Source organism: Notothenia rossii (assembly GCF_949606895.1).
Source record: "Notothenia rossii genome assembly, chromosome: 10".
NCBI classification, from domain to species: domain Eukaryota; kingdom Metazoa; phylum Chordata; class Actinopteri; order Perciformes; family Nototheniidae; genus Notothenia; species Notothenia rossii.
This window is the reverse complement of record NC_136908.1, coordinates 12,193,153-12,254,188: the sequence shown is the minus strand read 5'-3', so window position 1 is coordinate 12,254,188 and position 61,036 is coordinate 12,193,153. Positions and strand designations below refer to the sequence as shown.

At 42.0% G+C, this 61,036-nt stretch overlaps 2 protein-coding genes and 2 pseudogenes across 4 annotated transcripts in view; 1 reads left to right on the top strand and 3 right to left on the bottom strand.

Moving 5' to 3' along the window:
- The first annotated feature begins 3,667 nt into the window (after positions 1–3,667).
- sp8a (sp8 transcription factor a) lies at positions 3,668–6,579 on the top strand. Its single transcript, XM_079655867.1, has 2 exons — positions 3,668–3,892; positions 4,568–6,579. Exons 1-2 carry the CDS (start codon positions 3,872–3,874, stop codon positions 5,765–5,767), a joined length of 1,221 nt encoding a protein of 406 aa, XP_079511993.1. The 5' UTR covers positions 3,668–3,871; the 3' UTR covers positions 5,768–6,579.
- A 916-nt stretch (positions 6,580–7,495) lies between these two features.
- On the bottom strand, positions 7,496–26,935 carry itgb8 (integrin, beta 8). Its single transcript, XM_079653787.1, has 16 exons — positions 26,389–26,935; positions 25,255–25,340; positions 23,123–23,294; positions 22,902–23,008; positions 22,385–22,524; positions 21,860–22,025; positions 20,630–20,788; positions 20,059–20,154; positions 19,699–19,791; positions 18,338–18,478; positions 16,212–16,632; positions 15,854–16,076; positions 15,633–15,736; positions 14,654–14,770; positions 11,506–11,669; positions 7,496–9,330 (listed from the first exon to the last, which is right to left on the bottom strand). Exons 1-16 carry the CDS (start codon positions 26,480–26,482, stop codon positions 9,202–9,204), a joined length of 2,412 nt encoding a protein of 803 aa, XP_079509913.1. The 5' UTR covers positions 26,483–26,935; the 3' UTR covers positions 7,496–9,201.
- On the bottom strand, positions 13,052–14,486 carry LOC307021576 (annotated as a pseudogene). The gene has a single exon. The product of its transcript is annotated as an uncharacterized misc_RNA (transcript).
- Positions 26,936–58,825: 31,890 nt separating the features above from the next.
- LOC307022019 (4-galactosyl-N-acetylglucosaminide 3-alpha-L-fucosyltransferase 9-like) overlaps positions 58,826–61,036 on the bottom strand; it is a 4,569-nt pseudogene continuing 2,358 nt past the window's right edge. The window contains exon 2 of the transcript in view: positions 58,826–59,873. The product of the transcript in view is annotated as a 4-galactosyl-N-acetylglucosaminide 3-alpha-L-fucosyltransferase 9-like (transcript). The remainder of the gene's footprint in view (positions 59,874–61,036) is intronic.

Genomic DNA, 61,036 nt, shown 5'->3' with positions numbered 1-61,036 from the left:
GTGTGTAGGGGGTGTGGGGGCTTTTCATCCACTCCAGTTACTAATCACAGTCTCATTCTCTCTCCCCCTGCATAATTCTCCCCCTCGCCTTTATAAATCTTTCCTCCCTCTCCACCTCTTCCTCTCTTTCTGAGGGCAGAGACAGCAGATGTGTTGGCAGCCTAAATGACCTCTGTGATGTATGACTTAACAAACCCTAGGCATCCATCAACCCTAGTGTGTGTGTGTGTGTGTAACAAAGAGAGAGAGAGATGCTCATAAAGTACAATTTTAATTCACCTTCAGCCCAAACTTGTGCCTTACAAACACCCCGTAGAGGCCTCTCTTCTCCTCACCCAGAAATCCATCCCGTTTCCCCTCTCATTTCATGAATGAGTGTGTGTATGTAGATGTGCTGTATACATGAATGTGAATGAAGCGCCTCAACAGAGTGATTACATTGGCCAGGATTCCCTCAGTCTGCTGCATAGATAGACTGATGATAGACGCCCTTCCTGAACCCTGCATGTGTGTGTGTGCAGTAAACCTTACATGACGTGAGACCATAGCAAAAGTTTGAGAGAGTTATTCAAAGAAAGTGAGTTTGCATGAGGGAAAAGAGGGGGTTTCGGTGCTTATTGATCTTTTATTGTCACTCCAGTGGGGATATTGTAAATTGCTTATGTGAAAGATTTCATCACAGCAACCAGAACACGTTTCCCCAGCTCTGCTGCCACGGTCGTCCATCAGCCCCGCGCTGACAGACGACGGACGTGCCCTCTCCACGCAGTAATTACAGGAAGCCAGGCAGGAGCTGCTCCAGGCACATCCTGGCACACCGCTCACCTGGATGACTTTTTCCTCTCTCAATTTGTTATAGGGTTTGAGTTTAAAGGGAATAAAAAGACAAAATCAGGTCAATCTGTCAGAGATAGCCATGTATAGAGGTACTTTTTTAAAGTAGGTTTCCTCAATTAAAATATAGGAAAATGTAACACTTAAGTTTGATAAATATATTAATAAACTACTTTTAATTTAGTTTATTATTCATAATATTGTCTTCAGGGAAAATGTTGTCATGAACTTTAGAATCAGAATTCCTTTGTTGTTCCCCACAGCTGGGAAATATACAACCCTGCTATTTAAAAAAACAAACAATCCAACACAATTGAAACATATATTTAAATAATAGAAAACCTTAGCATAATTTATTTATTTGTGTCTATGTGTAAAGATTCATGACATGATTTGAGGTTTTTTTGTTTTACTTTTGTCACTGTCGCAACTTGTGACTAACTGAATTCCAGTAAATACTTTATGTAATACTTTACTTTAATCTGGAGCCTATTTGTTTAATCTTTCTTTTACACAATTTGATTGGCTAACCCTCTGGTTGTAATGAATATTTTGGGTGTCATGTTTAGCAGCTTGTCTTTTGACTCTCTGATTCTCCTGCTAATTGTCTCAGCAGGGCAGCTGACCAAGATGGCCGCCCTGGCCCCTGGAGTACTGTGACTCTACTCTGCCAACAAAAGAGAAGTTGAGGAAAACACCAAGGAGAAACAAAATACTTCACCCATCCCTCTCCCAAAGAGGTGCCAGATCTTTATTTCACTCTTTTCACTCTTCTTTTTCTGTCTCAGTGCCCACAAAGTGATTGGAAAGCACACGACAATCTTTTTTTGTTGACGTTCGATGGCGCGTGATAATGTGGTCATTATCATCGCTAAAGGAACAGGTTGGGGCTCAGACAGGGTTTCATTGGGGGCCTTTATGGCACGCACACACACACACACACACACACACACACACACACACACACACACACACACACACACACACACACACACACACACACACACACACACACACACACACACACACACACACACACACTCTCAGTGTGGGAAAAGAATGCATTTAAAAGAGGGACAGCTGTTTGGGTGGCTCGTGAGGATGGCAAGATGGCCTACTGTAAACTCCACCTGTGCACACGGCCATGCCTAAGGCTGTGGGGGAAAGCGCGGGCAGCGTGGGAGCCTGTGATTTTGTCCGGTCCACATGGGAGGTGTGTATTAGTGTGCCGGGCTCCCCAAAATGACACACACATAGATTACAAACAGGCACTCCCAGAATTGAGCTTAAAGTAAACGTAATCTTCTTTTAACTTCTATACAAATATAACCTTTGACTGTTTATAACCCATTTCTGTATGTTCCTTTAGTATTATTTATACTGAAATCAATATACTAGTTTTTTTTAAATGTAACTTACAACTTTAATAACTTACAGATACTATTTAAAAAAACAACAACATAATCATTTATTTTTCCAAATTAAAGACTAGAGATCTGTTACAGGAAGAATTCTCCAGACGAGTGAAATGTTTTGTTTTTGTATATCAGAAATCAGATGTACCTCCTTATGCCTGTTTTTGCCAAGTATTTAGAATAATCTACATGACCTACATTTTACCAATCTTTATGCATTTTGAAAAATATTTCATTTCAAGAAATAAAATCTAGGCTCTCATGGAATCACCAACATGAATATTGCGCGCCGTCAATCACTCAATTTAAACGTTGTGTGTGTGTGAGAGACTGTGTGTTGGGGGCTGAGTGGATGAGGAATGTGATTAACTTTTCCGTCTATGTGTGTCCAGCTGACTTCATTCAGGCTGGTAATAGAACAATAGAGATGAAGAAAGGGCAAGGAAGCAGTTAATACCAAACAAATGAAGAAAATGGATTAAATCCTGCTGGTTTATTAAATTTGAAATTCAAATGAAATGCTCCCTCTTTGGTTTTGCACATATATTAAGAGGCTGAGGATCATTCTAGGTTATTGCCAGAGTGTGCGTCATCATATAGGTTAAACACGAATGATTTAGGATTTCCTATCTACCTGTTTGCATTCAATTGATTAAAGTGTTCCCTCATAGTCATGCAGCTTGAGTCTGAGCTTGCATGGGCCAGTATTTAAATGCTCTATAAAACTGAGGAAAGAACAGGAAGAGGTGTTTTTGAAAGACAACATTTGTTTTGTGTTGAATGAGATGAAATTGCGGAGGCAGTGGTGGTGTCCTCCCCTCCTTGCCCCAGGGCTGAGTAGATCCGCCCCAGGGACAGGATGGGACGGACTGGGCCTGCCTCTCATTCATCAGCCTTTCCCTTTGTATGGCTCCACAACATCAGTAAAAAACAGTTTAAATAGCTAAAACAGCTTATCTATCTGAAACATTCAAAACATTACAGTAATTACTTTTTTGTACCAAAAAAGAAAACGTTGTCTAAACTGTCCACAAGGCGCCCCTCTCAAATGTGCTGTTGCTTTTGAGATTTGTTTGTTAAATTGTGCACATCTTCACACAAAATTCTTGCATTCAAATGTTATTGAATACCACACTGACATAGATCTTTGGTGACTCCGGGCGCTTACATTTTGCCCTCTTTGCCTGGTTCACCATGGAGCTGTTTGAGCTCCAATAAATGATACAAATCTGCATCAAATAATAAAAAATAACAACCAAATAATGACACATCAGCAATTTAGCATACATGTTCAGCCATACCTGTTTGGAGGTAAGTGGTCTAGGGTGTGTTTTGTTTAAATAGCTCCAGTGAATTTATTGTCTGTAACTTCATATTTTCTCCCACTTGTTGCAATTTGGAGCGCGCCACTCGCGAGACTTCACTTTTTAAATTTACGACAACGACTTAAGAGGCCAAATATTTAGCAACAATGGGAGCTGGTTTCTGATTGGTCCTCCGGCTCTTAGCGGCACTTCAAAGCCAAGAAGACGCTACAACTACTTAAGCAGCGGAGAGGAAACACACACTCATCACAGTCAGTCAGTGCGAGCACACACACTCAGACGAAGATATCACAGACCATGGCTGCTACACTGCTCGGGGTAAGTTTAACATTTTGCCAAAACATCCTCATCCGAGAAATCCTGAAAAATTGTGATTTGATTATCCTTTAAGGGCTTTGTTCGTTATTGGAATTCAGGAGACGCAGTTAACTCCGTACATTTTATATTCAACTCCGATAAACGTTAATGTTTATATAATAGGCTTAATATTATAAAAAATACTTTATTAATCAGCAGACATCAATTGTTTTCAATCGTATGTTTTCTTACCTGTTTTCACTGATCATGTCAGAGTTAGTGAACGCTGGCTCATGTCGAGCTACCAGGTAAATGCTTGTTATTGAAGTGAAATTACGAGGCACTGTAAAATACTTATTTTAGAAACCTTGCCACTGTATTGTAATACATGTAGTTGCGATAAATTGAGGGTCTACGATCAATTTAGTTAGTTATTCATAATATGTAAAAGTTTACCTGCCGTAATGTCTGTTGAGTTTGCTGACAATTTGGAGACGCTGCTCCATTGTCTGATGGATCTAATCCAGAGGATCACTGTTTGTAACGCGTTCACCATGTCACATTCATTCTGGGCTTCATCTGCGATGCCCAAAAAGTTAAGCGCAGTTGTTTAATATTTTGCGCGTCTTTACGCACACCATGTTTAGCCAAGACTCTGTAGTGACCGGTCTAAATGTGTCTGCGTGTTCCCCACAGGAGGAGCCCCGGCTCGGCAGCGCGCCGCTGGCAATGTTGGCCGCCACCTGCAGCAGGATCGGTGAGCCCAGCCCCTCGTGCTCCCCTGCTCTCTCCGATGGAGCCCCAGGATTCGTGAAGGGCTTTCATCCGTGGAAGAGAGGGGCGCCTGGACACAGCAGCCTCGGTGCATGCTTCACTTCCCTCGGGGTTCCCCCAACATCCAGGAGTAACGGGACCGGACTGACGGAGAACTCCAGCGCATTCTCAGTGACCAACTCTGCTTTTGGGAATGATTATTCAATGTACCAAACCTGTGTGCCATCAGACAACACTGTTACTGATCCTTCACACGTACAGAGATCCATGTATCTGGCCAAATTCCCCTCCTCGGTGGAGAGCATAACAGGGATTTATCCCAGGATGCACACACATCCCTACGAGTCATGGTTCAAACCAGTGGCAGAAGTCAGTAATGGGTCTGCTGCTTGGTGGGACATGGGAACCAGCTGGGTGGACACACAGAGCACAGCCGGGTTACCCTCTCCTCTGAGCGGCTACAGCACTGAATACAGCTCCGCCTTCGGTCCCGGGGCCTCTCAGCACCTGCACCCCGCCACACAGCACCTGTTTGACGGATTCAGGCCACCCGTCCCGACCCCCTACACTGAGTCAACGACGACAGGAACTCCCGTCGTTTCTCTGCCCGCATCTTCCCGCTCCTCCTCAAGGCGTTACTCTGGCAGAGCCACGTGCGACTGCCCGAACTGCCAAGAGGCAGAGAGCCTGGGCCAGGGCGGCACAAGCCCGCGGCGAAGGGGCCTCCATAGCTGCCATATCCCGGGTTGTGGCAAAGTTTACGGCAAGACGTCTCACCTGAAGGCTCACCTGCGCTGGCACACCGGGGAGAGGCCGTTTGTCTGCAATTGGCTGTTCTGCGGGAAACGCTTTACGCGCTCGGATGAGCTCCAGCGGCATTTGCGTACACATACCGGGGAAAAGCGCTTCGAGTGCTCCACGTGCCACAAACGGTTCATGCGCTCAGACCACCTCGCCAAGCACGTGAGGACGCACAGCGCAGATGGCTCAGAGGATGGCGCGGAACCGGGACTCGGTAAAGGCAGCAGCGACACGGACAATAGCCTCTCCGGGAGCCCAAACCAGTCTCCCGGGCTTCACGTCCCAGCCACCGAGGGACAGTCACAGTGTGCTGTGGAATAATTTACAAAACTTAGCAGGAACAAAAGCAATGTGTGGGCATTTTGATCATTGGCGGTTCTAGAGGGGTAACACTGTTGCTTGGACCCCCCTGTGGCCCCCCTCCAAAAGACTAAATCTATGATAATGCAATTTGTGAAAGTGTTACAGCCAATACTGTGCTGTAACCTGGTGCAGGAATGGGTTTTTTTCAGTAATGTAATTAAATATATTGAAACTAAGTTACTGAAACTAATTATGTTACTAAAACAAATACCAACATATATTAAGATATCAAATGAAAACAACGTTTGGCTGCATGAATAACGTATTAATTACCGCAAAATGCATTACGGGTAATGGTAAAGTAAATAACTAAACAAAAACACAAATCCTGTTATTGAAACAAAAACCAATAATGGTATTTTATGTTTCCTTGTGCTCTATGATTTCATACTGAACTAAAAAACTCCTTCAGTAACTGGCCCCATCACCGCCCCCCAGTACTTGGTCTAGAACCGCCATTGGATTTGATTACACTGTACCAGCCTGTATGGAGTGTGTTTTCTCGAACACTTAAAAACAGAAATGGCACTTTACGATGAACTTCAGCTGTGGATAAACACTGTGTCCTTACCTCATCTTATATGTAGCCTTCTTTAATAACACATTTGTACCCTAGAGTTTTGTTCTGAATTGTGTTATTTGATTACATGTTATGCAGCTAATTTATTCTACAAAAAACTTTTTTTGTTTAGAATTTAACTGTTACATCATTATATGGGTTATTTTTTTGACATGATCGCGCTAAATTTTAATTTATCGAGATGTTTGTTTATAACACTAAATTGTTCTGATTTATCTCTGCCTGTAGGTGATTATACTTACTCAATAAAACAGGACATTTTGGGACATGTCATATTTTGTTTCTCTTTGAACCTTCGTGTGATTTAACTTTTGCATGTTTTCTTACATTATCCTTCACTAAGGAATATGTTTTTTTGAGTTAAAAATATGAAACAGTAAATAACTCTTATCATCCTGACTATCCTAAACCAGGAATATAAATATATAATTTAATGTAATAATCAAAATTGCAGCAATTAATAATAATTAACTGCTAGAGTTCATCACATTGTATATGTTTTGACTTAGGTGTTTGTCTGGATGTAGCCTATCACTGTTAGCACAGACATGCACACTTATATCAAGCAGACTCAAACTTAAGGTAACATTTCAGTTGCGCTCTGGTGTAAAATAAGGCCTGGAGCATGCTGCGAAACATTAATTTCCCTGATCAAAGTATTGAAATGATATTGAGTTTGCGTTGCAATGCTGATAAAAGAATGATATCTGATCGTTAATCAAACATTGTATTCTTTTACACTTCCTCTCTCTGTTGGTTCAATGTTTAAAACGACTCTCGTCTCAGTTTCCTTAGAGTGCATCTCCACCTAGTGTTCACTTGTTATGATCACCCTTCTGTTGGACCACATGGGTTGATCACACATCGAAGTTTTGCACATATTTTGTTGCTTCAAATATATTAAAAAATGTTTTAATCTTCACAAAACTAAACAAAAACATTACGTGCAAAATGCAGGCTGTAGGAATCGTGTCTTTCTTCATTTGGGGCTGCCTTGTTTTCACGTTTTTCCATAAATCAGCCCAAACTAATTTTCCACAATTACTAAAATAATGTAAAAGTAAATCATACACACAACCTGAAAAACTTAAAAACTCAATAGCAGGTAATTAAAAAATCTTGCACATTTTATTGTGATGGAAACATTCATGCTACACAACTAGTCACATTATTTGCCAGCAAAACTACACATAAAAGTGCTGTTGTTACTCCGAACTCAGTGCCGGGTTAGATGAGATGATTATAGCCTTATTGCTGAATCATTCTCATGGTTAAAGATAGATTGGTCTTCATAAAAACAAACTGCTCTTGCAGCCTATAACTCAAGTAGCCTTATCATAAAACAGCAGAATTATCATAAATACAAAAGAAAGAAAAACAAATCACAATAAATTATAATTAGTGTTCCCGACTTACAGTAAAAGAGAGCAGCTTTTGCTGTAAACAAAATTGGGTTAAAAACAATTCAAAGAGAGGAACAGGATTGGGCAAGCAAACGTTTTACCAAGATGCCATGCAACTGGCACTTTGGATTCAGAGGATATAGTGCATGAGGGTTTACTTCCACCTCTGATCTCAGTACCTTCAGAGCTCATTTGTACCTTTGCCCCGGAGTTTGAGTCTAAACTTGTCAGAAATGGCTCTGCAATGATCAGCAGATGCATGCAGACACAGTCCTGCTGCTGTCTCTGTTAAAGAGGCTGCATGTGTAGGCGTTTGATGAATCAGTTGCCATTTTTCAATCTATTGTTATTCCAGTGATGTGTTACATTGGCCTTAAATGCACTTAACGCATATACAGATATCTTGTAATGCCCAACATTAAGCAAAAATCATTTAAAACCACAGCTTTTCTAACCCAGACCTCACATGTTTCAGTAGTATAATGCAAAACAATTGTCCTAGTGCAAGTCTAAACATATTATGAAAAACACATGAAAGTAGATTCTCACTTATGGTAGAAAAATGCCATCAAGTAACAGTAATTTGCAATGCAGTTGATCCATTAACAGAAATGCAACAAATAAACTACGAAGACCAGGCATGCCAAACATTAATGAAGATCTGATCAATTTAAGAGATAAAAAAAGGCATACAGAGTCATTGGTGTGCTTTGGGAATTACTGTAAGTCCCAAGGCAGTACAGTAGAGGTCAGTAATGTGATGACAGTGTTATTGCAGAAAAATAAATGTAGTACCTCAAGCTGGTCACAGGAGGGCAGACTAAGACAGGGAGATTGTTCAGTTGGAGCTTTGTAGTGTCATACAATCCCATCATCCTAAAACATAGTGTTCTCAATATAGAATCATAAATATACCGCCTAGATAGAGCATACACGTACCTATCTGCACCACACACACTCTCTCTCTCACACACACACACACACACACACGCACGCACGCACGCACGCACGCACGCACACACACACACACACACACACACACACACACACACACACACACACACACACACACACACACACACACACACACACACACACACACACACACACACACACCTATAAGTTAAAGCAATATTTGCTGCCTCCTTGCTGCTACTGAGGAAGAAGAGGTGGAGGACATGTGCTCTTTGTTTCATCTCCATTTCCTGGATACTGGCCACATTAGTCACACAGTTGATAAGAGTTTGGTCAGGTCATTTAACAAATGTGATTCCATGGAGGTTTTCATAGTTTAGTTTATCATTATCAGTCTCCACGTGCAGCTGGTTGAAGTTGAATGATCATTTAGAAGCAGAAGCGAAGCCTGTATTTGACTTTTCTTCTCTATACTGACTTTCTTCTGTCTTTGCTTAGTACTGCCAGGGGTCACCCAGGGGCATCTTGGAATCCTGGATGTGCATCTCCACAGGTTGGTCAGGTGGACTCTCCCTCCTGTAAGTTACTGTCTTCTCGTTGCTTGTTGGGATGTATGAAAGGTCCTGAAGGGTGACAGAAATGTGCAGTCAGTAATAGGCATTTCTGTTTTTATGGGAAGTCATGTGAGTTCAAATTTAGCGCAGCAGAAGAGGATATATCTTCACCTTTAGTCCTTTTATGTGGGTTATGTTGTACAACTTTCGTCTGTCTCTGTAACGTATCCTCATGTAGCTTGTTTGCATATTTTGGCAAAAGCTATTGCTCATTTTGTCTGTTCTACTTCAAATTTAAAAAGCTAAAATTGACCTTTACACACAAAGGTACATTTTACCTTCTTAAATGAATGCTCTCTTCTCAAAACTAATTTCCATATTCACAGGTTAGAACTTGGTTAGGTTCAGGCAAAGATAGCGGTTTGGGTAAAATTACTTAGTAAGTGGCAAAGTTACGTAACAAATACATAAAAACATGAACAGACGTCTCCTGCGTTAAAATCAGTCCCTGAAGAAGTAGAGCTCTTAAACACCTGCAAAACTTCCAGCCAATGTAAATATGAACTTTCTCCTGAGAGTGTTACATCATGCTATAAGTAAGAATGCAAATGTTACCAAAAACAGATGCATACATTTTTAAAGTCTATAATCAGCACTGTCATTAAGACTATTCGTGGGGAACCATGTGTTTTAAAACAATTTCATGCCAGTTTAGGCACACATATATTCAGAAAGCTAATTTCAAATATCCATAGTTTCCTTCTTCTCAAAGGTGCTGTGAATCATTGTAAAATCACAAATCTGGACATTGTTGGTGTCGAGCTGGGAGTTGAGAGGAAATGCAAAACACAGCTGTACTTCTAACAGCAGGCTCACATTCCTCACTGCTGCTTTCAGCAAACACTACACATGAACACAAATATCTCAAAGAGTTGAGGGGTCCCTGTTCCTCTGAGGGCTACAGAAACACCTCCACCTCCTCTCAATTAAACCCTGCTGTGTTGAGGACCGCCTCAAGCAAACCCTGTGGTGGAAAGATCCACCTTGGGACCCGTTATCGTTTGCGGGGTCCGTTTCCGCGTTTACGTGTCGGCCTCGTGTGAACGAACGGGCTATACGCGAGAGAAAAGTAGCAGATACAACCCGTTGTTGTCCTTGTGTAAACGGCACCTTATAGCACATTCAGTCAAGTAGCCTACTGTACTGCTACTTCATACTTCTACTCCACTACATTTTGCATGCTAATAATGACCATTTCACAACCTTAGTTTCTAGTAACTTTGCATATTATATTAATAATACAAATATAAAATCGTGAAATGAGCTATGATGTACTATGATATACTTGGGAGTATAAAAAGGCATTCAAGTTTTGTCCACCGTTCCTGGCAGCATCACATTAATGCAAGAAAAATGATAATCCAGTGATTTAATATATATTCCGGAAACAGCTTTTCTGCATGAAGATAACGTTTCTTTCTGGTATTTTAGGTATAAATTGATGATACTTCTTCTATCATTTTACTATAGTAACATTTCAAATTCTACTTTTAGCTGAGTATTTCTACGTTTTAGTGTAATAATTTTGACTTAAGTACAATTCATGAGTACTTCTTCCTCCACTGAACATCCTTGACTCTCATGCCTCATTCACACCAACGCAACTCCGGTTCAAGCTCCGTGCTAGAGCTTTTCAGGTTCAGAACCGGTTCTTCGGTTTAGCTCCGGCTCTTTTCACACTGCCCAGAGTCCGACTGGTGCTGCGTCATTGCATCATCGTTTGCGTCATGACGTAACCGTTTGCGTGCCTGCTTCATAAAGCCAAACCGCGCGGAAACCCCTCACAGCTGACAACAACAACAATGGCCGATTGTGCTCCAGCTTCCTCTGTACCTCTTCGGAAGACCAGATTCCCAGTAGGTAGCTGGTCTCTTCAGTGGTCCACTGCTGCTTGATAAGTGTTCTCCATCGTTGTATACAAACTGGATAAAACGCCGGCTTTTTGTTGTTGTTCAGGAGTTGATCTGCCCCTGCCCCTGCCTCTGCCCCCGCCTCGACGTAAGCGTGACGTATGTGGTGCTTTTGCTCTGGCCGGACAATTTTTTGGTGCTCGAAATGAACCGGATTCCGGAGCTAAGAGGCCGCTCCGCTGCGGTGTGAACAGCAAAACCCGGTGCTTTTCAAGCTCCAGCTCCGAACCGGCCCTGAAACACCGTTGGTGTGAATGAGGTATCAAAGGCTCACCTTTCCAGTGCAGTGATAGACTGTGACCTCAGCAGCGCCCCCTGGTGTCAGGTTTCTCTTCTGTAGCAGCAGCCGGGACACAGCCACCACCACCATCCCGCACAGCACCGTCAGAGCAAAGACACACAGGAACGTTCCCACCAGCCGACTGTTGCTGGCACACTCTGTGGACACAAACACACACACATTAACTTTTAGTGGCAATAACTGGGACAGGATGGCTCTCACTGTGATGGGCAAAGTGATTATATACACACATTTTTCCTCTGTGAAACGAAAATACTCAAACACCTAAACTCTAATACAGAGGTCTTCAACAGGGGGTCCGCGGAGGTACTGCAAGGGGGTCGCGAAATCTTTGGTTGATTAGACCATTTTTTTTTTCTTTAAAAAAAAAAAAGTTTTCCAAACATTTTTTTCCCACAAATTGAAATGTCTTTAAATGCACATTAACATGAATCCAACATATTGTAGCGAATGGAGAAATCGAGGCAGAAGATGTTATCTTCTGCTCCACAACCTTTCTCCGCCAGATCGTCAAGTATCAGCCGTATCTCGCGTCTCCCCTCCGGTACACAGTACCGTAGTGCGGAGTTGCATTAGGTAACGCGAGATACGGCTGATACTTGCGCATTAGTTTCTGTTATGGATCAGTATCAACAGTCCTGCCAGTAACGTTACTATATTATCAATACTACTTTAGTTATAGCCTGATATATGATTGCTAACTTTACAATGTTGTGATGTGACTGACGTTAGCTAACATTCTGTAGCTAACGTCAGTCACTCACCAAGACAGCTGCCCCGTTCTCCACTGGTTCTCCACACACCACAGCTCAATTTCTCTCCGATGGCCGTTATTTCTTCTAATCCTTGGTTGCTCCTGGTCTCTTGGACGCCTAGCAGGCTCATAATTATAATCATATGCATTTGAATATATATTTTCAACCTCTTCTGTGTCAAAACTGGCATTGTGATCCATGTTTATTCATACGTTAGACCGGCCGCTCTCCCCCATGTTACGTCACACGCGGGAGGTCACGTGCGGAGGCTTTTTTATGCGGAAGTGAAAATGTCTTACCAAAACGACGCCAGATGTCACTTTAGTGTATATTTCTGTATATTTTTTTGAAAATCTAGTGTATTCATCATTTTCCTACACATTTATTCACTGGTGTCTTTAACCTGGAAGTTGCTCTTTAAAGTTAAAAATTGAATCTGTGAATTATTTTAATAGCTCTGTGTTGTGTTCAAGATGTATGTTTATAAATGGCAGTGGCACGGCCACCCTGTACCTTGCACATGTTTAAAATAAAAACATGAATATATTAACCTGTGTATTATTTGAATAGCTTAGTATTGAATGTACAATAACAGAGTAGCTATGTTTATACACGGCACTAGGCCCCGTTTAATATAAAACACAATTGTATGCCATACATATAGTAGGGGGGTCCCTGCTCCAGCTCTCCATCAGTTTGGGGGTCCCTGGCCTGAAAAACTTTGAAGACCCCTGCTCTAATAAATCACACACAGGGTAATCTATTGAAGTACATTTACTCAAGTACTTTACTTAAAGGTCCCCTATTATACTGTTTTTCATCAATATATTATAGGTCTTGTTGGGGAATCATTTGCCCTGCATGTACTCCTTCGCCCTCTGACACAGATGCCCAGCCTTGAGCAGCCGTTATCTTCCTTAAGGAGGGGCTGCCCTAGCATATTGTTGATGTTACCAGTTTGTGACCGGGCAACTCTCGGTCAGAGATAGTTATTGTTATGGGACACCTGGAACACATCCTTCTCGGAGTGTAGATGACCCCGAGCTGTTTAGTCTATCTATTGAAGAATGTTAATTATTACACTCTGAACAAACCTCGAGCTACAGGAGGGTTCTTCAAAATTTATTGTGGCATCTCAACCGTGTGGTCAAACCGTGGCCCGTGACTTGTCTTGTGAATTCTCCGGCCGAAGCTCCAAATAAACCATCAGTGTTTGCCACCTTGATTGGTTATTGGCTAATGGTTACACAAGCCAAAAAATCGTTATCACATCACAAAGTGGCCAAAATCTGATTAGCTCATTGTCAGACATGTTTTTATATAAATGGATCAGGACAAAAAGTGAGTGAATCTTTTTTCCTGAAACTTTCAGAATCTCTTTACACAGAGGGGACACATGTGTATGTATAAAAGACATGAACATGTGGATTTTGCATAATAGGTGACCTTTAAGTAAGATATTGAACGCAGGACTTGTGCGGTGCACACGGTGCCAGTGGTCCGCTGGCTGTGTGTCAGCCTGGCAGCATGTGTGTATGACGGGCTCATCGCTAAACACAAAGGGCCCAAAGAGAGCTCTGACATTTTGTAACAGGGTAACCATGGAGACCTGGCTCCTGCTGCACCCGGGAGGAGTGGGTGTGAGCCGGAAGACAGTGTCCCGTTGGATGGAGGGGTGGGGGGATGAAGGGATAAGGGGAACTCTGGAGGGGGGTGGGGTGCACACAATGAACGGTGCTGTTCCAAAAATGGGGAAGGCGGCGTTGAACTGTAACACTTGGACGTGCAATTGTGTGTGTGTGTGTGTGTGTGTGTGTGTGTGTGTGTGTGTGTGTGTGTGTGTGTGTGTGTGTGTGTGTGTGTGTGTGTGTGTGTGTGTGTGTGTGTGTGTGTGTGTGTGTGTGTGTGTGTGTGTGTGTGTGTGTGTGTATATAACCCAGACCATATGTGTGTACTAGTGTGTTTTAAATTGTGTGTTTGTGCGTGTGTGTGCTGTGCGTGTGTGCGTGCATGCGTGCTTGTTTGTTTTGTACGGCTGGGAAAGAAAGAAGGTGAGCTGGCTACTGAGGGGAAATGTAAAATACAGCTGTAACACTGACAGTGGGCTTGCTGACTCAAATACACCAGGGTGCCGTAGTGCAGCAATGGTAGCAACGGAAGTGACCTTGAATCAAGTAATTTGTGTGTGTGTGTGTGTGTGTGTGTGTGTGTGTGTGTGTGTGTGTGTGTGTGTGTGTGTGTGTGTGTGTGTGTGTGTGTGTGTGTGTGTGTGTGTGTGTGTGTGTGTGTGTGTGTGTGTGTGTGTGTGTGTGTGTGTGTGTGTGTGTGTGTGTGTGTGTGTGTGTGTGTGTGTGTTGACATTGTACCTGCTCTTGTGCTTATGTGAAGCTGTGTCTGACCGGACTGAGAGCTTGTTTGGAAGCGATAGCGACAGCTGTCATTGCTGATGTACATACACTGAATCCACTTCTCCCCTGCTTGGCCTGAAACAGAGAGAGGGAGGGAGTTGAAGTGAGATGTTTTTCATTCTAGACATGTTAAGCCCCAAGCTCTAGTAAATATCCTCCAGGATTACTAAAAACAGAAGAATCAATGCAAGAGAGCTTCTGCGTTTTACAGCTCTTTAGTTTTCACTTTGAAGTTGCACCAATCGATATTTTCTATACTACTCTGACAATGGTCAAATTACTGTAATATAAAAGCTGTCACTGGCACTAACAAATCCAATAAATAGTCTCCCAACTCTGCGATTGCCTTTTCTGCAATTTTCCGCTGCAGTAGGTAGCTTTTTATATTTGAAAAATATCAACTTGTACATTGTTTCTCCAGCACCAAACAGCAGACAGAGAAACTCATTGACTAGATGATGGACTAGCATAATGCAGCATTTTAACCTTGCCAGAGCTAAAAGGATACATTCATGACTCCAAGTCAGCACAAGGTGCAAACACAACACTTCCATATTTCTCTCCCACCTTATATAGCTATAGTTGAAGCTGTGTTTATGACTTTTGGGTCTTGAGTCTGGGATCAATATGCTCTTTCCTTTTAGCTCTGAAAAACATATTTGGCTTAAATATTCACCAGCCCTCTACTAACTTTGTCCATCTGCTATGTGAACAGGCTGTACTGTTGTGCGTGGTCGGAGGTGACATTTCTTTTCAACCTGATGTTTAGTTACTCTTTAAGTTTTGAGTCAAATCACAAATGAGAGGATGGATCTTTTTGAAAATAAGGAAACTCCGACACATCTAAAACCCAACTATATTCAGTTCAGATACACAGAACTACAAAGTCCATGTGTAAAAAATGTGCTATAAATGTAATTGGCTAAACTGGTTTCACCTAGAACATCATCCCTGTAGCCCACCAATGATTCACACGTGCTGTTGCAATGTCCCGCCTCTTTATGAGTGAGGCCGTGAGACAGGTGGCAGTCAACACACTTCCTGAGAGAGAGAGAGAGAGAGAGGGAGAGAGTGAGAGGGAGAGGACAATAATGTCAGCTTCAACATCAAATTGTTCTTTAAGAGCTCCCATCATGCTTTGTGTCCACCAATATGTACCAGTATGATTGGCAGGTGCTTTGGCAGGCAGGACATCTCTCACAGAAATCTCCAGTTTGTCGCGGGTCATCACACACACACTTGCCGCACACACACGAGCCCTGGCCGCTGCAAATCAAGCCGTTGGCTGATTGGCAGGTTGCTGTGGAGACGGGACAACTACAGCTATCACCTGTCCAGCCGTCTTCACACACACACTCACCTGACACACACACACCACGACCTGAGAAAGACAGACGAGAGGCAAGAGGGTTAAAGAAGCAAACCAAGATGTGTCTTTACTAATGTTTTTGAGCTCTTGTGATATCTCTTTGAATTTAAAGTAGAAACATAATTATTTTTGAGGTTCCTTATTTACCTGCACATATCAACCCCCCTTCGTACGGGCAGGAGAAGTCGTCTCTCTCGCAGTATTTCCCATAAATTGTCCCAAGCCTGGTCTCATCACACAAACACCTTCCACAATCACACACTCCCCGACCACTGCAGTCCATATCAGACCCATCCGCTCGGCAATTCCAGTTTGAATCTCTGTCAGAGTTTTGAATTAGTCCGTTTTGCGGCCTCTGCTCCTGATTGGTGCTCCCTTGTGTTTCTCTGCATGGTGATTGGCTTTCGTCATTGCAGCGCCTCGTTGATCCACAACTGCAGGCGCATTTAGAGTGGATCCTAACCACGGTGGATTCGTTGTAACCCACTGGTCGAACCACCACTTTTACATCCTCATCTTCCCCATTGTCGGGACAAGAGTGCATACCGATGGTGATATTGAAGTAGACCTGCGTAGGAAGACAAACATTTTAATCTCTAAGGCGGTCAGTGGAGCAAATGTGAAAATGCTTTAACCCTGCATTCTCTCAAATATCCAGGGAGTGACACCTTGCGATACTCAAATAATTGTGATTGAAAAAATACCCCAATTCTCACTTGGTTTAGATCAATAGGCATTTTTCTTATGACTTTATGGTCTTATTAGCTTCTTTTTAGTGTTCCTTAAAACAGAATGGTTCTGATTTTAGACATGATGGCCCCATTTCGAGACATTATACAATAAAACAGGATAGGATTCAGGGCGATGCATAAAACAAAGATGGCAACAGGGAAAACGCCAAACTCTTAAGATAGAATTTCGTTCAGCATTATACATTTTTGAAAGGCTTGAGGAGGAGAGGTCGGTACAGGGGAGATATGGATTATCTTCCTGGTACCAGTGAGGCTTTTGTTGCTGCTGCATTTTGAACAAGCTGTAGGCGAGAAAGATTCCCACACAAAAACGATTGCACTATTTGAGGCAAGAAGAAATATAAGCGTAAACTAAAGTCTCTACATATTTAACCAACAGGAATGATTACCATTTATGCAAATGATAACTGACAACTGATTACAATTATTTATTTAATTTGAATCCAGAATCAAAGATAACAGATAATTGTTGCCCAATACTTTATTTAATGACGAGCATCACTGATTGACCTAAGGCCAGAAAGGTCAACACACCAATAAAAAAGATAAATAGTGGACTGTCTAACAATCATTTGTTTCTCACCAGTCAGCTGTAGAGATCCTACACAGATGCAGAGAAATGCAACAGGCTCAAATGTATTTTCCCCCTTGAAACGTATTACCTATTAAAAGACTTAACTACTTCCTTGTTATTTATCCAACATAGTTAGCCGAAAGTGAAACGTTACTATGTGAATAATTTCTCTGTTCATGTGGTTACTAAATTGTGCATGCCGAAGCTTTGAATCTACAAGAAAGCCTTTCACTTGATTTTTTATCTCTATTCTGGTAATTGTGGGTAATTTCCATAATCCACTTTAATCCGCCCATGGATTAAAGGGCTAAACTCAAGCCTGTTTGCACAATGGAGTTTTTACAGAGCAGTCATTAAGCTTTTGGTGGTTGAGAAAGTTAAGAGCCCCCTATGGAGAAGAGGAGTCTCGTTGGCAGTTTAGAGAAAGAACAGGGTAAAAAAGACTCTTCAGTCAAATGTACTGAACAAAAATAGTAACAAAAGGGGAATTATTTGGTTGAAATCCTTTTTTGAAAGTAGCCTTTTTCAATTAGTGTGGTAGAAAAGCAGTATATTAAATGTTTATTGTGAATAAATGGAACCTGTAAGAGAGGAGTGGATGTCCAATGACCTATTTCTAAATACATTTCCTATTTGATTGCATAAAGGATCTCAACATTGTAACGGATTTTAGGACGAATAGTTTATAGAATCACGTGGAAATGTTTTCCTGTTAAACACAGCCTTTAATCCGCTCAACTCGGATTATTTACCAAATCTTAAACTCTCATTGTCTGCGTGTGTGTAAAACTGTAGAGATCACATAAATCCAGTACAACCAATACATGTTTCTAGGAACTTAAAGCAAATATTTTCTGTATTAATATTCGTAACATTTAGCTAAATTCTTGCACAGTTTTAATCAAGTGTGTGCTTTGATGCTGACCAAGTTATGCTTTTGTGTTTACCGTCTGGTCCGGCTGCACCCCCGAGCAGCTCTGGTCCTTCGCCGTGGATCCATTGGGACAGAGAGGAGAAACAGACACCCAGTACCTGCTGACTGCCTTGTCCTCCACTGACACTGATACTGACACATCCGACAACAACTTCTGCATGGAGAGAGGGCGCAGAGAGATACAAAAGTAACATCAACTTCCCCTCCTGATATCCGGAAATTCAACTTTTTACTGGTCTAAAGGGAATTAGGGTAATCATATCATCTGTGTGGGGGTAATGAGGCGAGAGTGTGAAAGAGAGAGGGAGAGGGAGAAGAGTCATTAATTAAAGTCGTCCCAAGAAACCCCTCTTTTATTTCTGAAGTACGGGGGGGGGGGGGGGGAAACAAGGAGGTGGGGCCAAAAATAGCATCTATGTATTCGTCCATGATTAGGACACATGGTTCCGTGCGGGGGATCTGATAGCAATTATAATGGCAGCTTCTGTTTGTGTGTGTGTGTGTGTGTGTGTGTGTGTGTGTGTGTGTGTGTGTGTGTGTGTGTGTGTGTGTGTGTGTGTGTGTGTGTGTGTGTGTGTGTGTGTGTGTGTGTGTGTGTGTGTGTGTGTGTGTGTGTGTGTGTGTTTGTGTGTGTGTGTGTGTGTCTGCACGTATGCATGGCTGTTCACTCGGATCTGTGGATTCGGCAGATTCTCGAAGCAAACAATGGTTCACTGTGCCTGAGGCTAGATTATAGCAAAGACTGCTGCCAAAGGAACAAAACCACACACACACACACACACACACACACACACACACACACACACACACACACACACACACACACACACACACACACACACACACACACACACACACACACACACACACACACACACACACACACACACACACACACACACACACACACACACACACACACACACACACACACACACACACACACACACACACTGTTCTCATCCATGTTTTTCACATTCATTCAGCCTTCAGCAACCGAAAAACATGTCCAATAATGTCCAACTTCAGAATGTAAGTTTGCATTACAAATGTCACTGTCTTTTGCTGCATCCATTACACACAATGCATTGGTTGAATTGAGCAGTACACACTTTCTGTCGCATCCCTGATTCGGACAGGAATGTGTTTTGAGCTATGGCCGAGTTCATGTTGCCTCAGCGGACTCATGCCTCAACACTTATAGCTGAGACTGCGTGGGCTTATGAATTCAGCTCATGCTGTGCTGCTGCGCTCTAATCTGAAACCTTTCGCTTGTCCCTGCCCTTCTCCTTGTTGTTTGAAGGATGAATAATAAACAGAGGGAGGGCTAGAATGAGAAAGAAGGTGCAGAGGAAGAAGGTGAGGGCTCTGTACCTTGTATGCGTCCACCACCAGCTCGATGAGGTTTGGAGCCTGGAAGAGGCCTAACCTTCCCAGGTAGGAGCCAGGAAGTAAATGCACCAATGCCTAAAGAAGAAAAGGGAGATGAGGGTTAAAAAAATAAATACTTTCTAAGTCACCCTAACTGTTAACTTAAGGGGCAACATTTGTGTTATCAGACATCATAGAGCAAACATCTCCTTCGTCCTAGAAGTTTTTTTGTTTCTCTTTTAACTATCTGAAAAACCATTGCCAAAAAAACCTTATGACCCACATGTATCAGATTACTACTAGAAATGCCATGTAATTGCCGAATGACATTTAAAATGTGTGATGTTGTGTGGGAGAGATTACCTCGTACCACTTGTACTGCTGCTTCTCCACGGCAAAGATCAAGTACATATGGTTTTCAAGCAGTTTATCAGACAACTGACCCAAACTGGGATGATCCTAAAAAAGAGACAAACAACCGACTAAATACAAAAAATCATGTTTTTGAGGAAAGCATTTCTGCTAACCTCTTCTTCCCCTTCTGATGTACCATAACAAGTTTAAGTCTTCTTTTCTTCATATACAGATGTTTTTCTAAAAATCAATTGGTCCACATGAGTAATACAGCGTGTATATTAGCGTGTAACCATGTTGGCTTCAAGGAAGAGATTACACAATTTGGTAATTTTTAACATGACGCTCTTCATTTCTCAAATTTGTCAAATTAACACATACATGTAAAACACGTATTGTATATTTTCGTTTGATCTATTAAAAAAAAACAATGTGTAAAAGACATTAATCTTCATATCTAACTCTCAGCATGAAAAAAATTAAGTACATTATCAAAACTCAGTTGAACTATTCCTTTAGGTTAGAATTATTTGACTAATATTGAATCTGCAATTGATTGATGTAATGTCAACAATCTCACCTGCCTCGTGCTACCTGTGTAGACATTGTTCTCCAGGTGACAAAGGCCGTCGTTAGGTGTCACTATCCCTGCCACCCGGCTGTCCAGGGCGAGGTGGGACGGCTGGTCGGTCATCAGGAGCAAAAGACGTTTGGCCTCGGGTCGCCAACCCAAATCGCTCTATAGGAGGGACACAGAGGGATCAGGACCGTGTGAGGTGGTCTGTTGCTGGTGAGAAGTTTGATCGATTCTCTCATTTGTATCCCCTTATTTCACTACATTTACGCGGACTGATGTGGAAAATATGTGCACGCTTTATATTTTTGACTAATGTGGTGAGAAACTGCAAATTCAAAAATCGTACTCATCTGAGCTTCATTAGTTCCCGTGGTGATCAGCTCTTTCTGTAATGCTAAATCAAATGCATGCAGCAGAAAAACCCAGACAGTCACTGACTCGCTGTCTTCATGCCAGTGGCTCATCAGTGTGAGAAAAAGGGGTGTGTGTGTGTGTGTGTGTGTGTGTGTGTGTGTGTGTGTGTGTGTGTGTGTGTGTGTGTGTGTGTGTGTGTGTGTGTGTGTGTGTGTGTGTGTGTGTGTGTGTGTGTGTGTGTGTGTGTGTGTGTGTGTGTGTGTGTGTGTGTGTGTGTGAGCACCAGTGTATTCATGGAAACCAAGTGAGTTTACAATCAGGCCTGACATAATGGAGAGTCTATTTATAGCGATGACCACCATGGTGTTTCCCTGCTGGCTGGTTACTCAGGACCCCCTGTGTGGTGTGACTCAGGCCTCCTGCAGCCTGCAGTATACAAGCAACCAGTGTGTGTGTGTGTGTGTGTGTGTGTGTGTGTGTGTGTGTGTGTGTGTGTGTGTGTGTGTGTGTGTGTGTGTGTGTGTGTGTGTGTGTGTGTGTGTGTGTGTGTGTGTGTGTGTGTGTGTGTGTGTGTGTGTGTGTGTGTGTGTGTGTGTGTGTGTGTGTGTGTGTGTGTGTGTGTGTGTCTGCCATACCCGGGCAGTGGTGTCATTACTTAGTGGGATTCCTGGGGGAACATCCAATGCTGAGTCAAAGTGCCACCATCTCCCAGAATAAAAGCCTCTTTCACCGGCATGCAGACGTACTCCCAAATTTGGGGTTATGGCTCTTTTTTTAGAACATATTCAAGCCTCAAGGGAACTGAAGGTTTTTCCTAACTCCCTTTCTCTTTACATACTTATAGCTGAGCCTAACTTTCCACCATCTGTATTTACACACCTGGCAGACTGCAGCTTGCAGCAAGGCATCCAGTCCCCCCTCAGGTGTGTCCATGTTTCCAGATATGCGCTGGCGTTTGATCACACGTGTGAACTCACTTATATTTCCAGTCATACCAAGGACGTGGTGGAAGCCATGGGCTGGACGACAGCGGATCTCATAATCACTGTTGAGACGTTGGAGAAAGTTTTAATTGCTACTTTCAGGAATGTATAACTCAGGACCAATGAATGTAAAAAGTCTGTCTGTTCTTTCTTGTCTCTTAATGTACAAATTCCTTGCAGAGTCACATAAAATTGGAAGCAACTAATGCTTGCTTTGATTAATTTTTAAATAATGACTCAAATCACCATTCTTCTTGGCTCATTAAAAGAAGAACAAGTTGGCTTCGAAATATAACAAGGCAAACTTTGAAGGTGTTGAATGTCTATTCTTCTCATAGCAGGAACATTAACACAGTTATTAATATGAAAATGAATAACCCTGTTTCTTTAAGCAATACATCATCTGTTGTGTGTCTCTTACCTGCAGGGGTTGCTGATCTTGGATGGATGGACGTTGATGTAAGGAGAGACAGGCTTGTCCACAAACGAGCCGAAACCCAGCTGAAGGTCCGAGGAGTGCTCCGTCATACGAAGAGACAACGCCACACCTACTGTCTTCAACTGGACCACAGAAGAAACAAAGAGGTTGGTGGAGGCCGAAAGGGAATCCAAGGGCAAAATAAAGACAAAAGGAAGGGTTAGTAGAAAGGCATAAAGATGTAGAGGGTAAGATAAGGCAAGTATTTCATTAAAGGTCTTCCTTATATAAGTACAGTAGCTGCAATTTATTTCATACTAAATGTAAAGAAGCTATACAGAAGACAGTATCTTAATCTAGTATCTGTGTTTATAAGTCTTGTATCTAACCTTCATACAACATAGTGGTTTGTATAAAATGTGTTTAGTTTTCTTTAGTTCAAACCTTTGGAAAAACACTTTTTCCTTAAAATAATATTAATAAAAAGCTTCAGCACTGACGGAAACTGATAAACACCTACATGATCGAGGTTTTCCTGCATAGAGGCCGACACATCAACCAGGTAGTACAGATCCACAGGATAACGCTTCAGCTGCTTCACAGCCACCACTACACTGGCCTGGGAACCTTTAAACACACAGAAACAGGAGAACATAATTAACTTCAAAACTTTACCTCAGATGACTTCTCACACGCAATAATAAATATACATTTGAGGCCCAGATCCAGCCCGTGGTCTACCTGGTCTGAGGGTGACGCTGATGTCTTGTGGGGAGACTTGTGGGCTGCTGGTGGTGGCGTTGACCTCCACCTTGACCTCTGACTCCTCCATGAACTCCGGCTCACAGCCTCTCCTGAGCAGCTTCACCGGCAGGTCGCAACGCTGGCTCGCCACCGCTCCATCCAGAAAGTCCTAGAGGTCACACGAGGTCAGGAGATGAAAAGTGCAAAGGGAACATTCACCTCCTTCAAATACAATTCAATCGCAGAATTCAATAACAACATTTTGAATTTGATCCAGAAAACTAAACACACAGGAGAGAAACCTGCCAGCTTAACAACTAAGCCGTCTTTTAAGATGTTGTAACATTAATGTGGGTCAAGTGAATGCAACATGATGCTCTCTACTAATGCAGCTAAAAATATACTGTATGCCCTTCATGAATGTATACTCTGCTATTATGTTCTATGTGTTTCAGCTTTCTCCTTGTGTCACTTAAGCAGATGAAGAAAAAGGATTTTAAGGTCAGACTAATCAATTTCCTGCATCCCACTCCTCTTTTAACGTTGCAAACCACATCTATTTACATAATGTAGGAGTACACACACAAGCACCCCAGAGTTTTTCATTCATGGGTTCTCTCACCCACTCGGTTAAGTACAGTGTGAAAACCCTTTTAGTTAACCTCATCATGTCACACAAGAAAACACAGCAAATGGAAACTTTCACAACCACTCATCCTGGTTTACTTTCTGTCCTTTTTATGATGTGTTTTGATCTGCGACGGAGTATGTGTCGTAGGTGTATCAGCGACTTGTTTGTGTTTAAACATTTGTGTTTAGGATCTAATCTCACCGTGTCTGAACACAGAGGGAAGGGAAATTAAATGAAAGTAGCAGCTCTGATAGATAGAAGAGTTTACATGATCCGATTGGCTTTTTCTTATGTAGGACATGATTTAATCATCTACTTGCTCCAACAGTCGGGTAAAACAGCGTCATGTCATGCAGCTTTGGAGTGACCTTTTCTACTTCCGTCTGTGAGAAACATGCTCAAACACAAACACTTGCACCAGAAACATAAAACTAAAGCATGTAATGGGCCTGATTATGAGTTTGACATGATAACAAGATCCTGCAGATAAGGATTGAAATGATGCAGATACAGTAATTGAGATTACTAATACTTTTAACAGAAATAGGTCAAGGGACAAGCAACTGCTATCAAGATTGAATTTTGTTTATTTATTGCTTTCCCAGTGGCTATAATTTGTCCAGTAAAAACTGCGAATACTATAAAGTTGCCATGTGATTTCCCAGGATTTTCCTAACAGAGTTTGCCCTTTCCCTTGACACTGAATGTCATTGGCAATATGTGATCATGCCTTTTAACAAGCGCTGTACCTTCTAACTCCTCAGTGCTTGTCTAATTCTGGCTCTGTGACGTTGTGTGTGTAGGAGGTAAGAGAGGTGGTGTTTGACTGCTTTCACACACCAGTGAGCCACTTAATGAGGTCGGTCTAGGTTAGGGTACACAGGATGGGAAAGCACCTGAAGTCTGTAAACACACACATGTTGATGTTCGGTCTAGACGTACTGCTGTGTGTGTGTCTGTGTGTGTGTGTGTGTGTGTGTGTGTGTGTGTGTGTGTGTGTGTGTGTGTGTGTGTGTGTGTGTGTGTGTGTGTGTGTGTGTGTGTGTGTGTGTGTGTGTGTGTGTGTGTGTGTGTGTGTGTGTGTGTGTGTGTGTGTGTGTGTGTGTGTGTGTGTGTGTGTGTGTGGGGCTAGAATTATTTACAGCTTCTCAGGGCTTATTTCGGGGTGGGCTCTTTACGAGACGCACTGACAGACAAGCCAGAAAGCAGATACACCCCAACACACTTTAGGACAAATGCAGTGATATGTGTGAGCGCATAGACTAAACACATCGATAGAAAGCGCCTCTGTCTCTGCGCCATGAGACAGCACACTAGAAACATTCACACAGGTCATAGGGCAGGCCACTAAGCCCGAAAGATACACATTATATTCTCATCTGTGGATGGCATCAAAGCTTTGGTGTGTCATCTGAGGAATGCTGCTGAATGTTAGCCACGGTCTTTGTTTTTTTTCCCAGTCTGTTACACAAAAACACATTTTTATACACATTCCTACCTCCTTGAAACACCAGGCACACTGTGGTCCGCGGCTGAGACACTCTTTACAAGAAGTGATGCTAGGAGACCAGCACACACTTTCACCTGCAGAGAGAGAAAGAGGTTGAAAGTAAAGGGAACAGAGCCAAATACAATAGGATGAAGAGCCTGTGATTAGCATATGTGAGAATGTGCGTCTCAACACTCATTAGCCATGCAGTCTTGACCCTGTGGATATTTAGAGATCTCATGCAACTTTTGATAATAGAAGCACAACTTAGCATCTCATAAGGCTATTCAGTCAGCTGTGTAGTGGGAAAACGGCTGTGAGTGTGGGAACAGGTGCTTGAGTTGTTGGAGTGGTGCAATGGATAATTTCCCACTCCCACACAAAAAAACTGAGTACTTTTTAATTGTGAGTCAATGAATGATGCTCACACATTTAATATTTATCAAGTGACAAATCAGTCATGCAAGATACTTTTTTGCAACTGTAAGGAAAAAATGATGTACACACTAAAGATTTTACAGGATGACAAAAGCCGAAACATGAACCTTGACCTTATGTTGTGGTTTTAATGATTCATTAAAGTGATTTATATCCTGAACTGCAATTTGCTGGAGCGATTTCTGTGAGCTACATGCTTTGAATGTAGGACATAAAAATGCTGCGGGTCCTGGCATCACTAACAAGCTCTGACCCAATTAGCACTCCTGGCCTGCGGCAAACCTCAGAAGAGGTAAAGCGTTTAACTTCTAATTATAGCTGATCAATACATGCTGAAACAAGAGGTTTATGGGGTATGGGCTATTCCTGAGGGTTAGAGGTTTCACTTCAAAACCGCTTTAATGTATTTTGAATGAGACCGTTTTATAAGCCTGGCTGCTTGCTTTCTGAAATATGCCATAATTGCATTAATTGAGATTTATGGCATAATAGCATTAATTAATCCTAAAATGCTCATAAAGTGGGTTCTTTGGAGGGGAAATCTTTATTAAGAAAAATACATGTTGAAGAGTCCTTTACATTAAACATTTTGAAAACCATCAACCCCTTGCCGAGAGCACAGCTGGTGTCGTCTTGACATGATACAAGATGCAGGCTAATTGCTGGGATATGATGTAATTGGCCCTAATGAGCCTCCATACTCACTGGCACTGGAGCGTTGTGCGCAGACAGCGACCACCAAGCAGAAGAGCAGGAGACACAGAGGGACGCTGCCGTATGTGCGGAGCCAGGAAGTCATATTATCCTATCCACACCGGGAGGGTGACACAGGAGCAGAGGCTGCGCAGCTACTGGAGATGAACCGGGGAAAACCGGGTGTCCTGCGTCCGCTGCCGCACCAACAAAAGCCGGTAGTGCCGGACCGAGACGCGGGGCATTGTCAATTGCCCAATAACCTTCTAATCCCGGGGAGGTATTCACATCCCCTGGGGTAAATCAGCTTATAAACGCGCTCCCCCGTGGACCACGAGAGGAGGGGAAGTAATCGGTCGTCTGTGGCGCAAGTCCCTCCATCTATTTCCTTTAAGCCGCAGGTGTGCGACGTCTCCCCCAGTCTGTCTCACAGCTGATCGTGAAGTCTCGTCTCGGGACAGAGACCAGCTGAGTTACACGCACGAGCACCAGCGCCGGTGCGCACCAACATGCACGTCCCACGCGACAGCCAGGAGAGTGAGCTGTTATAACCCTTATGACTGCCATAGAAACGACGCTCTCAGAGAGGGGAGGGAAGAGAGAGACTAATAAGGGGAGATAGAGAGAGAGAGAGAGAGAGAGAGAGAGAGAGAGAGAGAGAGAGAGAGAGAGAGAGAGAGAGAGAGAGAGAGAGAGAGAGACACAAAGTGCTTACTACTAGGAGTTGAGCATGAACCATGGCCTTGAATTGATGTTTATATTGCCTCTTCAGGGAGCCATTGCACACTGAGGGTTCCTGTGTGTGGGGACCTGTGTGGATGGAAGTTGGTGTAAAGGAGTAGGGAGGGGTGGAGGTAAAAGAAAAAAGCTTTTGCAGAGGGGTTCACAAGCTGGTGCTAAAGAGGGGGTTTGAGTCCATTGTGCACAGATTCCAATGACATGGAGTAACCTCGCCTCGCCGGCTGCTCCACTGGGCAGGAGCCAAAGACGTACTAAACAACTCAACATTTTAAGCTTGAGGAAAACACAGCCGCACAAGGACAAAAGACGCATAGTCTTCCATCTTTGGCCTGATCCTATAGGCTTGTCTCCTGTAAAGGTCTATTGATAAAGTAGACGTGTTTTGCTTGGCATGCAGCCTAAACAGTGACTGCGAATGTCCCAACAAACATTCCCAACCATGCACAACTCACACTCACACAAGTCCCTTATCTACTGTGTTTGACCCCATCTGTTGCTCAGAATCCTGCGGCCGAGCCAGCTACGCCTCACCCCTCATTCATTCACATAATTTGTCAAATGGGGATTTTGGAGTTGGAGTGCCAAAACACCTCCCCGTCTGTGCCCTGTAAGCAGTCACTCTCAATTATGGTAATGGTGCAAACACACACCACACTGTTTTCTAAGTGTGTGAAACATCTCTCATATCCAGATTCCACCCCCCTCCACTCATATACCCTACTCTCTGCCAGGGGACAAGTCTCTTCTTTCTGGGCTTGGGTGGCAGGGAGGGTGCTAGTGAATACATTTAATTATTTAAGTTTTCCGCACTCTCGTGGGAATATCTCCGCAATGGAGCAAGCTTAAGTTTCAACACCTTCGTCACACATGTTGCCACTTGTTTGTACCATTTTCAGACGATTTGTAATCTGTTCTAGAAAAACTATGTTTTTTTTAGTATTTCAAGAAGCATATAAAACACACAATGTATGTCTTTTATGAACATTTATCCATGCTGGAAGTAGATTTAGATGTTTTAGGAGTGAGATAGAGATTATTATCTATTATATCCATCCAATGAAGCATTGCATGAAGCCTGTTGATGATCAGAGGCTGTTGTTGGGGCTGCATAAATGTTTTTTTATTTTTGTTTTGTAGACAGACCATGCAGGCCAGCCCGATGGTCACCAAGGTTCATGTTTTAATAGCATTTTTACAAAAAAAGCCCAAGCGAGAATAACATGTGAAAAAATGGCTTAGACCTCAGAGTTAAACTTGGGCCTGCGACCATACTGTAGTTATACTGTATTTTGTATCGAAAATCCACAGCGGAGGTTTGTGTCGTACTACATGCGGTGTACATGTGACCCCCACTCTGGAAACCCCAAAGGACAACATATGGATCTGTTCTCCGCTGAGTAAACTTTAATGGACTCAAGTGTAAACACTCCCTCGAGTCTGTCAATACTGGTCAACATCAGAATTTTAATGACAACCGTCACCGTTGTAAAGCTGACACAAAACACTCTTCTTCTCGATCGTTCCTCCCCCACCTTTTTTAACCTCCTGCCCTCCCCCCTCTTTTCTCTCTCCCTGTGGTGTGTTTGTGTTAGCAGTTGGCTGCGCTTTCCATCACGCTGGTCTGCTCTCATCACAATCCAACCACACACCAACACAAACACATTTTGACTTCAGGTCCATTTTCGAAACTCATCTCAACGATTTCATTCACTGACGTATCTCCCACTTTCTTTTCTGCCACACATTCTTCGTCTAAGTTGATGTGATGACAAGAAAGGGGTCAAAGGTGATGTGGGAGCCAAGTGGGGATTCCCAATGCACAGATCCAAACCCACTACCACAACTTAATTTGGGAAAATACTTTTTTTCCCCCTATTCCTTATTTTTGTATGAATCTATTGTTACTGACATATTGGTAAGTTTATGTGTGTGTGTGTGTGTGTGTGTGTGTGTGTGTGTGTGTGTGTGTGTGTGTGTGTGTGTGTGTGTGTGTGTGTGTGTGTGTGTGTGTGCGCGTGTGTGTATACGATATACCATATGATATTACGTATGATATTACGTACGATTTTCCCTACAATATACGATACAATATACGATACAATATACGATACAATATACGATACACGATAAGATATACTTCATGATCTGGAAATCTATTCTAGTGTTATCTGAAGCTAATTGAGTTTACATTTGATAAAATATGCCATATAAGTAAAATTGCTATTGCCTTTTGTTTGACTCAAAGTCAGATGCCGTATGTGTGGGCCTAATAATCGCACAATTATTATATTTAGATTTTTAGAATTTCCTCTCCTAAAGAAGTGCATTTCGTCATTATTTCATGGTTAAACTCCCGTCAATTAAAGTTCCCCTGTCACACTAATATGTCATGGTCTGGCATTTAATGTCATTTCCCCTTGGATTATTTCCATCCTACGCGTACAGTGCATTTAAAAACACAAGCACACAGTTCTGTTTTTTTGTATCAAGCACAGTTCAAGAAAAACTTTGAATGAAAACTGCACAAAAATTAGGAGGAAAGTAAAAGCTATTTAAATAGACTATACAACTATCATTGACTCTACCCTCAGAAAGACACATTTCACTATGAGTCCAAAAATAACAGTCTTTGTTCCTCTTCTTCATTGTTCCTGTTCCTCATTGCTTTTGTATTCATGTTTTTGTATTAACTATGTCAAAGAATGTCCTCCATGGAAACCCAATGTAGAACTGAAATTCTTTGAGGTGATAGTACGTATACAGTTGTTTGTACAGACAGTCACATGCTGAGTCCTATGTCTCAGTTGTAACCACTTCAATAATTTAAATGTCACAATGGCAACAATACCATTTCTATATTTCCCTTTCATGACCAATTCACAGTAAATGGAAATATGGTTTTGATCCTTATTCTCCAAGTAATACAGATGAAGGACTGAGGCCGACAATCATTTCAAAGTTATGTCCCCCCTTGATTGAGTAAAATGTCCCATCAATTTTCTGTAAGGTCCAAATAAACAGGAGTAAATACTACATTTATTGGGGATTTAAATCTACCTATTTGGTGTGCATGTTAGTATTTATGGTACCAGAATACTGCAAGTCAGGTCGACTCGAAATAGTTCCCATGTTTAACATAACACAGTATATCTGAACTCGTTGTTTAAGATATGGGTGTTTTTTTATGTTGGTGGAGAATTCTACCACAATAACAACATGTTTTCTGATCCATAAAGTGAGATTTGTTGTCCTTAATACACATCGTGTAGCTCTGCTGTTTGTCTTTTTGGAAATAAATGTGCACCTGTTCTTCATGAATAATTTATTTGTTGACCTTCAATGCAGAGAAGTGAGTATAGAGAGAACAAATTTAGAGAGAAAACGTTTTACATACTGCAAGCTAGGTACTTCTTCAGCAAATAAATCAAACAAAAAGATGTATTTTCTAATAACAAAAACAACTCGCTCAGATGTAGTTCCTGGCTCCCTTACTGTCAAAATGATGGTAAATACAACACAGTCTGGGATTTATTCATCTTGAATCATGTCTAATTCATGTGGATCATATTGTATGGATTGGAATTTAATCTGAAATATGCTCTGGTTCGAATTGAGTCCAAATCCTTGTAAGGATTTAAATTGTGGATAACCACAGTCATAGGAGGTAATTAAGTAAATCGTTAAACACGAGACTGGTACCAAAGAGAGACTTCTGGGCACTGACCTCTGTCCTCGTTTTTTTATAGAATCATCTGTAAATATCAATAAAAACGTCAGAGATGCTGACAAAAAAGAGAACCCCCCCTTTAAGTGTTTTTCCATTGTGATACCGCAGTAGTCATAAACCCTGTGGCTACTGTGCAAACACACTCGTGCAACTTGAAACTTCCTCTTTCACTCTATGGAAGAGTTATTGAAAATTAGGAAGGTTTAATATTTCATATGTTTCACTGCCTGCCATTGTGAGGCATTTTTCAATTTTTTTTCTTCATTTGTTAGATGTTTGAATTGAGACGTAAAGCATAGAGTTGGAACGAACAGGATCCAATCCTCCTTTGTGGCTTCATGGATGGAAGAGTGGAATTCACTTGAATGTCAGAAAACATCCGTTTGCTGCGTCGTGGACATAACCATGGAAATCCCGTGGTTCTTATCATGACAACCAGTGGTCATACATGCGCGTAGTTTCATGCAGAAACCTACGCTTCCTTCAACCACCAGCATGACTGTCAGCACATAACAATCACCCCAGGACCGCAGTGACCCATGTTTTTTTTTTTTCTTTACAGCCGTGTAGACCCATGGAAATTCAAATTCGGTAAGAAATCTCCTAGATGACTCAATTATTTTAGGATCTGATTAATTTACTAGGAGAAACATTTAGGTAAACAGTAAAATCTCAATAAAATCTTGTTTCTGATACAACACAGCATGGCACGGTGTAGCTGAACGAAATAGGGCAAACATAGAAAATAAAGTTAAAAACAATGAAACTATTGACTTTATTTTTAAGTTAATGCTTTCATGTTTGCTATTAACCACTACAGGTTGACTAATTGAGTCCTTTACTGGGATTGATAGGACATTTTGCATTGCAGTTGCTAAAATATACAGGGTTAGTTAAGGGAAATGGAAAGACGGTGACTTTATCCAGATTAAAATGTAATCACAGGTTTAAATGAAACAATATAATATTGGGGAAAGCTTTTGAAGTTTGTGTGAATTGGGATTTTTCAGAAAATGGTTAAGACAACATTTGATAAGCTTCAACAGTAAACCTACTATATGATCCTGCCTGATATTTGTATTTTGTCATAATGTAAGAACACAATCCGGGCTGCTAAATCCTAAGAACTGCTATAGGATTTGATTTGTAGATTTGATTTGTTTGTTTTTGATCTGTATTTTTGAAAATTATGTAACTTTTTAATTTTTTTATCTTTTATTTTTATTTTTCTAGCATATTGTTTATTATATTATAACTTAGTACTTTTTTAGCATATTGTTTATTATATTATAACTTAGTACTTTTTTAGCATATTGTTTATTATATTATAACTTAGTACTTTTTTAACGCATGTAAGATATGCAACACTAAGCTGTCTGTGGCTCTTTCCTGCTGTAACGCTGCAAATTTCCCCTCTGTGGGACTAATAAAGGTATTCTGATTCTGATAGCCTTTGAGAATGTCAAGGTTAAAGGTTGGTTGAACAAGAGAGTAACAAATACTTTTACATTAGCTCAGTATTTGCATTTGGTCACTGCTTACGATGATGAATTTGAAGTTGTTATTATCTACTCAAGAAAAGCATTAAATATAGTAGGGAAGGCAGAAAGAGATCATAAGCCTTTGTTTAAATGCAGGTCTCAGTGAGAGAATCCAGTAAAGAAGATCCAGCAGTTCCAGTAGATGGTGAGTCTCCCAGATGAATTTCCAGTAACCCGGATCTACTTTGCCACTGAAACGACCAGAACTCTCTTCTTTGGGGTAGGATCATTATCTTGCTCGGTACCAACTTGAACGCATAACTCTTAATGCGCACTCTGACAGATCAGACTCTGAACTCAAACAAAGTTGACTTGGACCAATTTAGTCTTCATCACCCTGCTGCTTCCAAGTCAGTGTCCACTTGAAAGCAGCAAGGACCAAACCTAACACTCGCCTGTCATCAAACTCGATTGAATTCAGTCTTTAGCAAGGCCGGATTAACCATATGGGCTACCTGGGCAAGTGCCCAGGGGCCCTTGAGCAAAGAGGGCCCTCGGGCACAACCTCTCTCATCATACATTGTTTTAAATGACACTCACTCTTCGCCATAAATAACACAGCTTTTCCATAGGGTCAAATTACTGTAGGTCTCTGTACTGTAGGTCTCACTATGTATGCACTCAACTTTATTACTACGCGGCGGCAGTGTACAGCCGAATCACAGCCCCACCCTTGAGCAACCACACAATTTCACTACATATTTTACTTTTGTAACTCTCTGTGTTTGTGACAAATAGAACTCCTCGTGTACTTGTACAGCCAGCCAGTCATATTTTGGCGTTAAGTGGGGTGCTGTTCTGAGGTTTTGATTGATATTACCTAGATCTTCTTGAGCCATACACTGTCTTGAGATCTTATCCATTGTATCTTTGTCTTGTGATTTTTGACGGAAAGGGCAAAAGGCTAGACCTACTTTGGTTGAACTATCTGGCTCCGTCCCTGCTTTTGACAAATAGGTGTTCGATTTGACATGCCAGATTGACTGAAAATTCGAAATATTGGTAGGAGTGGTGTTACTTGTTGGTACGTGGAGGGCCATGACTGCTCAGTGCCCAGGGGCCCCTGGAGGTACTAATCCGGCCTTGGTCTTTAGCTAGTAAATTACTGAGACTGGCTCCGTCCCTTTGGCTGTTGGCTGAAATTCAAGCACATTTCCTACATGTGCTGGAGAAAGCTGCTGATTTCCTATTTTAAATTACATTACATTACATTACATTACATGTTAGACTTGCTGGACACAACGACACGCTGACTGCAGTGGGATTTGAACCTGTGACCCTCTGATCCGAACACCAACGCTCAACCCACTGCACCGCACGCCTCCCTGCTATTATTTCAGTCTGGATAGCTATCAATCAATCTGATATATAAATACAAATCTTTACTTAACACTTCATATAAAAAAAACAGAATATAAAGTGTCAAATAAAATGGTAAAATCTCTCTTTAAACACTACATCCCTCACATTGAAACCATGTCGGATGAATACCTGATACGGTACACACATTTCCAAAACACTGACTCACTTGTCCTTGTAATGTGAAAGTGAAATTCCCGTGAAGCCTGGTTATCTATTCTCCTCATCACTGCCTTTCCTGCTCACCAGGGAGTCTTGGAGAGTCCCTGATTTTCTCACCCACATCATGGGTGCCAGCTGCTGTGCACTTTGCAAATGTAATTCTATCAAGACCAACAGCGCTGCTCTCCGGCTCAGTGCCAGCCTGACCACGAGAGAGAAAGTGAGATCGAGCGTGGAGACAGAGGGTGGGAGGGAGAAAGGTCACTTGTCTGAAGGACTTTTAACCACAGTGTCTGAATTCAGGGGAATAACGTTTTGGACTGCTGCAGGCCAGGGTAACAATGATATACCGTCCAGTGGTGCATGCATAACCACACTCACCACTCCTCTGAATCTCCACCCAGACTATATTTCCCTGACACAACTGTGCACTGTTTGACGTGAAGTGCTACAGAACTTGTGTCGAAAGTGGCTCGGACTTCCAGGTAATACACCCACTGATGCAGATGACTAACTTGGCCAGTGTCATTATGTCCTATTCCCAGAAGGCAATGTCAAATTAGACCAGGAATGGTTGGTTTCAGTATGGTAATTTAGCTATTTCTTTAGATAATGTTAAAAGGAACAAGTTATTCATTAGTTCATTGGTGACATTTCCTGTTACAAAAGACAAACACTTGGATACAAATGGAAATATAAACGTGTGTGTGGCCTTATTAAAACTGGAACAAAAGTGTATCAAGTATAATATAACAAATTCATCCTTGCTGAAGCTCATCGCAAAAGCATTGTCATTGTCAGGGGAAATGATTCAGGTATCAGGTTTCTGGTCCACCTTCCTCCTTCTACTTCTCAGCAAGCATTCCTGTTATTTCACATTGCTGATATTAAAGACCTTCATCTTTCTGAACAATAACCGGAGTATCGAGAAAGATAGTGATATCATACAGTTTCACATTCATCAGTTTGTTTTTAATGATGTGGTGAGCCAGATCAAAAGCGTTTGTTATTGGCTGATTATCAAATGTCAGGTCAAATTGCATATTTGTACAGAAGGAGTGCCTGAAAACAGCACGAACAAAGCCTCGGGCTCACAGAAATCTGTGCGTAGAAAATACCCCTGGTCCCACTTTGTGTCTCTTATTTCCCCACGGCATAGGCTACTCACTGACAATGTTATGTCACGTGACACTACCTAACCGAGTCACATGATGTTGTGCATGTCGTCCCATTGTATTTTTCTTTACCAAACCAGTGTCAGTGACAGTTTTACAAAGTTAACAGCAACTTTTAACAACATGTGAAGCATCTATGTCAGTGCCCGAAAAATTTGACAAGAATGGATGAGATCACGTTTGAAATGTATTTATATATTAAACATCAGGTCTTTGACAGGGATGATGATGACTCATATTAAACAAGTGTTTTGTTTTTAACCAGTATTCTCTAAAGTCCTCCACTAACATTCCAGACTAAAAACAAAGCCTGAATCTTGGCGTATTTATGGATTCAAATGTTGTAATCCAGAACAAAGACAATTAAATTAAGCCTACTATGATCTAAGATATATCAACAATTACATGACGTACGTCTCATTAGGAATTATAAAAACATTAATGAGTCTTTTCTAGGCTCACTGTAACACTAAACGCTGATTAAGTCCTCACTTAGAGCAGAAAATCACTTCACTCATGTTCTCAGATCTTTATACTGGCTTGCATTTCATCACATAATTGACTTGCCTCTGGTTTTGGATTCATTTTATGTTTTATGTAAGGCACTTACTATTCCCTTGATGAAAATGAAAAGGTTTTATTATCATGTGCACAAAAGCTAGTTGTTGGGAATGCATTTCTTAAAGGCACAGGCTCCGCAGTGCAACATACAATATACTTGAGAAAAAAATAAGCAGGTAAAAAAATGCAATAAAAATAGCTCAAGCTTTACAAATAAATCTGCACACTCTATTGAGTATCTTATTGTTAGGGATGTTAAACCCTATAAGTTTAATTATTTAAAATTAAGCTCTTTTAATATGCATCACATAATCCAAATGTAAAATGTCCATAAAGAAATGTATATTTAGCTTATATAAACATTAACATTAATAATGCAGGAACATATGAGGAAGACAAAATGTTTTTGACCCAATTTTACTTGAAGCACATGATCCGTCTTTCATCCAGTTATAATAATATATTAATGATTTACATGATCATGGGGGAAAGAGTTAAGAAGTCAAAAGACAACATTTCTAATCATCCTTCAGTGGAGAATAAAGATAAAGAAATGTTTGATCTCAGTAGTAGCATTTGCAGGAGCCATTTTATGGGTGTTGTTGGTGTCTCAGTTTATTTAATTTATATGTAGTGGAATATTATTTTTGAACACTTGGTGGCGGGGTTTAGCTGCTGTCATAGGTAGGTGACAGGAGAGGACGAGGACACAGGAGGAAGAGTATGGCTGCGTCTCAGCTCGACTATTTTCATTTCCTCAGTCGTCGGTCCTCTTTATCACCGGAAGTTGATTTGTCTGCGCCATCTTGAGTAGCGGCTCTTATTTCTGCCGGAGGATCGAGGAGTGAGGAGCGATAATGGAGGAGCGATAATGGAGGAGCGATAACCGAGGAACCACCAGACCATCCTCCGATGAAATCCTCAGATACTCGCTCGGCCCCCTTACTGTGTATCGCTCACTTATTTTATTTTAGGTATTTGGGTCTACAGCAGATGATACAAATGTTTATGTCAGTAAATGTGTACTAACAGAGGCGGTGGCTGTTTGTGAAAAATAACGGGGACAGATCTGGCTGCTGTCAGACGAACAGCTGTGCGGCGTCATCACAAATGGACGTCGCTTCACGTGACGCTCCGGAGGAAAGGACGTCCCATTGCTCTTAAAACTAATTTCCCTGCTTCTCGTGGTTTCCTTGCGTCTGTCCATGCTTCCCTGGTGGGAGGGACTACTAAACGCAGGGAAACGACGCAAGTGAGGTACGCAAGGATTCAATTTAATCGACCTGAGATGCAGCCCAGGGCTGCAGTCGAATAGTCCAAAAGTCAGCTCCTAAATTCTAACCCTATCGTCTATTCCTTGACCTCTGAGTGAAACGTCACGGGGTTAAGGGATAGTGGATAGGAGCATTCAAAAGGACTTAGGAGAAGAGACTGCGGTACTTTAGAGAATCCGACTGCACTTTCACTATCCGACGTGTTTATGATGCGTCAGCGGACGTCATTTTGTGCGTCTGCTGCTGTGGGGAAAACTATGGAAACTTTATCACTGTGTATATCACCATTCAAACATTTTCTAAAAGTTGAACAAACCCCACACAGCTCAGTGAAATGTTGACTGTGGCAGCGGGGTGTGGTTTGGGCGCTGGCTGCTGGAGTGAAGGGAGTGGCTCGGCCGGAGGCCAGACAGCTGATCGGAATCAGGTAATCAGTGCAGGAAGAAAAGCATGTCGTAACCTGGTTCTGTTCTGTTATGCAGTAGGCGGGATCCTGGAAGGTCGCCAAAGGACCTGTGAAGTTTCCCACCCGGGCAACGTTTGAGACCCGCGCATATTATTGTTTGGAGTTAATAAACGCCTGTGTTTCACCAACCTGCTCTTTCCGTCCTGATTTGAACCCTGTGTGAGCGGAGAGGCTCACATTGACTTTATTTGATAATTTCAGTACAAACTAAAGTTTGTGGTGACCACGTATTGATACACTGGTTCATAATTCACACATGGAACTACAATTGGGGTTTTGTTTCCACACGGACCTGTTGTGTGTTCCTTATATATATTGTGTGCCCTCCTGGCTCTTCCTCTTGTCGTCCCGGGCTGCGACCCGACAACATGTCCTTTGCAGCTCTCTATTAAAGACAACTTTGCACCTTCGATGCACCGCCTCTGACTCCCTATCTCTCGGCACTACATTGGTGACCCTGACATATAAGTCTCGCAGAAGTTTCCGAGACGGACCCGAACACGGCAAAGGAAACTCAGGTTTCTTTCTCGAAATGCCGGGGATTTTTGGAATCGTCCGTTGCTGCCACCGGCACGCGGACTGAGGCTCGGTGCACGCCTCGCAGAATGGCTGGGGACGTTGCTCGCCATTCCCGCATCGGTCTTCCAACCAACAGGGAGACGATGCACGACCCGCTGGGTAGGGATGAACCCGATTGCTACCTCCTGGGGCTGTTTTCTTCTGCTCGTGCGGCTGCACGTCCAGGCTGCGCTAGCCTTCGACGACTAGCAGCTAACCTCGTTAGCTAACGGCTACGGCTAGCGGCTACCGACGGCTGCCAGCTAGCGGCTAACCGCTAGCTGCTAACGGCTATCGACCTTTTGAGTTTTTTTTTTTGTTTTTTTTCCCCTGGTGCCTGAGAGGAGGTTCGACCATGTCTGGTCGGCCTCGTGTGGATCCTCTCACGATTTCACCTACCTTTTTTGGACCGTGGACAGTACGGCCCTTTTTGAGCTTTTTCTGGTGCCTGAGAGGAGGTTCGACCATGTCTGGTCGGCCTCGTGTGGACCCTCTCGCCGTTTCATCACCTCGACGGCGGCTTCTGACGCCACCCGCGCTCTCATCGGCGCCTGGGTGGCACGCTTCTGGACCCCGTCTCGCCTCGGCGGTTTCGGACGTCGCCCATGCCTTTATTGGCCCGTGGGTGGCGCGCTCCGAGACCCTGCCTGGCCTCTTCCTTCGCCTCGGCGGTTTCGGACGTTGACCATGCCTTCATTGGCCCGTGGGTGGCGCGCTCCGCGACCCTGCCTGGCCTCTCCTCTTACCGCGGCTCACGGTTGGCCTCGACGGCAGCTTCGGACGGCGCTCCGTCTGGCTTCTCCCCTGTCCACGGCTCCTTCCTCCCGGGGTGACTGCTCCTGCCTTCCTGGGATTCCGCTCCGTCCTTCCGGAGGTTTCATGCCCGCCGCCGCCGTGCCTTCGCCTGCGGCCGGGCAGCGCTTTTTCCTGCTGGGTTCGCCACGACACCTACTGCAGCCCCCTTACAACGGCCCGTTCCGGCCCGCCCCCGGTTGGGGTGCCCTCGCCCTCGTTAGGGTCCCTACCCTCTCATGCGGCCTCCTTTCGTCAGCCCGTTCCATGGCCCGGTCCTCAATTGCGACCCCGCCCTCCTCGGCCCCTGTGGTGCTTCCTCCACGGACGCAAGGATTTATTTTGCCATATTTGAATTCTGGGGGGGCTTGTGTGGTGACCACGTATTGATACACTGGTTCATAATTCACACATGGAACTACAATTGGGGTTTTGTTTCCACACGGACCTGTTGTGTGTTCCTTATATATATTGTGTGCCCTCCTGGCTCTTCCTCTTGTCGTCCCGGGCTGCGACCCGACAACATGTCCTTTGCAGCTCTCTATTAAAGACAACTTTGCACCTTCGATGCACCGCCTCTGACTCCCTATCTCTCGGCACTACAAGTTCATATTTCTCTTTTTGATTATAATACTGATGAACTTTCTAAACAAAGCACTTTGGCAAGTTACCACATATGTTTTAAAATGCTTAATAAGCACCGTAACTTTCATAATATCATCATGTCATAATCGTTAGTTTCTGTGAACGGCCGTCTGTTGTGTGACGGCAAATGCTGCGGCTGCAAGGCATTGTGGGGCAGCATTTTCTCCTCTCTTTTCGGTGAGGGAGGTCCAGTGGTTCCTACGCTAAAGGAGGTTATAAAGGAAGTTTGAAACCTCCTTTCCTATCATCTCTAGAGAATTCGAACGGCACTTATCATGGCTGCCACTAAGGGACTTCCGGGTCATTTCACTGGGTTAGGAAGGTTCCTAAGCTAAATGGACTATTCGACTGCAGCCCAGAGTTGCGTTTCACTTCTCTTATTTTTCATTTCCCTGCTTCTCGTGGTTTCCTTGGGTCTCTCCATGCTTCCCTGGTGGCAGGGACTAAACGCAGGGAAACGACGCAAGTGAGGGACGCAAGGATTTAATTTAACCGACCTGAGACGCAGCCCATACCGATTCTACCAGCCCAGCACAGCCCCGGCAGATACAACAACTATTGACACAGTGTACTTAAAGCTTGGTATGCAAAGCAAAACAACACAGACAGGGGGAAACAAACAAACACAAAGGAGACGGCTGGAGCAGTACAGCCACCACAGCGTTACCTAATGCAACTCCACACTACGTCTTACGGTGCCGTGTACCGGAGGGGAGAGAGAGAGAGAGAGAGCAGCGAAGGGGGGGGGGGGGGGAGAGAGAAGTAATACGGTTTCCTGATAAAGCTGTGGAGAGTTTATGCTGCAGGGAGGTGGATGCACAACGCACCCAGGAACGAACGCTAGCTCCGGTCCTTTTTACTGTGGACTCGATGTCCTGGCAGGCTGGTATTTGTGCAACCTGCACAAACACAATACTGCACCATGAATACAAATGGTGAAATACAATGTAAAACTACCGAAAAATACCAGCTCACTAAAACACAACCGCTCAACTCAACGCAACTATTAACTATACCCGCGGTCAGAGAGCGGAGATGTTTCCCCTTTGTTATGTAATATGACCCGTTTGACGTATGACCTTAAAAAAAAGCTGTTTTTAAGGGCAGAGCTCAAAATTGCTCCTTTCCCTCTGAATTCCTGCCCTTATGTCTCGTAAAACATATCAAATCCTACATTCACTTTTTTAATTGTAATTTTCAAGCAAGTTTAAGCATAAATGTAGAAAAAAAAACCCCTGAAAGATGCTCTTTAACATGGCAGCGGCTAGCTTTACTCCACAAATAGTCAAGTTTGGATTCAAGGATTATGTTGTCGATGACGCTAATAAGAAGAGAACAGCGGTATGCAGGGTCTGAAGCATAAAGATCAGTGAAACGACCACCACAACATCCAACTTCATTCGTCACTACAAAAAAACCCACAGAGAAAGGTACGTGTATGTGTTGTGTTAGCTAGAAAGCTAACGTTAAGTTTAAGCTACGTTAGAATTGGTTTCAAATCGATTAAGCAAAGAGAAGACAAATCGGTAAATTAACACTAGAACCTCCAAGGGATTCATTTTGACTAACCCTGATGATACTGACTGGCTGTCAGGAGAGGGAGGGGGAGAGAGAGAGGAAAAGAGATGCCTCGTTTATTTTCCCTGTGTTATTATCAGAAGTTACTGTAAACTTTTGAATAATGTAGTTCATCTACTTTTAGTATTTTGTTTAAATGTTTTAATCATGTTGCTTTTGTTTGTAGAAGTGCATGATTCCTTGATTTATTGTACAATTAATCTGAACTTTTTGATCTGTTATGATGATATACTGAAGCAATTTAACCAATTAAGTGAGTTTTAAATCGTCCTACTTATAAGGAAATTATGAAGAGGAACAAATTAAATGATTTGAAAATGATATCTAGGTGCTGATGCTGTTGGCGGTTCTAGTGTTAACAGAAATTTAAATTAAATGTGTAATGGCAAATGCCATATATGACTTTCTTACCTGGAATTCTGCCTTTTTGAACAGACTTTTTGATTGAGTCCTAGCTATATTGTCTGCAGTTCTGGGGTTAATATGAATCTAATATGATTGTCATCGGTCTAAATTAGATTTCAAATTATTAACTGTGTATGTAATGAAGATCATAGTGTGGATTACATTACATAACATTGCATTTAGCTGACGCTTTTATCCAAAGCGACTTACAATAAGTGCGTTCGACCAACAAGATACAAACTTGAAGAAAACAGAATCATATGAGTACATCAGGTTTCATAGAGCTAAAACATTTCAAGTGCTACTCAACTGGCTTTAGATAAACCAGTCCTTTATTAGTGTATAAGTGCTTTGTTAGCAATTCTTTGTTAGTAATTCTATCGCTCGAAGTGGAGTCGAGCTTTCTGCCGTCCTGAATGGGGAGCTCATTCCACCATTTTGGAGCCAGGATAGCAAACCCACGTGTTTTTGCTGATGGGAACTTGGGTCTCCCTCGCAGTGCGGGTGCAGCGAGCTGTTTGGCTGATGCAGAGCGGAGTGCACGTGCTGGGGTGTACATTTTAACCATGTCCTGGATGTAGGAAGGGCCAGATCCATTCGCAGCATGGTACGCAAGTACCATTGTCTTGAAGTGGATTCTAGCAGTTACCGGAAGCCAGTGAAGGGAGCGGAGGAGCGGAGTGGTGTGGGAAATTTAGGAAGGTTGAAGACCAGACGAGCCGCTGCATTCTGGATGAGCTGCAGAGGTCGGATGGCACATGGCTGAATCCATTTTCATAACCACTGTCTTTTAACTAATGCGGAAATGCGGAAACTGGGCTTATTCGTCAGAATTTCGTATGACTTGACTTGACTTGCTTGACCTGAGCAATGACTTGACTTGCTTGACTCTCACCACAGTGACTTGGGACTTGCTTGATACTTGTAGGTCAAGACTTGAGACTTGCTCATGACTTGCACATGTTGGACTTACTGTACTCCCACCTCTGCTACTTAGCCCAAGTTCATTATTTGTATTATTATTATTTGTTTACGTCACTTTTATTTGTTTGTTGAGCACTTCCGGTAATTGTCACATAGGTGTGGTTTGTCTATTTAAGTCACTTGTTTCATGTCGAGTGCGGATGACAGAGGGTGAGCTTGTGCTGTAATTTTTTCTGTTGACCGTTTTGTCCATAGTTGCTATGTTATGATTTTGTTTATTAAATATCCCAAAAACTATCTTGCTCCACTATGGACTTTCTCTTCGAAAACGCGTCACAGTTTATAGCCAAGTTTAGCCTCTCGGCGACTCAAACGTAACTGGGGATTGAGCCGCCACACCTGCATCAACCACCAAATCCCTACATTTGTGTTTGTTCTGCAGTAGAAGTGGTCACTCATTGGGGCAGTGTCCACACATCCTGAAGAAAACACAAAGAGAAAGGCTTGACTTCTTGAAGGAAAAGGGAGCCTGTTTTGGATGCCTAAAAATAGGTCACATAAGCAAACACTGCCACCGTCGTTTTACATGTTATGTGTGCAACCAAAATCATCCTGAAATACTCCACATTGAACAAAAGGGCAAAAGAAAGGAAGCAGAACACACAGAACAGAATGGGAAACCAACTGGAGGTAATAGTGTTGTCTCACCTCAAATATGTGAGATGATCATCCCATTTTCTCCATCATTCCAGTTCAAGTAAAGAGCCACAAGGGGGACAAAGTGTTGCAAACGTATCCCTCTTTGGACCCTGGAAGTTCTTCTACCTTTTGCACAGAAAGTTTAATGGGGAGGCTAAACCTTACAGGACAAAGGACTAACATTCTCTTAAAGACAATGAATCAAGAAAAAATTGTGTCTAGTCATCATATCTCAGGTTTGGAAATATCGAGCCTGGACAAAGACAATTTCCTGTCCAAGAAGATCTTGAAAAATGGCTTTACTTAAAGGATATCAAAATTCATGAAATTGACTCTGGTATTGACCATGGACCGAGAGCAAGAGCAGTATGAGGTCGGGTTTGAGATCCCAGACATCATAAATGCAAAAAATCTGAAACAACGTGTAGTGCAATATTGTTTTTTAAGACTTGGTGGCGAGGTTTAGCTGCACCGGGTGTATACAACAGGTCATAGGTGACAGGAGAGGACGAGGACACAGGAGGAAGAGCATACCAATTCTACCAGCCCAGCACAGCCCTGGCAGATGCTCATACCACAACTATTGACACAGTGTACTTAAACCTTGGTACGTAAAGCAATAAACATAATCCTAAACTGCAGCAAAAGACCGGAAATGTATCTGTTTGTGTCTGCGTCAGGATCACTCTAAACCAGTGGTCACCAACCTTTTTAAGCCCAAGATCACCGACCTCGGCCTAGTGAAAGGCGAGATCTACCTATTGCAGAATTGAGTGAAAAAGACGGCCCAGACAGTGCTTCCAATTTGAGGCCTTTTATAGAGGCTAATTGCATCTGAATTACTGTTACAATGAAGGCTCCATAATCAGCTCACAGCATATAGGCAGGGGTAAAGTGCTATGACCGAGTGGGGGGCGGACCTCACCTCCCCTAGGTCCTCACCTCCTCTAGGGGGGTCCGGGGGGATGCTCCCCCGGGAAGATTTGTTTTTGAAGATGAAAGCATCAATCTGGTGCACTTTGAGAGCAACATGAAGAGATCTATGGATTCATCTCTCAGCACCCATATGAGACAGAACTGTAAACAGATTTTCTTTTTCTTTATGGATATTTTACAAATCACTCCCCTTTTAAACTGTATTCTTGTTTTACTGCCATATAGTATTTCATACCTGTTTTTCATTTATTCTCTTATTGTTTGTATAACTATAATGATCATATGAAGGTGTACCACGGAAATAATCTTTTGAATAATTTGTGACAAAACCGTTCTAATCTAAACACTCAAGAGTCCTTTAGCTCACCTGAGCCCCTCAGTCTGACAGGGGAAAACTCCTCCAGCTTGTTGTGGAAACAGCTCCTTATGTCCGTTAGTGCAGCTAGCTAACCAGATGCTAACATCACGGTCCCCGCTAGCACCGGTCCCTCTCTCTCCCTCTCGCCTTCTCTCTCTATCACACTAAATGCGCTATTGAGACACACACACACACACACACACACACACACACACACACACACACACACACACACACACACACACACACACACACACACACACACACACACACACACACACACACACACACACACACACACACACACACACACACACACACACACAGAGAGCAGAGCTTGAATGACACAAGCACACGTGTATTTCCATGCAACTCTCTGATTGGTCTGGTGACTTGCCTCTGTTGCATTCACTGAACACGGGAAATTGCAGTCCTGCCGTTCTCTCTTGTGTCATGATGAGGTTCACATAAAGCACGGTTAATGTATTATATTATTGAGGTGTCTCAAATATACGTCAATCAAGTGGCACCTGCTAACGGGGTGGTGGATGATATGTTTACATCTAAAAACATATTTTTCAAACATTATTACTTTTATTTTATTTTTCATTCTTTTGTTACTTTTTTTGTTAACGGTCCGCGATCTACCCGCACCACACTCGCGATCGACCGGTCGATCGGGATCGACTGGTTGGTGACCACTGCTCTAAACCCTCCTGTGAAGTAATGATAAAGGATATAGGACATTGGACAGTTAAAATTGCCATTACAGCATTGATGGAAAATGTGCCATAGATTTTAAGTCACACAGCACGATGCATTGAGGTGAGATTAAGCGTTTTTATTTTACCCTTTTCTAAGTGTACAGGATTACAATGAAAGACAGAAGTTCATTTGTTTTTTATAAAAAATATTGGCAGGTCAGAGAAGTGGATGACAGAGTAGTGTGTATTGGAAGGGAGTGGTGTGAGTACATTTGTGTTTCCTTTGAGTCTCTGTGTGATATCATACGTTTGTACTGTACTGAGTATGTGTCAGGCCAACAATTACAGTACATTTTACACACACTCAACAAAAAGGCAGCTCCAGGAAGCCATGACATCACCTCAAACTGTGAGTGGGTGTGTATGTCGATCCGTTAACTTCCAAGTAAGGTTAATGGTGTGTGAGTTGTGTGTGTGCCCTCCCCCTTCCTTTTGCGTCATCCATGGATGTGTCATCCTTACTTCTCATCTATAGTTCGCGTTTCAGCAGTCCTCTGATCTCTTTTATGTGGGCAGGAAATATTAAATAATCTGCTGTGAGCAAGGACTAGGTTGGGGATTATTTTTATTAAAATAAACAGCTGCCATCAGTATCACTACGAAACTGCGGTCCACTTGAGAGAGTCAGCTAATGTGTGTGTATTGATTCAGTCCCCCTCTTTCCTTTGTATGTCTTATAAACACATACAAACACACAGCTGCTGTAGTGGACTTTGACTTTCTTCGGGAGAGCAGGGAGTTTCCTTCCTGGGTGAAATACTTTCTGGGTAATTCAGTGATTACCTCTCTGCTCCTGTGGTTAGCAGAGAGGTGGAGAATGAAAACACCAAGGCAAACTTTTCATTCTGAGAGTGAGCACACACTCAGCCAAAGCTGCATCATACTGTATAAATGTTTCATGGGTTAGCACAATGCACAACAAGACTATTACTTCATTCACACCAACAGTGTTTCAGGGTCGGTTCGGAGCTGGAGCTTGAAAAGCACCGGGTTTTCCTTTTCACACCGCAGTGGAGCCTCTTAGCTCCGGAATCCGGTTCCTTTCGAGCACAAAAAAAATGCTACGGCCCGAGCAAAAGCACCACATACGTCACGCTTACGTCGAGGCGGGGGCAGGGTCAGGGGCGGGATCAACTCCTGAACAACAACAAAAAGCCGGCGTTTTATCCAGTTTGAACACAACGATGGAGAAACTTAACAAGCAGCAGTGGTCCACTGAAGAGACCAGCTACCTACTGAGAATCTGGTCTTCCGAAGAGGTGCAGAGGAAGCTGGAGCACAATCGGCCATTGTTGTTGTTGTCGGTGTCAGCTGTGAGGGGTTTCCGCGCGGTTACGTCATGACGCAAACGATGACGCAATGACGCAGCACCAGTCGGACTCTGGGCAGTGTGGAAAGAGCCGGAGCTAAACCGAAGAACCGTTTCGGAACCTGAAAAGCTCTAGCACGGAGCTTGAACCGGAGTTGCGTTGGTGTGAATGAGGTATATGAGTCACAGTGAGAATAACACTACCAGATTAAGTTCGGTTTGACCTTGTTTCTCCAGGATTTAAGTAAAAAAAAAGTCCCTTGGCATAATCCTTTAAACCATCACCAAAATAACCGGAAGTCATTAGTGGAAGAAAAACTCAGACCCTTTACTTAGTTAGAAGAACAAATTACGACAACAAGTTAATGTGCCGCATTCAAACTCTGATTTAAATATAAGTACAGAAGAATATCAGTAATATAAGTATCAGATGTAAACGTACTTGTTCTACTGAAAAAGTATTCCTGTGACTGATACATTATATATTACTTATTATATATAACATTACAGGTAGTGTAGTAAAGTCCCAACTTGTCGGTGTGAAGCTCTCCAAAATGTCACAAAAAATGTGATGGGTCAATGTTGCAAAAAAAAAGCAGCTGTTCAAAGAAATGTACATTATTTCACTCTGAAATGTAAAGCAGCAGAAGGATTAAGGAGCTCAAGCAAAGTCTCTCAAAAAATAAGTAACTCATTAAAAGTGACAGGCAGCCACCTTACTGTTTGTTTCTGCTGGGGAGAGTGAGAAGCTAACTGTGGAGGGTAGAATTGAAATTAAATGCACTTGCATAATGGACTCACATAACGAAAATACTTTTAAGTTCCACCCTTAAAGCAAAAATCCAATCTCTAATTCAGCTTGGATACTTTCCCAAGTTGTATGAATGCATTAGAATAGATGCACTTAATGCTGAGTCAACCTTATGTTACATTGCTGTGTTTCTCATCTTTGCTCTGCAGCTGCTGTTTATAAAGATTCCTGTTGTGGACATTGGTGACTCTGACTGTGTGACAGGGCCCTCTTGTGGCGCCACTTTGCAAACAGAAGTCATGACATGATGAAAGAGAAAGGGACAAAACTATCCTGGGTCTCATTTCCTCTTCTTCCTTTCTGTGTTCTCTAAACTGTCATGCTAACAAAGCGGTTCAGGTCAAAAACAGGGAGGGGCAGAGGGGCATTATTGTTTTTACTCAATTGATAACATCGATGTTGACTTGACAGATGCAGGGTCAAAGTTCAGGTTCCAGGACCTTTGAGAAGATTCAGTGAACACTTGATTTTAATTCAGCTCAAAGAAAGTGTGTCTTACCCCTCATGCATTATACATGAGCATGTTTTAAAGGTCTCAGATGTCTGTAGTTGAGCTGAATCAGGACGGCTCGCTCTCTGCTTACTCAGTCATTCATCTGTTTGTCCATTAGAGGCCAAGAGGGACACAGAGCGGCTGCTGTTTAAGTGTAGGACCTCCTCACGTAGGATAGAGAGACAGAGATCCAATTTCACTGTAACTGGAAGAAAAAAAGAGGCCACTGACTCTGCACTGGGACTCATTCTACCGTAGCACTTGCATTTGTGCATCTTTGCGTGTGTGCGTGTGTGTGTGTGTGTGTGTGTGTGTGTGTGTGTGTGTGTGTGTGTGTGTGTGCGTGTGTGTGTGTGTGTGCGTGTGTGCGTGTGTGTGTTTGCGGCCCCTGCTGTGCAGTGTTGAATAGTTAATAGGAGCTGTGTTTACTTGGCAGAGCTGCTGCCCACACAGCATATGCTGCTCTAATGCTGAGAGCTACAACTTTGGAAATAACTGGAAATTGATTCAAAACAGCAGTATACATTTGAACAGAAATACTACCACAGTTGTTTGAGAACAATTTAGATAATATTAAAAACAATTGTAAATAGGAGGGAGAGCATGTGATAAAGATTGAAAGAAATATGTTTTTTAATTAGCACTGTTAACATTTAAACAGAATAAAACATCATTTCTCTCAGCCGGCTCATAATTATAGCTTAGGTAAAACCCACTATGAAAGCAACACATGCAAGTCTTTTTATCAGGATCGTTTTTTCTAAACACAAAAAGTTGGCACAAAAAACAATGAGTCCTTCTAATCAATGGCCTCTTAATCAATATGTCTCACACGAGATCTTCTAGAGATAACACATTGCGTCTGTTTGACTTGCTATCCACTTCCACTACTCATTAAATGAGAAACGCACATTTCTAGTACAGACATTTGTAAACCTAATTTTCATATCATGCAGATGGGATCAAAACACCACAAAACCCAATGTGAAAAGACTCAGACTGTCAAATACACATGCTGAAGGACAAATCAAATAAAAAAAGCTACATTTATTTTATTTGGCCACTAAACATTTATATTTTGTAGCAGTTTTTATTTTTTAATTTACTTGAAGACTAACATAAGGATGAGTTTAACAGTAAAAGCATGGAGCATGTCTGTTGAGCTGGAATTTTGTATTACTTTGTGTTTACCGTAAAATATAAGGGTGATGATGTGACAAAAAAAGCAATCACCTCTTACTGACAGGAGGGTCAGCTTCCATAATGGAAAGGTGGGAACAGAGAGCCACATGAACAAATAAAATGTGAGGAACAAAAGCACGACATGCAAAGAAGCGGCAGGCAGCATGACTTGCTAATAGACGTGCAGGAGGTGCAGAGCTTTACTTTTTTTTAAAACATTATCCTCGATTTTTCTTTCTGTGTGACCTCTAACTGCCATCTCGGTTTATTACAATATCTGTTTAGTGTGGGATGTTACAGTTATAAAAGTATATTTTCGAATTGTGCTTCAATTTAGTGTTAGTTCCCTGTTGAACTCTTCATTATCTAACACAGCTGCAGTTTACTGACAGCTTATAAGTTGCTGCTGCGGCCATTTCTCTTTGCAGTTTGAATAAAACAATGAACTACAGTATTGATAATAAATAGTATCTCTCCTGTTTATATTTTCCTTTTTTTAGTTATCTAGATTGATGACATAAAAGTTAACTTAAATTTTATTTCGAATTCAACGGGATGATTCACACAGTGTACATTTTTATAGATCCATTATATTATTAATAAATCCGATTGGTTTTAGGTTATTTCACTTTATCACTGTTGTCTTAATATTGTGGCATATATTTACAAATGTGAATTTCTCTCCCTCTTTAATATCTTTCTGTACTTCATGCTCCATGCAGCGTACCGAGTATCAGCAGAATGCCTACAGACTGCTGCAGGAACTAGATGCCACTTGTGATTTTTCTTAACACACATTTGACTCCTAACAAGCACCTTTTCTCTCTGATTAATGACCTTAATAAGTAGGGGAATAAAACCGCGCCCGCATTGATTTACTATAATGAGTGCTTCTATACCTTTTTGTATGGTTAGCTGCTCGACTGAGACTGTGTGTGTCGCATGGAGGTATTAAATGTATGAAAGACAATACACACTACACAGCCACATATAGGCCCACACTATGAGAAAGAAACTCAATGCAAACTTCTTTTTTTTTTGTGCACAAATTATTTACAGAGAATGGAAAACATCAATCTTGACTGCGTAGAGCTGTGTGAATGTGTTTTTAGTCTCAGTAAATTGAAGGAATCGTTGGACATTTTGACATCTTCTCAGCTAAATCATTGCAAGAAATGAAAACATGTGTTTAGCAAAACATCAACTGTAAGTATTTTAGTGAGTTTTAGAAACAGTTGCAGATGTTTACCCCTTCAGTCCTCACGCTTAACTAAGCACCAACTAAGATCCGCAGATATCCCACATAACTCCTGGCAATGAATTGGTTTAGGTTCAAAATTACTCATCTTTCTTAAAGTAAAGCTTTGTTCTTTTACCAATTTATAGTTTTTATTTTCTCCATATCCTCTCCACTTCTGTTTCAGTTATGCCTTACTTCTTTCTGTTTCACTTCCCCAGTGCTTTGTTCACTAAAAGGGAAACAAGAAGCGAAAGTTCCTACGTTTAGGCAAAAACAAAACCCAGCGTTCACTCATATCGTAGGAGTGAATGTTGAGGGACATTTAGAGGCTTTCTGACTTTCTTCTTTGAGTCTAGTTTTTCCTTGGGTGACTGGGAGTGAATCCAGCCCATCTGTGCTGTTTTGTTTTTTTCCCAGAGTTCAAGGGCATCACTCCAGCAGTCTCCTGGCACCGACTGGCAGCAACATGCCCAGCAGTCGGAAGAAATGCCCATTTTCACACTGCATGCTCACTGCCTGAGCCAGCAGACACACACACACACACACACACACACACACACACACACACACACACACACACACACACACACACACACACACACACACACACACACACACACACACACACACAAGGTGCATTGCCTTCGTTAGAAAATGGGAAATGACTGCCCTGCTTCATGCTTATTCACAGATTTAAGTGTTTATTTAGTCACATTGCCTTTAAGATGAACTGACAAAACAAGTGTCTTCTCCATCTTGCTAACACACACACACACACACACACACACACACACACACACACACACACACACACACACACACACACACACACACACACACACACACACACACACACACACACACACACACACACACACACACACTAATTAGTCATACCACATCCCCTTTTCTTACAAGCAAGTCGGTCCTTTTGGTTAACCTTAACTGCAAAGGCCCTCATTAAGCGAACCACCCATGTGATGTTTGACCTTTCATGACCAACACTGTCTCACGTGTGCTTATCAAGTTTTGCTTCCTGTCCAGATCTGACAGAGGGAGAGCAGGGTGGAGGTGGAGGGAGAGATGGCTGTACAAAGAAGTGTCTAGTTGCTGTGAGCTCCAGAGGGTGAATTGATTTTAGAATTGGTTATCTTTGTCAGAGCCCACATGGTATTGATTGATTGCATCATCTCTCTTCATCTCCTCCTCTTCTGCTCTCTCTTTGATCCTTCAGTTCCTCTCCGCTTCATTCCTCTGCTCCACCCATGTCCTCCATTGTCCTTCCACTCCTCTCTTTGCACTGCCTTTCTTTGCTTCCTTACCTTCTCTTCCTTTTCCTGCCAACCTCGTTCCATACACACACATACACACACTGATACACACTCTCCTCTCAGGTTTGCACACTTTCCCTAAGTCATCAGTAGGAGCTGAAATACAACCTCTCCTGACTTACTACAGCAATCCTGAACCCAAGAAAGAGAAAAAATGCAACAGGAAACAAGCAATAAATAATCCAAACTCCTGTTTGACAGCCAAGCAGTTGTGTGTGTGTGTGTGTGTGTGTGTGTGTGTGTGTGTGTGTGTGTGTGTGTGTGTGTGTGTGTGTGTGTGTGTGTGTGTGTGTGTGTGTGTGTGTGTGTGTGTGTGTGTGTGTGTGTGTGTGTGTGTGTGTGTGTGTGTGTGTGTGTGTGTGTGTGTGGGAATTTAAACATCTGGAGCTCAGGATTGCCAGCTCTCCATATCCTCTGCTCCAACAGAGTAGACAGATCCATGGCCACACCATCTGAGGTGTGTGTGTGTGTGTGTGTGTGTGTGTGTGTGTGTGTGTGTGTGTGTGTGTGTGTGTGTGTGTGTGTGTGTGTGTGTGTGTGTGTGTGTGTGTGTGTGTGTGTGTGTGTGCGTGTGTGTGTGTTTTCATGTGGTGCACTGATAATGCTTCTCAAATACACGCTTAATAATGCCTGAGATATTGCTCAGTGTAATTGAGTGTCTGTGTGTGCATGTGTGTTTGTGGGATTGTGGGATTGTGTGTGTGTGTTTGATACTGTGAGTAAATGATCTGTGTGTAACAGGGTCTTCTCACTTGACTGACTGCAGTAGCCGACTGCTGTCTATGCTATTTGCATTCCAGAACTGTGTGTGAAAAATGTACATCATGTACATTTTTGGCCTGTTCATTAATATTGATCAATTATGTGCAGACAGCACTTATTTTCTCAAGGTATCTCTAGTTATGATTATTTAATGTGATGTAATGTAAGTTTATAACATAATAATTGTTTTGTAAAGTGATGAATAGCTTTGCTATAGATGTAGTGGAATCAAATGCACCATATTTCCAGCTGAAAGTAGTATAAGTATCAATAAGCATTCAACTAAAATACTCAATTTGAGGAAAGGTGAAATCTCAAAATGTCTCTTAATTTCAAATTACAGTGAATCATGCATTGCTTTCCACCACAGGATTTACAATAAAACTATTTGTATTTACCATTTAATTGCAGCTAAAACTGAAAACTAAAAAGTGAGTTTCACTTTAGAAACTTCTTCAGGTGTGTGCAAATGCTCAATAGACTGATAGGCAGAATATAAAATGAAATTAAACGTATAGCTTCAGTAACACTAGAGTAAGAACAGATTGTATAGTATGATTATAACTTATTTTGTAAAAGAGCTTAAAAAAAGCAAGAGATGGCCAACTTGAACAAGATGTAGACAATAATGAAATAATAGTTGGTGGATCAAAACCTTAGATAGAGACAGAAATTCAAATAACTTTTAATTACTCTCCTTCAATTAAAAGGTATCCTCGAAGAGAGTCATCATGAGCCTCCATGCACATTACGTTCTCATCAGAAACACTCTTCAGTACATTGATGCTGACTTCCTGTCCCTTTTGTGAAGTGAAATTGGTGCAATTTACTAACAAAGATGTAACAATCCAGCATCAGAAAACATCGCGTCAAAGCATTTAGAATATTCCTTGAGGAAACAATTTACCAGCAGAGTCTCCTGTCCAACCTGATGCTGTCACACCTACACTGAAGCATCTGAGATACAAAGACAAACTCCAAGCTGCCCACGGCCCCTTCAATCTCCCTCAGTCCTCCCGTCTCCCGGGAGCGATGACAGATTGATGTTCGCCGGTTGCCACATTCATTATGTCTGCAACCATATCTATCCTAATGATGCAGAGCCACGCTAAGAATGGATGGCACCACTGAGAAGCTTATAATGGGCCTCAGGGGACACCGTAGTCCCTGCCACCTCTTCTCTTTATCCACTTAGCTGGATATAAGTTTATATATCTTATATATATCTTCAATCTGCTGCCTTGGGCCAACACTCAAGATACGTCTGTGGGAGAGCAGGACTGGTATGTGTCATTCTCTCCCAAGAGTTTCTGCTTTCTTCATTGTAATAATACAATACTGTAAAGTGCAGGACTGATTATCAGCATTTGAATTGGCTCGAATGAATCTCAGATCAAAATAATTTATTTTGACCTCGCTCGTGAATCACAGTGCAACGGGAAGGAGACAACAGCCAAACTGAAAACATTATGGCTCTAAAAATAGTACACGAGTCTCGGTAAAGAGCAAGATGCCCACTCATGTGATTCAGTGAGACTAAGACACACACACACACACACGCACACGCACACGCACACACACACACTGCAATCCTTTCAGTGATTCTAATCAAAGTTATCGAAATCCAATGGATTAGAATGTTTGAAACAGCTGTCTTCTCCTTCATCGACCAATAGCTTTAAAGGAATAGTTGCAAGTATCCTCATTCACTGTTTTACCATCCAGATGTAGTACATATTTTTCTGTAAAAAATATTATGATGCATGTCTCCAGCTACTGCCATTATTTGGATAAATGCAGTGGCTGTTCAAAATGTACAATTTCATAACCTATTCTCTCAAGAGCAACTGTTAAATTGTAGCAAGCAACGGAGCGCAAGCTGTTCACAGCATGCTGTTTGGCGGTGTTAACGTTAATAGGGGTTCCCTCTCCATACACTTCACACTGTGTATATAATGCGCAGCGCTACTAATAACTATGTCACATAAATATAAAGAGCTTGCAGTAGACTAGACACAAAGTTTCCTCTGGTCTCCAGCAATTCAATCAGTATGTTGTGAAGTTGATGTCCGATGTTGAGAAATTTACACCAACGGTGTTTCAGGGCCGGTGTTTTCATTTTTTAAGTCAGTTTGACCAAATCGACAGATAGAGGCATTATTCCCCAGTCGGATGCCCTTACATCATTGTAAAAGAAGAAAGTATAAACTGAATATATTATTAAAAGAGCAGCAGGTGAACCTTAAATGATGGAAAACATGGTGGAAAAATGCCATTTCTTACTGAGCAAACTGAAAACATGCATTAGAAACAGGTGGATGGAAACCTGTAGCCATTTCTTTGACCTTCATAAACCCAACCCAGTTTTATTTATAGTTTCAATATAGAGACTTCTGACATTTCTGTCTGTCTTTGACATATTGTCAATGAGATAGTTATGAGGGCCAGAGGACCTGACTCTAAGCACTTACACTAACTCACTGCAGTGTACACAAAATGCTACAGTCCTAACGTAATACCAATGATAGAAGATAAACATAAAATTCAGGTGTTGACCGTTAGAACGATAAAAAGGGGGCTGAAATGCTGGAAACAGAGGAGATGAATGGGTTTTGGTTTGAAAGGCAGTAAAGGAGAGAGAGAGAAAAATTCAGTGTCATGAAGTCTGCCATTGATTAGAAGCTACTGTACGCTTCAGGCACGGGGCCAAACTCTGCATAGAAAGTTAATGTTCTCAGACTTTTATTAGTCAGGAATGAGCCCTATAAAAGTCTGTGAACATTAACTTTCTATTGAGGCTGCTGCTATAAAACATGCTTATGTAACCAAACGTTCCACAAACAATCACAGAGTGCCGATCTCCCAACGCCACATTCAGGCCAAAAGACACTTGATAAAATCTCTCATTGAGGTTTTTTCTGGCAAAGGGAAACAATCTTCCTGGGTTTTACGATACATTTAGATCCAGAAGTATACTGTACAACTATGTTCAATAACATTTTAAGTTCTCATTAATTAATCAACAATTAATTTAAGACTGACCTTGGAACATTGAAAGCCTACTAATAGCTACTAATACTTGCTTGCACTTAATCTTCAACCAAGTGTCCACAACACATGCGTGGTTTATTTCTACTATTTTCTAAAACTACACTGTACATGTTAAGAAAGTTCAAGCTGTATACATTCATATATGAATTTCATTTATTTGTATGTGTTATGAGTAAGAACAAATGGGCTTTGGTCGGAAAGCCAGGGTGACAGACTAACAGACATATTTTATCCTAAATTGGAAGTGTTGACAATATAATGTGGTTACAGTCCTTTATAATGAACCTTTTAGCACCTATATTACTGGATCTGAAGCTCTCGACATCCAGTTCTCCCTGTTCTTCCAGTGGTGTATCTATTAGCCTGACACCTCTTTCATCAACCACCTCCTGGTCTTACTGCCCCATAATAGAAGCCTTGTTGTGTCATTAGCTGAACAAAATCAGGGGATCAGAGGATTTAAATTATGGATCGGTGGCTTGACATCGACAAATATGGACCATAGAAAATCATTCTGCGGGCGTCAATGGGAGACAATGAGATAGAAACAAGACTCGAAAGAAACAGAAGCAAAGTACCTCAATGACATTTCCACAATCCTCATGCTAATCCATCTAAAACCTGCTGTCATAGCATGCTCTTAAAACTATATATGTAAAAACACAAAGTCAGTGCATTTCACCTACAGAGAGCCATTGAAGATATTGTTCATAACTTGAGAAAGAGTAAAAAAACATGCCTCAAAGCATGTATTCAAATAAACCTCTCAGTTTTAATCTTATGCCGGGAATTATTTTATCTCCGCAAGCTAAAAGGCTTCAGCCAAATACAGACAATGAGAGTAGAGTAGTTATTGAATTGTTTTTCATAGTCATTTGAATATAACAAAAGACAATGGCAACTGTTGTTAGCTCTTTTGCAAACAAGCTTAATTTGGGCCATAACTTTAGCCATTAAGAGAGTGGACGAAACTCCAGAGACGGATGCTACATGTAGCTAGATGGTTAGGTCGTTTTCCAGCACGGTGGGCCACCAGACCACTATTGTGTCAATAAACCAATATGGAATTAGCAAGATAGCTACCTATTCAACAGAAATGTTGCTAATTCATCCATATGTTGCCTCACCAGTGGCGGAGCTAGGGGGTGGCTCACCACGGGGGCCTAAACAAAGTAACTTTTCATCATTCATCAATAATTAACATTAATAGGACGTTATATCAATAATGTACTTACTAAACTTACTGTAGGAGCCATTTTATGGGTGTTGTTGGTGTCTCAGTTTACCATATTTATATGTATAGTGCAATATTATTTTTGAACACTTGGTGGCGGGGTTTAGCTGCACCGGGTGTATAAAAGGGGTCACAGGTGACAGGAAAGGACGAGGACACAGGAGGAAGAGCACACCGATTCCAACAGCCGGGCAGATGCTTATACCACAACCCTTTGACAAAGTATAACTACACCTTGGTATGTAAAGCAATAAAACATAATTATAAACTGCAGCAAAATACCGGAAATCGTCTGTTTGTGTCTGCGTCTGGATCACTCTAAACCATCCTTTGAATTAATGGCAAAGGATATAGAACATTGGAACAGTTAAAATTGCCATTACACTTAAAACTCATTCCACTTATTTTCTTCCAAAAGTTAATTATCCAAAGCCTCTGTACACCCCCCTCTATTTACATTGAATGGTTTGGTCCAGCCTCCAAACGCGCTGCAGCACCGCCGGCACTTTCTAGCAGAGTGAGAGCATGTGAGGAGCAGGGATGCTAGTATTTACGTGTGTAGTAGAGTATACCATGTCTCAACGACTAACAAAGTCAGGCTTTCAAAAAAGAAAGGACAGAAAGACAAGAGAGAGGGACTAAAGGGCGACAGTATGTCACCCAGTTTTTCAAAAGAAAAGGTGGGTGTGTGTCCATGAGTGGTGGAAATGTGTCTGTTTGCTAAGCGTAGTTCATTGTAAATATTTGTTATGTATTTTTTTTTACTAAGCTGACATTAAGTACTGTTAATATCTTCACAGAAAATTCAGAGGTTTTTAATTTCACTGCTCTTTTAGCTCACATTTAATAAATGCAGGTACATTTTTAGCAGCTATTCATACTAAATCAGTTGTCCCTCCCCCTGGTGCCAGGACCAACAGATCCATATTTAGGCTCAGCAGCCCTATCCCCCCATAAGGCTGCACCTGAACCAGCTTTTCTCCCAACTGAAGGAGGTGAGCATGCTTTGTGTTGAATGCCACTTAGCATATCTGAAGGGAGACTGGAATACAAATATATATATATATCAAAACAAAAAGCTAACATTTCATTTTCATGTACATTTCAAACACAGTATTTTTCCACATATTTAAGTTATATTTATTTGGATTCACGCATTCATGTTGAGAATGTTCCATTCAAAAATGTTATTATTAAAAAGGCATTTACACCATCAAATACGACTATTGAGATCTATTGTCAGGAATGTTAGTCTTATACCAAATAGTGAATTATATTGCAGCAGAATGTTCCACGCCTGCACGGTATTATATTTTCACAGCTCAGTGTCAGTAAATATGGTTGCGGTTAGTATTGGACTACAAGATAGATGCAAGCCTGGACAGGTTATTTAAAGCATGAATGAGTCTGTTGGGTTTTGGAGGTGTGTTTACTATGAATTAATAATAATACATGATGTGTCTAAAAATAGAACAACAATATTCTGTTTTATTGTTAATGTCCTATAACATAATCTTCCTGTGCCAGAATAATGCACTTGAACGCATCAAAGCTTTGTGATTGGCCGGCGTGACCCCATTTGTCGGGGCGTGGCAGGTGGGCAGTGGGCGGTGCACTAGTTAGCGAGAAGCCCCTCAACGTGGGCGGGAGCTCAACATAGGCGGAGCCTCAACGCCCCTCCTTCTCAACCTTTGAGGCACGTGACGTCCCGACTCCCGTGTTGTGTACTTACAAAAGTAACATATTATATCTCTGTGCGGGAGCCCTTCCTTCTCAACCTTTGTAACATATTATATACAGTATATATATATATAATATATAAACATATTATATCTTATATTATTAATATATATACAGTATATAATGATACCGGTAAAATAATGATACCTTGAGGTCTGTGATGATGGCGAGTGATCTGTCGCCATGGCAACGGCATTTAAAAATATAAAACTCAAATTAAACACATTAAAAGCCTTCAAAGCATATTTTAATGTCTATTTGCATGTTATGACTTCAAGAAAGGGCCTGCATTTGTTTTTTAACGTAAACCTTTTTAATTTCAATATAATCACTGCATTTCAGAGGCAATATTGTATATTTACTCACTTTTTACTGATAAAAAACATGTGATATTAATTAAATCATATGGTACTGTATTTCCTACCAGTATTTAAAAAATATATATATTAAAAAACTGCCATCGTATTGACAAATTGATAGAATTGACAGGATAATATCAATGGTAATATAATACTGTGAACAGAGCCATTCCGCATAATGTACTTCTACTTTTGATACTTCGAGTGCATTTAGCTGATAATACTTGCTGATAAATCTTTATTACTAGTAATGAATGTACATGTGTCTGAGCCACTTTCAAATGTTGTTTTTATTGGCATTTTCACATAAAGTACCACTTATAAAGGTCATGAACTACACGGAAATCCCGGTCTCTTGACATGTGGTCTCAGGCGAGGCAGATGGGCTGGAGGAACTCGTTGTATGCGGACAGGAGATGAGGGGTGGCCATGAAGAACTTGCTCCACTCAAAGTAACGCATGTACGCCTCATCCTTCATGCCCAGCAGAAACTGTGCCAGTGACTTTAGATCAGGGAAATCGTTGATGTGAATGAAGGCGTCGGAGGGAAGGAACAGCTCGTAGTTTTCTCTTGGCGGTCCCAATAATACAGGGACTGCCACGGCCACGAGGGGCCCGTTAACCTTCTGATGTAGTCTCTGTGGACTGAGTTCTCAAACGACAGGTAAAACTTACAGCTGGCTATGGTGGAGTAGTAGTCCTCGTAGCTCAAACGCTTCCCTCCAAAGGCTGCACCGAAGACGTGGATTTCAACGTGTTCGGGCAGTTCATGATAATATTTCTCTCTCACAGCTGTTCCAGTGCCATGGTCGGTGTTACTGACTATCCAGCACACCAGTTTGTCTTTTTTTGGCAAAACAAAGTCCTCTGTCATTGCTGTCTTCCTGATAGTGAGCTCGTTCCTCACCGTGATGTCAGCGTCTCTCCTGTAGCTCAGTGTTAAGTTGAACAGGTTGTCTAGACCAGGGAGCTTTTCTGTGTTTGTCAGGGATTCTACGTGAAACCAAATCCACTTCTGAAAAGTCGGACGTGGACCCTTCGGCATGTTTTGTAACCCCTGGGATATATCTTTATGGTAGAAAATGACTCCCTTGGCCTTGCTGTAGAGGGATCTTTCATCTCTCAGAACACAGCTATCAATGTTGAAGTGGGTCAAGCAACCTTGGAGGTCAAACTTGACACCGATTGGCCAGAACCACAGCAGGACTATGGGCTTTGTCGGTGTAGGAGTAGGAGTAGGAGCAGGAGCCCATGGGCTCACAGGAGATCGAGCGTTGTAATACAGAGTGATTGTAAGAGCAGAGCAGATGACAGTTTCTTCTTATAGTCTGGTCCCAACATCTGTGGAAGCAGAAGAGAAACGGATGTGATGATTACAAAAAAAGTAAGAGTTAAATGTATAAATCTCAAAATATTAACAACTGAGATTAGGGAATATATGTGTCTTGATTAAAAGTTGAAGAAGGTACAAGCTTCTGTACATAAAAACTTCTGGGGAAGAGTCAATTACAGCTCCCAAGGTGCATTTCTACTGCGTAAATCACTTTGTTAATGTAACACGTTGTAACACTTCTTATCTTGGGCTATGCTATCTGACTCGAAAGATTCTGAGTTCTACTAGAGTGGATCGACAGATAAGTAATTAGACCAGAGACCAGTTGGTTTGAATAGAACAGCCGGCAATTTACTGGCGAAATAGACAAAACATTAAACATATAGACAATGAATATTTCCTGCTTTATGATCAGAGGTAAGTATTTCACCTTTCCCTTGTTTTCTGATTTCTGTGACTTAGTAAATGGTATGGATAAAATAAAATAGCTTATATTAGTTTAGACCAGTGTTTCCGTCAGACCAGGGCTGAGAGGGCGTCCACCCCGAGAGCGGGGTGAATTTTGACTTGAACCGTCCCTTAAAGATACTGTCTTTTTACGTTAGTGAGCCGGATCATTTGGCTCTTTCGACTCCCAAACGGCTCTTCATGTTACCAGTTTATCACAGAGACTCAATTTTGCCGCTGCGAGGCTCTGGTGCTCGCAGCTCACGCGCGTGCTCCACAAGCACCGCTCATCGCGTCCAAATCGTGCACGTTCCGTGTTGTCCTGTAGCAGGCACAGCTGATGTCGGGGAAACGATCTTCACTACTCCAAAAATACTCCCACCAGACTCCTTTGCCTCTCCAACAGAGGGATTGTCCTTTTTCCTTTTCGTCATTTCAAGCGATAAAAACTCTCGATCTTCTCTCGAATTATTAATATTTTTGGACGCCCTCGGCTCGAGTTCAGGGCGTCCCGAGCTGAATAAGGGCGTCAAATGACGGCAAGACGCCCCCCCTGGCTGAAACGCTGGTTTAGACCGGTCTACTAAGTATTATTTATAGGTTGTTCCTATTTCAATCTCTTTAATATCCTGAGTTAACTCTTTTTCTTTTCCCTTTTCACAGGTAAAATATATCTAATTCAATGAAAAAAACACAATTGTAC

Bases quoted from the DNA above. Each gene is read 5' to 3' on its own strand.
- sp8a (XM_079655867.1), top strand. From the start codon at position 3,872: ATGGCTGCTACACTGCTCGGG. The intron at 3,893-4,567 runs GTAAGTTTAACA...TGTTCCCCACAG, and splicing joins TGGCTGCTACACTGCTCGGG to GAGGAGCCCCGGCTCGGCAG.
- itgb8 (XM_079653787.1), bottom strand. From the start codon at position 26,482: ATGACTTCCTGGCTCCGCACATACGGCAGCGTCCCTCTGTGTCTCCTG. The intron at 20,789-21,859 runs GTGTGTAAATAC...TCCCTCCTATAG, and splicing joins TGCAAGCTGCAGTCTGCCAG to AGCGATTTGGGTTGGCGACC. The intron at 19,792-20,058 runs GTAATCTCTCCC...TTTCTTCTTTAG, and splicing joins AGCAGTACAAGTGGTACGAG to GCATTGGTGCATTTACTTCC.